This window comes from Eptatretus burgeri, chromosome 2 (assembly GCF_056783735.1).
Source record: "Eptatretus burgeri isolate ZD-2024b chromosome 2, Ebu_testis_v1, whole genome shotgun sequence".
NCBI lineage: Eukaryota > Metazoa > Chordata > Myxini > Myxiniformes > Myxinidae > Eptatretus > Eptatretus burgeri.
This window is the reverse complement of record NC_140962.1, coordinates 128,818,127-128,890,215: the sequence shown is the minus strand read 5'-3', so window position 1 is coordinate 128,890,215 and position 72,089 is coordinate 128,818,127. Positions and strand designations below refer to the sequence as shown.

Below are 72,089 nucleotides of genomic sequence, written 5' to 3'. Positions count from 1 at the left end.
ATTGTTGGAGAAAATTTTTTTTTTTTTGCATTTTTACATGTTTTAAGTGATTTCCAACCCCCAAAAATAGAGAAAAAACATGTTTTTGCATTTCTACATGCTTTAAGTGATTTCCAACCCTCCTCCCCAAAAAAATTGTTCGAGAAAAATTTTTTTTTTGCATTTCTACGTTTTAAGTGATTTCCAACCCCCAGCAAAAAATTCTTACCCCCAAAAGATTTTTTTGCATTATTACATGCTTTAAGTGATCTCCAACCCCCCCACCCACCAAAAAAAATGTTGGAGAAAAGAACTATAACTGTCAGCACTGTTGACATCATATTTAATGAATAAGATATAAGGTTCACTTGAGTGACCCAGCAGTATTGGCGGCGGAGGTTTTGCACTCTCCCGAGTGCTTCCGCTCCAGTTTGTGTGTTTGTTTTTTTTGTGAACAGTATTACGGAAAAACTCCTCCATGGATTTCGACGAAACTTGGTGGGGGGGGTTAGGTATGGTCCAAGGATCATGCCATTAAATTTTGGACTTGGTCCTCTCCTAAAAAAAAAATTGTAAGAGAAATTTTTTTTTTGCATTTATACATGTTTTAAGTGATTTTCAACCCCCCAATTTTTTTACCACCCCCCCCAAAAAATAGAGAAATTATTTTTTGCATTTCTACATGTTTTAAGTGATTTCCAACCCCCCCCAAAATTGTTACCCCCCCAAAAAAAATTGTTAGAGAAATTTTTTTTTGCATTTCTACATGTTTTAAGTGATTTCCAACCCCCAAATTTTTTTTACCCCACCCCCAAAAAAATAGAGAAATTTTATTTGCATTTCTGCATGTTTTAAGTGATTTCCAACCCCCCCCCAAAAAAAATTGTTTGAGAGAAAAAAAATATTTTTTGCATTTTTACATGTTTTAAGTGATTTCCAACCCCAAAAATAGAGAAAAAACATGTTTTTGCATTTCTACATGCTTTAAGTGATTTCCAACCCTCCTCCCCAAAAAAATTGTTCGAGAAAATTTTTTTTTTTTTTTGCATTTCTACGTTTTAAGTGATTTCCAACCCCCCCAGCAAAAAAATTCTTACCCCCCAAAAAGATTTTTTTTGCATTATTACATGTTTTAAGTGATATCCAACCCCCCCACCCCCTCCAAAAAAAATGTTGGAGAAAAGAACTATAACTGTCAGCACTGTTGACATCATATTTAATGAATAAGATATAAGGTTCACTTGAGTGACCCAGCAGTATTGGCGGCGGAGGTTTTGCACTCTCCCGAGTGCTTCCGCTCCAGTTTGTGTGTTTGTTTTTTTTGTGAACAGTATTACGGAAAAACTCCTCCATGGATTTCGACGAAACTTGGTGGGGGGGGGGTTAGGTATGGTCCAAGGATCATGCCATTAAATTTTGGACTTGGTCCCCCCCCCCTAAAAAAAAATTGTAAGAGAATTTTTTTTTTTGCATTTCTACATGTTTTAAGTAATTTCCAACCCCCCCCACCCCAAAAAAATTGTTCAAGAATTTTTTTTTTTTGCATTTCTACTTTTTAAGTGATTTCCAACCCCCCAAAAAATTGTTACCACCCCAAAAAAATTGTAAGAGATTTTTTTTTGCATTTCTACATGTTTTAAGTGATTTCCAACCCCCCCCAAAATTGTTACCCCCCCAAAAAAAATTGTTAGAGAAATTTTTTTTGCATTTCTACATGTTTTAAGTGATTTCCAACCCCCCCAAATTTTTTTTTACCCCACCCCACAAAAAATAGAGAAATTTTATTTGCATTTCTGCATGTTTTAAGTGATTTCCAACCCCCCCCCAAAAAAATTGTTTGAGAGAATAAAAATATTTTTTGCATTTTTACATGTTTTAAGTGATTTCCAACCCCCCCAAAAATAGAGAAAAAACATGTTTTTGCATTTCTACATGCTTTAAGTGATTTCCAACCCTCCTCCCCCAAAAAAATTGTTCGAGAAAATTTTTTTTTTTTGCATTTCTACGTTTTAAGTGATTTCCAACCCCCCAGCAAAAAAATTCTTACCCCCCAAAAAGATTTTTTGCATTATTACATGCTTTAAGTGATTTCCAACCCCCAAAAACAATTGTTAGAGAAATTTTTTTTTGCATTTCTACATGTGTTGTGATTTCGAACCCCCCCAAAAAATGTAAGAGAAATTTTTTTTTGCATTTATACATGTTTTAAGTGATTTTCAACCCCCCAATTTTTTTTTTTTTACCACCCCCTCAAAAAAATAGAGAAATTTTTTTTTTTGCATTTCTACATGTTTTAAGTGATTTTCAACCCCAAACAAATTTGTTACCCCCCACCAAGAAAAATTGTTAGAGAATTTTTTTTTGCATTTCTACATGTTTAAGTAATTTCCAACCCCCCCCCAAAAAAATTGTTTGAGAAAAAAATTATTTTTTTGCATTTTTACGTTTTAAGTGATTTTCAACCTCCCCAAAAAATTGTTACCCCCCCAAAGAAAAATTGTTAGAGAATTTTTTTTGCATTTCTACATATTTTAAGTGATTTCCAACCCCCAAAAATTGTTTGAGAAATATTTTTTTTTTGCATTTTTACATGTTTTAAGTGATTTCCAACCTCCCCCCAAAAAAATTGTGACCCCGCAAAAAAAAGAATTTTTTTTGCATTTCTACATGTTTTAAGTGATTTCCAACCCCCAAAAACAATTGTTACCCCCCCAAAAAAAATTGTCAGAGAATTTTTTTTTGCATTTCTACATGTGTTAAGTGATTTCCAACCTCCCCCCAAAAAATGTAGAGAAATTTTTTTCACATTTCTATATGTTTTAAGTGATTTCCAACCCCGAAATTTTTTACCCCCCCCCCCCAATAATAGAGAAAATTTTTTTTGCATTTCTACGTTTTATGACTTCCAACCACCCCAAAAAAAATTGAGAAATTTTTTTTGCATTTTTACATATTTTAAGTGATTTCCAACCCCCCAAAAATTGTTACCCCCCCCAAAGAAAAATTGTTAAAGAAATTTTTTTCATTTTTACATATTTTAAGTGATTTTCAACCCCCCCAAAAATATTGTTTGAGAAAAAATTTTTTTTTTTTGCATTTCTACATGTTTTAAGTGATTTCCACCTCCCCCAATAAAAAAAATTGTTAGAGAAAAAAATAATTATTGCAACTTTTTTTTCAACAAAATTTCCATTTTTTTTTTGCATTTTTACATGTTTTAAGTGATTTCCAACCCCTCTCCCCACCCCCCAAAAAATGTTGGAGAAAAGAACTATAACTGTCAGCACTGTTGACATCATATTTAATGAATAAGATACAAGGTTCACTTGAGTGACCCAGCAGTATTGGCGGCGGAGGTTTTGCACTCTCCCGAGTGCTTCCGCTCCAGTTTGTGTGTTTGTTTTTTTTGTGAACAGTATTACGGAAAAACTCCTCGATGGATTTCGACGAAACTTGGTGGGGGGGGGTTAGGTATGGTCCAAGGATCATGCCATTAAATTTTGGACTTGTTTCCCCCCCCCTAAAAAAAAATTGTAAGAGAATTTTTTTTTTTTGCATTTCTACAAGTTTTAAGTAATTTCCAACCCCCCCCCCCACCCCAAAAAAATTGTTCAAGAATTTTTTTTTTTTGCATTTCTACGTTTTAAGTGATTTCCAACCCCCCCAAAAAATTGTTACCACCCCAAAAAAATTGTTAGAGATTTTTTTTTTGCATTTCTACATGTTTTAAGTGATTTCCAACCCCCCCAAAAAATTTTTTTTACGCCACCCCCAAAAAAATAGAGAAATTTTTTTTGCATTTGTACATGTTTTAAGTGATTTCCAACCCCCCCCCAAAATTGTTACCCCCCCAAAAAAAATTGTGAGAGAATTTTTTTTGCATTTCTACATGTTTTAAGTGATTTCCAACCCCCAATTTTTTTTACCCCACCCCCAAAAAAATAGAGAAATTTTATTTGCATTTCTTCATGTTTTAAGTGATTTCCAACGCCCCCAAAAAAAATTGTTGGAGAAAAAATTTTTTTTTTTTGCATTTCTACATGCTTTAACTGATTTCCACCCCTCCGCCGCCAAAAAAATTGTTCGAGAAAAATTTATTTTTTTGCATTTCTACGTTTTAAGTGATTTCCAACCCCCCCAGCAAAAAAATTCTTACCCCCCCCAAAAAGATTTTTTTTGCATTATTACATGCTTTAAGTGATTTCCAACCCCCCCAAAAACAATTGTTAGAGAAATTTTTTTTTTTGCATTTCTACATGTGTTGTGATTTCGAACCCCCCCCCCAAAAAATGTAAGAGAAATTTTTTTTTTGCATTTATACATGTTTTAAGTGATTTTCAACCACCCCCAATTTTTTTTACCACCCCCCAAAAAATAGAGAAATTATTTTTTGCATTTCTACATGTTTTAAGTGATTTCCAACCCCCCAAAATTGTTACCCCCCCAAAAAAAAATTGTTAGAGAAATTTTTTTTGCATTTCTACATGTTTTAAGTGATTTCCAACCCCCCAAATTTTTTTTTTTACCCCACCCCCAAAAAATAGAGAAATTTTATTTGCATTTCTGCATGTTTTAAGTGATTTCCAACCCCCCCCCAAAAAAAATTGTTTGAGAGAAAAAAAATATTTTTTGCATTTTTACATGTTTTAAGTGATTTCCAACCCCCCCAAAAATAGAGAAAAAACATGTTTTTGCATTTCTACATGCTTTAAGTGATTTCCAACCCTCCTCCCCCAAAAAAATTGTTCGAGAAAAATTTTTTTTTTTTGCATTTCTACGTTTTAAGTGATTTCCAACCCCCCAGCAAAAAATTCTTACCCCCCCCCCAAAAAGATTTTTTTGCATTATTACATGCTTTAAGTGATTTCCAACCCCCCAAAAACAATTGTTAGAGAAATTTTTTTTTTGCATTTCTACATGTGTTGTGATTTCGACCCCCCAAAAAATGTAAGATAAATTTTTTTTTGCATTTATACATGTTTTAAGTGATTTTCAACCCCCCCAATTTTTTTTACCACCCCCCAAAAAAATAGAGAAATTATTTTTTGCATTTCTACATGTTTTAAGTGATTTCCAACCCCCCAAAATTGTTACCCCCCAAGAAAAATTGTTAGAGAATTTTTTTTTGCATTTCTACATGTTTAAGTAATTTCCAACCCCCCCCCAAAAATTGTTTGAGAAAAAAATTATTTTTTTGCTTTTTTACTTTTTAAGTGATTTCCAACCCCCCCAAAAAATTTTTACCCCCCCCCAAAGAAAAATTGTTAGAGAATTTTTTTTTGCATTTCTACATATTTTAAGTGATTTCCAACCCCCCCAAAAATTGTTTGAGAAATTTTTTTTTTTTTGCATTTTTACATGTTTTAAGTGATTTCCAACCTCCCCCCCCAAAAAAAATTGTGACCCCGCAAAAAAAATATTTTTTTTTTGCTTTTCTACATGTTTTAAGTGACTCCCAACCCCCCAAAAACAATTGTTACCCCCCCAAAAAAAATTGTCAGAGAATTTTTTTTTTTGCATTTCTACATGTGTTAAGTGATTTCCACCCTCCCCCCCCAAAAAATGTAGAGAAATTTTTTTTCACATTTCTATATGTTTTAAGTGATTTCCAACCCCCAAATTTTTACCCCCCCCAATAATAGAGAAAATTTTTTGCATTTCTACGTTTTATGATTTCCAACCACCCCCAAAAAAAATTGAGAAATTTTTTTGCATTTTTACATATTTTAAGTGATTTCCAACCCCCCCAAAAATTGTTACCCCCCCCCAAAGAAAAATTGTTAGAGAAATTTTTTTTCATTTTTACATATTTTAAGTGATTTTCAACCCCCCAGAAAAATATTGTTTGAGAAAAAAATTTTTTTTTTTGCATTTCTACATGTTTTAAGTGACTTCCACCTCCCCCAATAAAAAAATTGTTAGAGAAAAAAATAATTATTGCAACTTTTTTTTCAACAAAATTTCGATTTTTTTTTGCATTTTTACATGTTTTAAGTGATTTCCAACCCCTCTCCCCACCCCCCAAAAATGTTGGAGAAAAGAACTATAACTGTCAGCACTGTTGACATCATATTTTATGATTAAGATATAAGGTTCACTTGAGTGACCCAGCAGTATTGGCGGAGGAAGTTTTGCACTCTCCCGTGTGCTCCCCCTCCAGTTTCTGTGTTTGTTTGTGTGTTATTTTGTGAACAGTATTACGGAAAAACTCCTCGATGGATTTCGACGAAACTTGGTGGGGGGGGTTAGGTATGGTCCAAGGATCATGCCATTAAATTTTGGACTTGGTCCCCCCCCCTAAAAAAAAAACTTGTTAGAGAATTTTTTTTTTTTTTTTGCATTTCTACATGTTTTAAGTGATTTCCAACCTCCCCCACCCCAAAATTGTTACCCCCCCCCCAAAAATAGAGAAAAAAATGTTTTTGGATTTCTACATGTTTTAAGTGATTTCCAACCCCCCCTCCCCCCAAAAAATTGTTCGAGAATTTTTTTTTTTTTTTTTGCATTTCTAGGTTTTAAGAGATTTCCAACCCCCCCAAATTCTTACCCCCCTCAAAAAAAAAGAATTTTTTTTGCATTTTTACATGTTTTAAGTGATTTCCAACCCCAAAAACAATTGTTACCCCCCAAAATAAAATTTTGAGAGAATTTTTTTTTGCATTTCGACATGTTTTCAGTGATTTCCAACCCCCCCAAAATTGTTACCCCCGCCCAAAAAATAGAGAAAAAAATATGTTTTTGCATTTTTACATGTTTTAAGTGATTTCCAACCCCCCCACCCCCCCCAAAAAAAATGTTGGAGAAAAGAACTATAAGTGTCAGCACTGTTGACATCATATTTAATGAATAAGATATAAGGTTCACTTGAGTGACCCAGCAGTATTGGCGGCGGAGGTTTTGCACTCTCCCGAGTGCTTCCCCTCCAGTTTGTGTTTGTTTTTTTGTGAACAGTATTACGGAAAAACTCCTCGATGGATTTCGACGAAACTTGGTGGGGGGGGGTTAGGTATAGTCCAAGGATCATGCCATTAAATTTTGGACTTGGTCCCCCCCCCTAAAAAAAAAAAAACTTGTTAGAGAATTTTTTTTTTTTTTGCATTTCTACATGTTTTAAGTGATTTCCAACCTCCCCCCCTAAATTGTTACCCCCCCCCAAAATAGAGAAAAAAATGTTTTTGCATTTCTACATGTTTTAAGTGATTTCCAACCCCCCTCCCCCAAAAAATTGTTCGAGAATTTTTTTTTTTTGCATTTCTACGTTTTAAGTGATTTCCAAACCCCCCTCCCCAAAAAAAAATTCTTACCCCCCCTCAAAAAAAAAGATTTTTTTTTTGCATTTTTACATGTTTTAAGTGATTTCCAACCCCCCCAAAAACAATTGTTACTCCCCTTAAAATAAGATTGTGAGAGAATTTTTTTTTTTTGCATTTTGGCATGTTTTCAGTGATTTCCAACCCCCCCAAAATTGTTACCCCCCCAAAAATAGAGAAAAAAAATATGTTTTTGCATTTTTACATGTTTTAAGTGATTTCCAAACCCCCCCACCCCCCCAAAAAATGTTGGAGAAAAGAACTATAACTGTCAGCACTGTTGACATCATATTTAATGAATAAGATATAAGGTTCACTTGAGTGACCCAGCAGTATTGGCGGCGGAGGTTTTGCACTCTCCCGAGTGCTTCCGCTCCAGATTGTGTGTTTGTTTTTTTTGTGAACTTTATTACGGAAAAACTCCTCGATGGATTTCGACGAAACTTGGTGGGGGGGGTTAGGTATGGTCCAAGGATCATGCCATTAAATTTTGGACTTGGTCCCCCCCCCTAAAAAAAAATTGTAAGAGAATTTTTTTTTTTGCATTTCTACATGTTTTAAGTAATTTCCAACCCCCCCCCCCACCCCAAAAAAATTGTTCAAGAATTTTTTTTTTTTGCATTTCTACGTTTTAAGTGATTTCCAACCCCCCCCAAAAAATTGTTACCACCCCAAAAAAATTGTTAGAGATTTTTTTTTGCATTTCTACATGTTTTAAGTGATTTCCAACCCCCCCAAATTTTTTTTTACGCCACCCCCAAAAAAATAGAGAAAATTTTTTTGCATTTCTACATGTTTTAAGTGATTTCCAACCCCCCCAAATTTTTACCCCCCAAAAAAAATTGTTAGGAGAAATTTTTTTTGCATTTCTACATGTGTTAAGTGATTTCCAACCTCCCCCCAAAAAATGTAGAGAAAATCTTTTCACATTTCTATATGTTTTAAGTGATTTCCAACCCCCAAATTTTTTACCCCCCCAATAATAGAGAAAATTTTTTTTGCATTTCTACGTTTTATGATTTCCAACCACCCCAAAAAAAAATTGAGAAATTTTTTTTTTGTATTTTTACATATTTTAAGTGATTTCCAACCCCCCCCCAAAAATTGTTACCTCCCCCCAAAGAAAAATTGTTAGAGAAATTTTTTTTCATTTTTACATATTTTAAGTGATTTTCAACCCCCCCAAAAATAGTTTGAGAAAAAAATTCTTTTTTTGCATTTCTACATGTTTTAAGTGATTTCCACCTCCCCCAATAAAAAAATTGTTAGAGAAAAAAATAATTATTGCAACTTTTTTTTCAACAAAATTTCGATTTTTTTTTGCATTTTTACATGTTTTAAGTGATTTCCAACCCCTCTCCCCACCCCCCAAAAAATGTTGGAGAAAAGAACTATAACTGTCAGCACTGTTGACATCATATTTTATGATTAAGATATAAGGTTCACTTGAGTGACCCAGCAGTATTGGCGGAGGAAGTTTTGCACTCTCCCGAGTGCTCCCCCTCCAGTTTCTGTTTGTTTGTGTGTTATTTTGTGAACAGTATTACGGAAAAACTCCTCGATGGATTTCGACGAAACTTGGTGGGGGGGGTTAGGTATGGTCCAAGGATCATGCCATTAAATTTTTGACTTGGTCCCCCCCCCCCTAAAAAAAAAACTTGTTAGAGAATTTTTATTTTTTTATTTTTTGCATTTCTACATGTTTTAAGTGATTTCCAACCTCCTCCCCCCCAAAATTGTTACCCCCCCCAAAAATAGAGAAAAAAATGTTTTTGCATTTCTACATGTTTTAAGTGATTTCCAACCCCCCCTCCCCCCAAAAAATTGTTCGAGAAATTTTTTTTTTTGCATTTCTACGTTTTAAGTGATTTCCAAACCCCCCCCCCCCCCAAAATTCTTACCCCCCTCAAAAAAAACAATTTTTTTTTGCATTTCTACATGTTTTAAGTGATTTCCAACCCCCCAAAAACAATTGTTACCCCCCCAAAAAAAATTGTCAGAGAATTTTTTTTTTTGCATTTCTACATGTGTTAAGTGATTTCCAACCTCCCCCCCCAAAAAATGTAGAGAAATTTTTTTCACATTTCTATATGTTTTAAGTGATTTCCAACCCCGAAATTTTTTACCCCCCCCCCCCAATAATAGAGAAAATTTTTTTTGCATTTCTACGTTTTATGACTTCCAACCACCCCAAAAAAAAATTGAGAAATTTTTTTTTTGCATTTTTACATATTTTAAGTGTTTTCCAACCCCAAAAATTGTTACCCCCCCCAAAGAAAAATTGTTAAAGAATTTTTTTTCATTTTTACATATTTTAAGTGATTTTCAACCCCCCCAAAAATATTGTTTGAGAAATTTTTTTTTTTTTTTGCATTTCTACATGTTTTAAGTGATTTCCACCTCCCCCAATAAAAAAAATTGTTAGAGAAAAAAATAATTATTGCAACTTTTTTTTCAACAAAATTTCCATTTTTTTTTTGCATTTTTACATGTTTTAAGTGATTTCCAACCCCTCTCCCCACCCCCCAAAAAATGTTGGAGAAAAGAACTATAACTGTCAGCACTGTTGACATCATATTTAATGAATAAGATACAAGGTTCACTTGAGTGACCCAGCAGTATTGGCGGCGGAGGTTTTGCACTCTCCCGAGTGCTTCCGCTCCAGTTTGTGTGTTTGTTTTTTTGTGAACAGTATTACGGAAAAACTCCTCGATGGATTTCGACGAAACTTGGTGGGGGGGGGGGGTTAGGTATGGTCCAAGGATCATGCCATTAAATTTTGGACTTGTTTCCCCCCCCCTAAAAAAAAAATTGTAAGAGAATTTTTTTTTTTGCATTTCTACATGTTTTAAGTAATTTCCAACCCCCCCCCCACCCCAAAAAAATTGTTCAAGAATTTTTTTTTTTTGCATTTCTACGTTTTAAGTGATTTCCAACCCCGCCAAAAAATTGTTACCACCCCAAAAAAATTGTTAGAGATTTTTTTTTTGGATTTGTACATGTTTTAAGTGATTTGCAAGCCCCCCAAAAAAATTTTTTTACGCCACCCCCAAAAAAATAGAGAAATTTTTTTGCATTTGTACATGTTTTAAGTGATTTCCAACCCCCCAAAATTGTTACCCCCCAAAAAAAATTGTTAGAGAAATTTTTTTTTGCATTTCTACATGTTTTAAGTGATTTCCAACCCCCCCAAATTTTTTTTTACCCCACCCCCAAAAAAATAGAGAAATTTTATTTGCATTTCTGCATGTTTTAAGTGATTTCCAACCCCCCCAAAAAAAATTGTTGGAGAAAAAATTTTTTTTTTTTGCATTTTTACATGTTTTAAGTGATTTCCAACCCCCCCAAAAATAGAGAAAAAACATGTTTTTGCATTTCTACATGCTTTAAGTGATTTCCAACCCTCCTCCCCCAAAAAAATTGTTCGAGAAAAATTTTTTTTTTTTGCATTTCTACGTTTTAAGTGATTTCCAACCCCCCCCAGCAAAAAAATTCTTACCCCCCCAAAAAGATTTTTTTGCATTATTACATGCTTTAAGTGATTTCCAACCCCCCCAAAAACAATTGTTAGAGAATTTTTTTTTGCATTTCTACATGTGTTGTGATTTCGAACCCCCCCCCCAAAAATGTAAGAGAAATTTTTTTTTTGTATTTATACATGTTTTAAGTGATTTTCAACCCCCCCCAATTTTTTTTTACCACCCCCCCAAAAAAATAGACAAATTATTTTTTGCATTTCTACATGTTTTAAGTGATTTCCAACCCCCAAAATTGTTACCCCCCAAAAAAAATTGTTAGAGAAATTTTTTTTGCATTTCTACATGTTTTAAGTGATTTCCAACCCCCAAATTTTTTTACCCCACCCCCAAAAAAATAGAGAAATTTTATTTGCATTTCTGCATGTTTTAAGTGATTTCCAACCCCCCCCCCAAAAAAAATTGTTTGAGAGAAAAAAATATTTTTTGCATTTTTACATGTTTTAAGTGATTTCCAACCCCCCAAAAATAGAGAAAAAACATGTTTTTGCATTTCTACATGCTTTAAGTGATTTCCAACCCTCCTCCCCCAAAAAAATTGTTCGAGAAAATTTTTTTTTTTGCATTTCTCCGTTTTAAGTGATTTCCACCCCCCCCCAGCAAAAAAATTCTTACCCCCCCCAAAAATATTTTTTTTTTGCATTATTACATGCTTTAAGTGATTTCCAACCCCCAAAAACAATTGTTAGAGAAATTTTTTTTTTTGCATTTCTACATGTGTTGTGATTTCGACCCCCCAAAAAATGTAAGATAAATTTTTTTTGCATTTATACATGTTTTAAGTGATTTTCAACCCCCAATTTTTTTTACCACCCCCCAAAAAAATAGAGAAATTATTTTTGCATTTCTACATGTTTTAAGTGATTTCCAACCCCCCAAAATTGTTACCCCCCAAGAAAAATTGTTAGAGAATTTTTTTTGCATTTCTACATGTTTAAGTAATTTCCAACCCCCCCCCAAAAATTGTTTGAGAAAAAAATTATTTTTTTGCATTTTTACATGTTTTAAGTGATTTTCAACCTTCCCAAAAAATTGTTACCCCCCCCCCAAAGAAAAATTGTTAGAGAAAATTTTTATTTTGCATTTCTACATATTTTCAGTGATTTCCAACCCCCCCAAAAATGTTTGAGAAATTTTTTTTTTGCATTTTTACATGTTTTAAGTGATTTCCAACCCCCCTCGCAAAAAAATTGTTACCCCCCCCAAAAAAAGGAATTTTTTTGCATTTCTACATGTTTTAAGTGATTTCCAACCCCCAAAAACAATTGTTACCCCCCAAAAAAAATTGTCAGAGAATTTTTTTTTTGCATTTCTACATGTGTTAAGTGATTTCCAACCTCCCCCCAAAAAATGTAGAGAAAATCTTTTTCACATTTCTATATGTTTTAAGTGATTTCCAACCCCCAAATTTTTTTACCCCCCCCCAATAATAGAGAAAATTTTTTTTGCATTTCTACGTTTTATGATTTCCAACCACCCCCAAAAAAATTGAGAAATTTTTTTTTTGCATTTTTACATATTTTAAGTGATTTCCAACCCCCCCAAAAATTGTTACCCCCCCCCAAAGAAAAATTGTTAGAGAAATTTTTTTTCATTTTTACATATTTTAAGTGATTTTCAACCCCCCCAAAAATATTGTTTGAGAAAAAAAATTTTTTTTTTGCATTTCTACATGTTTTAAGTGATTTCCACCTCCCCCAATAAAAAAAATTGTTAGAGAAAAAAATAATTATTGCAACTTTTTTTTCAACAAAATTTCGATTTTTTTTTGCATTTTTACATGTTTTAAGTGATTTCCAACCCCTCTCCCCACCCCCCAAAAATGTTGGAGAAAAGAACTATAACTGTCAGCACTGTTGACATCATATTTTATGATTAAGATATAAGGTTCACTTGAGTGACCCAGCAGTATTGGCGGAGGAAGTTTTGCACTCTCCCGTGTGCTCCCCCTCCAGTTTCTGTGTTTGTTTGTGTGTTATTTTGTGAACAGTATTACGGAAAAACTCCTCGATGGATTTCGACGAAACTTGGTGGGGGGGGTTAGGTATGGTCCAAGGATCATGCCATTAAATTTTGGACTTGGTCCCCCCCCCTAAAAAAAAAACTTGTTAGAGAATTTTTTTTTTTTTTTTGCATTTCTACATGTTTTAAGTGATTTCCAACCTCCCCCACCCCAAAATTGTTACCCCCCCCCAAAAATAGAGAAAAAAATGTTTTTGGATTTCTACATGTTTTAAGTGATTTCCAACCCCCCTCCCCCAAAAAATTGTTCGAGAATTTTTTTTTTTTTTTTTTGGATTTGTAGGTTTTAAGAGATTTCCAACCCCCCCCCAAATTCTTACCCCCTCAAAAAAAAGAATTTTTTTTGCATTTTTACATGTTTTAAGTGATTTCCAACCCCCCAAAAACAATTGTTACCCCCCCAAAATAAAATTTTGAGAGAATTTTTTTTTTTGCATTTCGACATGTTTTCAGTGATTTCCAACCCCCCCAAAATTGTTACCCCCGCCCAAAAAATAGAGAAAAAAATATGTTTTTGCATTTTTACATGTTTTAAGTGATTTCCAACCCCCCCACCCCCCCCAAAAAAAATGTTGGAGAAAAGAACTATAAGTGTCAGCACTGTTGACATCATATTTAATGAATAAGATATAAGGTTCACTTGAGTGACCCAGCAGTATTGGCGGCGGAGGTTTTGCACTCTCCCGAGTGCTTCCCCTCCAGTTTGTGTTTGTTTTTTTGTGAACAGTATTACGGAAAAACTCCTCGATGGATTTCGACGAAACTTGGTGGGGGGGGGTTAGGTATAGTCCAAGGATCATGCCATTAAATTTTGGACTTGGTCCCCCCCCCTAAAAAAAAAAAAACTTGTTAGAGAATTTTTTTTTTTTTTGCATTTCTACATGTTTTAAGTGATTTCCAACATCCCCCCCTAAATTGTTACCCCCCCCCAAAATAGAGAAAAAAATGTTTTTGCATTTCTACATGTTTTAAGTGATTTCCAACCCCCCCTCCCCCCAAAAAATTGTTCGAGAATTTTTTTTTTTTTTTTGCATTTCTACGTTTTAAGTGATTTCCAAACCCCTCCCCAAAAAAATTCTTACCCCCCTCAAAAAAAAAAAGATTTTTTTTTGCATTTTTACATGTTTTAAGTGATTTCCAACCCCCAAAAACAATTGTTACCCCCTAAAATAAAATTGTGAGAGAATTTTTTTTTTTTTTTGCATTTTGACATGTTTTCAGTGATTTCCAACCCCCCAAAATTGTTACCCCCCCAAAAATAGAGAAAAAAAATATGTTTTTGCATTTTTACATGTTTTAAGTGATTTCCAAACCCCCCCACCCCCCCAAAAAATGTTGGAGAAAAGAACTATAACTGTCAGCACTGTTGACATCATATTTAATGAATAAGATATAAGGTTCACTTGAGTGACCCAGCAGTATTGGCGGCGGAGGTTTTGCACTCTCCCGAGTGCTTCCGCTCCAGTTTGTGTGTTTGTTTTTTTTGTGAACTTTATTACGGAAATACTCCTCGATGGATTTCGACGAAACTTGGTGGGGGGGGGGGTTAGGTATGGTCCAAGGATCATGCCATTAAATTTTGGACTTGGTCCCCCCCCCTAAAAAAAAATTGTAAGAGAATTTTTTTTTTTGCATTTCTACATGTTTTAAGTAATTTCCAACCCCCCCCCACCCCAAAAAAATTGTTCAAGAATTTTTTTTTTTGCATTTCTACGTTTTAAGTGATTTCCAACCCCCCCCAAAAAATTGTTACCACCCCAAAAAAATTGTTAGAGATTTTTTTTTGCATTTCTACATGTTTTAAGTGATTTCCAACCCCTCCAAATTTTTTTTTTACGCCACCCCCAAAAAATAGAGAAATTTTTTTTGCATTTCTACATGTTTTAAGTGATTTCCAACCCCCCAAATTTTTACCCCCAAAAAAAATTGTTAGAGAAATTTTTTTTTGCATTTCTACATGTGTTAAGTGATTTCCAACCTCCCCCCCAAAAAATGTAGAGAAAATCTTTTTCACATTTCTATATGTTTTAAGTGATTTCCAACCCCCAAATTTTTTTACCCCCCCCCCAATAATAGAGAAAATTTTTTTTTTTGCATTTCTACGTTTTATGATTTCCAACCACCCCAAAAAAAATTGAGAAATTTTTTTTTTTGTATTTTTACATATTTTAAGTGATTTCCAACCCCCCCCCCAAAAATTGTTACCTCCCCCCAAAGAAAAATTGTTAGAGAAATTTTTTTTCATTTTTACATATTTTAAGTGATTTTCAACCCCCCCAAAAATAGTTTGAGAAAAAAATTCTTTTTTTGCATTTCTACATGTTTTAAGTGATTTCCACCTCCCCCAATAAAAAAATTGTTAGAGAAAAAAATAATTATTGCAACTTTTTTTTCAACAAAATTTCGATTTTTTTTTGCATTTTTACATGTTTTAAGTGATTTCCAACCCCTCTCCCCACCCCCCAAAAAATGTTGGAGAAAAGAACTATAACTGTCAGCACTGTTGACATCATATTTTATGATTAAGATATAAGGTTCACTTGAGTGACCCAGCAGTATTGGCGGAGGAAGTTTTGCACTCTCCCGAGTGCTCCCCCTCCAGTTTCTGTTTGTTTGTGTGTTATTTTGTGAACAGTATTACGGAAAAACTCCTCGATGGATTTCGACGAAACTTGGTGGGGGGGGGGGGTTAGGTATGGTCCAAGGATCATGCCATTAAATTTTTGACTTGGTCCCCCCCCCCCTAAAAAAAAAACTTGTTAGAGAATTTTTATTTTTTTATTTTTTGCATTTCTACATGTTTTAAGTGATTTCCAACCTCCTCCCCCAAAATTGTTACCCCCCAAAAATAGAGAAAAAAATGTTTTTGCATTTCTACATGTTTTAAGTGATTTCCAACCCCCCTCCCCCAAAAAATTGTTCGAGAATTTTTTTTTGCATTTCTACGTTTTAAGTGATTTCCAAACCCCCCCCCCAAAATTCTTACCCCCCCTCAAAAAAAAGAATTTTTTTTTGCATTTTTACATGTTTTAAGTGATTTCCAACCCCCAAAAACAATTGTTACCCCCCAAAATAAAATTTTGAGAGAATTTTTTTTTTTTTTGCATTTCGACATGTTTTCAGTGATTTCCACCCCCCCCACAATTGTTACCCCCACCCAAAAAATAGAGAAAAAAAAAATGTTTTTGCATTTTTACATGTTTTAAGTGATTTCCAACCCCCCCCACCCCCCAAAAAAAATGTTGGAGAAAAGAACTATAACTGTCAGCACTGTTGACATCATATTTTATGATTAAGATATAAGGTTCACTTGAGTGACCCAGCAGTATTGGCGGAGGAAGTTTTGCACTCTCCCGAGTGCTCCCCCTCCAGTTTGTGTGTTTGTTTTTTTGTGAACAGTATTACGGAAAAGCTCCTCGATGGATTTCGACGAAACTTGGTGGGGGGGTTAGGTATGGTCCAAGGATCATGCCATTAAATTTTGGACTTGGTCCCCCCCCTAAAAAAAAACTTGTTAGAGAATTTTTTTTTTTTTTTTGCATTTCTACATGTTTTTTTTTCTACATTTTCCCCCCTAAAAAAATAGAGAAAATTAAGTGATTTCCAACCCCCCAAAAACAATTGTTACCCCCCCCAAAAAAATTGTCAGAGAATTTTTTTTTTTTGCATTTCTACATGTGTTAAGTGATTTCCAACCTCCCCCCGGGGGTTGGAAATCACTTAAAACATGTAGAAATGCAAAAAAATTTTCTCTATTTTTTTGGGGGTGGCGTAAAAAAAAATTTGGGGGGGTTGGAAATCACTTAAAACATGTAGAAATGCAAAAAAATTGTTAGAGATTTTTTTTTGCATTTCTACATGTTTTAAGTGATTTCCAACCCCCCCAAATTTTTTTTTTACGCCACCCCCCAAAAAATAGAGAATTTTTTTTGCATTTCTACATGTTTTAAGTGATTTCCAACCCCCCAAATTTTTACCCCCCCAAAAAAAATTGTTAGAGAATTTTTTTTTTGCATTTCTACATGTGTTAAGTGATTTCCAACCTCCCCCCCCAAAACATGTATTTCCAACCAGTTTGTGTGTTTGTTTTTTTTGTGAACAGTATTACGGAAAAACTCCTCGATGGATTTCGACGAAACTTGGTGGGGGGGGGGTTAGGTATGGTCCAAGGATCATGCCATTAAATTTTGGACTTGGCATTTCGACATGTCCCCCTAATTCCCCCCCCCTAAAAAAAAATTGTAAGAGAATTTTTTTTTTTGCATTTCTACATGTTTTAAGTAATTTCCAACCCCCCCCACCCCAAAAAAATTGTTCAAGAATTTTTTTTTTTGCATTTCTACGTTTTAAGTGATTTCCAACCCCCCCAAAATTGTTACCACCCCAAAAAAATTGTTAGAGATTTTTTTTTGCATTTCTACATGTTTTAAGTGATTTCCAACCCCCCCAAATTTTTTTTTACGCCACCCCAAAAAAAATAGAGAAACTCTTTTACCATTTCTACATGTTTTAAGTGATTTCCAACCCCCCAAAAACAATTGTTACCCCCCCCAAAAAAATTGTTAGAGAAATTTTTTTTTGCATTTCTACATGTGTTAAGTGATTTCCAACCTCCCCCAAAAAATGTAGAGAAAATTTTTTTCACATTTCTATATGTTTTAAGTGATTTCCAACCCCCAAATTTTTTTACCCCCCCAATAATAGAGAAATTTTTTTTTGCATTTCTACGTTTTATGATTTCCAACCACCCCAAAAGAAAATTGAGAAATTTTTTTTTGCATTTTTACATATTTTAAGTGATTTCCAACCCCCCAAAAAATTGTTACCCCCCAAAGAAAAATTGTTAGAGAATTTTTTTTTTCATTTTTACATATTTTGAGTGATTTTCAACCCCCCCCAAAAATATTGTTTGAGAAAAAATTTTTTTTTTTTGCATTTCTACATGTTTTAAGTGACTTCCACCTCCCCCAATAAAAAAATTGTTAGAGAAAAAAATAATTATTGCAACTTTTTTTTCAACAAAATTTCGATTTTTTTTTGCATTTTTACATGTTTTAAGTGATTTCCAACCCCTCTCCCCACCCCCCAAAAATGTTGGAGAAAAGAACTATAACTGTCAGCACTGTTGACATCATATTTTATGATTAAGATATAAGGTTCACTTGAGTGACCCAGCAGTATTGGCGGAGGAAGTTTTGCACTCTCCCGAGTGCTCCCCCTCCAGTTTCTGTGTTTATTTGTGTGTTATTTTGTGAACAGTATTACGGAAAAACTCCTCGATGGATTTCGACGAAACTTGGTGGGGGGGGGTTAGGTATGGTCCAAGGATCATGCCATTAAATTTTGGACTTGGTCCCCCCCCCCTAAAGAAAAAACTTGTTAGAGAATTTTTTTTTTTTTTTGCATTTCTACATGTTTTAAGTGATTTCCAACCTCCCCCCCCCCAAATTGTTACCCCCCCAAAATAGAGAAAAAAATGTTTTTGCATTTCTACATGTTTTAAGTGATTTCCAACCCCCCCTCCCCCCAAAAAATTGTTCGAGAATTTTTTTTTTTTTGCATTTCTACGTTTTAAGTGATTTCCAAACCCCCTCCCCAAAAAAAATTCTTACCCCCCCTCAAAAAAAAGATTTTTTTTTGCATTTTTACATGTATTAAGTGATTTTCAACCCCCCCCAAAAACAATTGTTACCCCCCCCAAAATAAAATTGTGAGAATTTTTTTTTTTGCATTTTGACATGTTTTCAGTGATTTCCAACCCCCCCCAAAATTGTTACCCCCTCCAAAAAATAGAGAAAAAAATATGTTTTTGCATTTTTACATGTTTTAAGTGATTTCCAACCCCCCCCCACCCCCCCAAAAAAAATGTTGGAGAAAAGAACTATAACTGTCAGCACTGTTGACATCATATTTAATGAATAAGATATAAGGTTCACTTGAGTGACCCAGCAGTATTGGCGGCGGAGGTTTTGCACTCTCCCGAGTGCTTCCGCTCCAGTTTGTTTGTTTTTTTTGTGAACAGTATTACGGAAAAACTCCTCGATGGATTTCGACGAAACTTGGTGGGGTGGGGGTTAGGTATGGTCCAAGGATCATGCCATTAAATTTTGGACTTGGTCCCCCCCCCTAAAAAAAAATTGTAAGAGAATTTTTTTTTTTTTGCATTTCTACATGTTTTAAGTAATTTCCAACCCCCCCACCCCAAAAAAATTGTTCAAGAATTTTTTTTTTTGCATTTCTACGTTTTAAGTGATTTCCAACCCCCCCAAAAAATTGTTACCACCCCAAAAAAATTGTTAGAGATTTTTTTTTTGCATTTCTACATGTTTTAAGTGATTTCCAACCCCCCCCAAAATTGTTACCCCCCCAAAAAAAATTGTTAGAGAAATTTTTTTTTGCATTTCTACATGTTTTAAGTGATTTCCAACCCCCCCAAATTTTTTTTACCCCACCCCCAAAAAATAGAGAAATTTTATTTGCATTTCTGCATGTTTTAAGTGATTTCCAACCCCCCGAAAAAAATTGTTTGAGAAAAAAAAATTTTTTTTTTGCATTTTTACATGTTTTAAGTGATTTCCAACCCCCCCAAAAATAGAGAAAAAACATGTTTTTGCATTTCTACATGCTTTAAGTGATTTCCAACCCTCCTCCGCCAAAAAAATTGTTGGAGAAAATTTTTTTTTTTGCATTTCTACGTTTTAAGTGATTTCCAACCCCCCCCAGCAAAAAAATTCTTACCCCCCCCAAAAAGATTTTTTTTTTGCATTATTACATGCTTTAAGTGATTTCCAACCCCCAAAAACAATTGTTAGAGAATTTTTTTTGCATTTCTACATGTGTTGTGATTTCGAACCCCCCCAAAAATGTAAGAGAAATTTTTTTTTGCATTTATACATGTTTTAAGTGATTTTCAACCCCCCCAATTTTTTTTACCACCCCCAAAAAAATAGAGAAATTATTTTTTGCATTTCTACATGTTTTAAGTGATTTCCAACCCCCAAAATTGTTACCCCCCTAAAAAAAATTGTTAGAGAATTTTTTTTTGCATTTCTACATGTTTAAGTAATTTCCACCCAAAAAAAATTGTTTGAGAAAAAAATTATTTTTTTGCATTTTTACATGTTTTAAGTGATTTTCAACCTCCCCAAAAATTGTTACCCCCCCACCAAGAAAAATTGTTAGAGAATTTTTTTTTGCATTTCTACATATTTTAAGTGATTTCCAACCCCCCCCCCAAAATTGCTTGAGCAATATTTTTTTTTTTTTGCATTTTTACATGTTTTAAGTGATTTCCAACCTCCCCCCAAAAGAAATTGTGACCCGCAAAAAAAAGAATTTTTTTTTGCATTTCTACATGTTTTAAGTGATTTCCAACCCCCCAAAAACAATTGTTGCCCCCCCCCCCCAAAAAATTGTCAGAGAATTTTTTTTTTTGCATTTCTACATGTGTTAAGTGATTTCCAACCTCCCCCCCCAAAAAATGTAGAGAAATTTTTTTTCACATTTCTATATGTTTTAAGTGATTTCCAACCCCCAAATTTTTTTACCCCCCCCCCAATAATAGAGAAATTTTTTTTTGTATTTTTACGTTTTATGATTTCCAACCACCCCAAAAAAAAAATTGAGAAATTTTTTTTTTGCATTTTTACATATTTTAAGTGATTTCCAACCCCACCCAAAAATTGTTACCCCCCCCAAAGAAAAATTGTTAGAGAAATTTTTTTTTCATTTTTACATATTTTAAGTGATTTTCAACCCCCCCAAAAATATTGTTTGAGAAAAATTTTTTTTTTTTTGCATTTCTACATGTTTTAAGTGATTTCCACCTCCCCCAATAAAAAAATTGTTAGAGAAAAAATAATTATTGCAACTTTTTTTTCAACAAAATTTCGATTTTTTTTGGCATTTTTACATGTTTTAAGTGATTTCCAACCCTTCTCCCCACCCCCCAAAAATGTTGGAGAAAAGAACTATAACTGTCAGCACTGTTGACATCATATTTAATGAATAAGATATAAGGTTCACTTGAGTGACCCAGCAGTATTGGCGGCGGAGGTTTTGCACTCTCCCGAGTGCTTCCGCTCCAGTTTGTTTGTTTTTTTTGTGAACAGTATTACGGAAAAACTCCTCGATGGATTTCGACGAAACTTGGTGGGGTGGGGGTTAGGTATGGTCCAAGGATCATGCCATTAAATTTTGGACTTGGTCCCCCCCCCTAAAAAAAAATTGTAAGAGAATTTTTTTTTTTTTGCATTTCTACATGTTTTAAGTAATTTCAACCCCCCCCCACCCCAAAAAAATTGTTCAAGAATTTTTTTTTTTTGCATTTCTATGTTTTAAGTGATTTCCAACCCCCCCAAAAAATTGTTACCACCCCAAAAAAATTGTTAGAGATTTTTTTTTGCATTTCTACATGTTTTAAGTGATTTCCAACCCCCCCCAAAATTGTTACTCCCCCGAAAAAAAATGTTAGAGAATTTTTTTTTTGCATTTCTACATGTTTTAATTGATTTCCACCCCCCCCCCCAAATTTTTTTTTACCCCCCACCCCCAAAAAATTAGAGAAATTTTATTTGCATTTCTGCATGTTTTAAGTGATTTCCAACCCCCCCCGAAAAAAATTGTTTGAGAAAAAAAAATTTTTTTTTGCATTTTTACATGTTTTAAGTGATTTCCAACCCCCCCAAAAATAGAGAAAAAACATGTTTTTGCATTTCTACATGCTTTAAGTGATTTCCAACCCTCCTCCGCCAAAAAAATTGTTCGAGAAAATTTTTTTTTTTGCATTTCTACGTTTTAAGTGATTTCCAACCCCCCCCAGCAAAAAAATTCTTACCCCCCCCAAAAAGATTTTTTTTTTGCATTATTACATGCTTTAAGTGATTTCCAACCCCCCCAAAAACAATTGTTAGAGAATTTTTTTTTGCATTTCTACATGTGTTGTGATTTCGAACCCCCCCCCCAAAAATGTAAGAGAAATTTTTTTTTGCATTTATACATGTTTTAAGTTATTTTCAACCCCCCCCCAATTTTTTTTTTTACCACCCCCCCAAAAAATAGAGAAATTATTTTTTGCATTTCTACATGTTTTAAGTGATTTCCAACCCCCCAAAATTGTTACCCCCCCCTAAAAAAAAAAAAATTGTTAGAGAATTTTTTTTTTGCATTTCTACATGTTTAAGTAATTTCCACCCCCCCCCAAAAAAAATTGTTTGAGAAAAAAATTATTTTTTTGCATTTTTACATGTTTTAAGTGATTTTCAACCTCCCCAAAAAATTGTTACCCCCCCACCAAGAAAAATTGTTAGAGAATTTTTTTTTGCATTTCTACATATTTTAAGTGATTTCCAACCCCCCCCAAAAATTGTTTGAGAAATTTTTTTTTTTTTTGCATTTTTACATGTTTTAAGTGATTTCCAACCTCCCCCCCCCAAAAGAAATTGTGACCCGCAAAAAAAAGAATTTTTTTTGCATTTCTACATGTTTTAAGTGATTTCCAACCCCCAAAAACAATTGTTGCCCCCCAAAAAATTGTCAGAGAATTTTTTTTTGCATTTCTACATGTGTTAAGTGATTTCCAACCTCCCCCCCAAAAAAATGTAGAGAAAATTTTTTTCACATTTCTATATGTTTTAAGTGATTTCCAACCCCAAATTTTTTTACCCCCCAATAATAGAGAAAATTTTTTTTGCATTTCTACGTTTTATGATTTCCAACCACCCCAAAAAAAAAATTGAGAAATTTTTTTTTTGCATTTTTACATATTTTAAGTGATTTCCAACCCCACCCAAAAATTGTTACCCCCCCAAAGAAAAATTGTTAGAGAAATTTTTTTTTCATTTTTACATATTTTAAGTGATTTTCAACCCCCCCAAAAATATTGTTTGAGAAAAAATTTTTTTTTTTTGCATTTCTACATGTTTTAAGTGATTTCCACCTCCCCCAATAAAAAAATTGTTAGAGAAAAAATAATTATTGCAACTTTTTTTTCAACAAAATTTCGATTTTTTTTGGCATTTTTACATGTTTTAAGTGATTTCCAACCCTTCTCCCCACCCCCCAAAAATGTTGGAGAAAAGAACTATAACTGTCAGCACTGTTGACATCATATTTTATGATTAAGATATAAGGTTCACTTGAGTGACCCAGCAGTATTGGCGGAGGAAGTTTTGCACTCTCCCGAGTGCTCCCCCTCCAGTTTCTGTGTTTGTTTGTGTGTTATTTTGTGAACAGTATTACGGAAAAACTCCTCGATGGATTTCAACGAAACTTGGTGGGGGGGTTAGGTATGGTCCAAGGATCATGCAATTAAATTTTGGACTTGTTCCCCCCCCCCAAAAAAATTTGTTAGAGAATTTTTTTTTTTTTTTTTTGCATTTCTACATGTTTTAAGTGATTTCCAACCCCCCCCACCCCAAAATTGTTACCCCCCAAAAATAGAGAAAAAAATGTTTTTGCATTTCTACATGTTTTAAGTGATTTCCAACCCCCCTCCCCCAAAAAATTGTTCGAGAAATTTTTTTTTTTGCATTTCTAGGTTTTAAGTGATTTAGAACCCCCCACCCCCAAAAAAAATTCTTACCGCCCTCAAAAAAAAGAATTTTTTTTTGCATTTTTACATGTTTTAAGTGATTTCCAACCCCCCCAAAAACAATTGTTACCCCCCCAAAATAAAATTTTGAGAGAATTTTTTTTTTTTTGCATTTCGACATGTTTTCAGTGATTTCCAACCCCCCCCAAAATTGTTACCCCCGCCCAAAAAATAGAGAAAAAAAATATGTTTTTGCATTTTTACATGTTTTAAGTGATTTCCAACCCCCCCACCCCCCCCAAAAAATGTTGGAGAAAAGAACTATAACTGTCAGCACTGTTGACATCATATTTAATGAATAAGATATAAGGTTCACTTGAGTGACCCAGCAGTATTGGCGGCAGAGGTTTTGCACTCTCCCGAGTGCTTCCCCTCCAGTTTGTGTGTTTGTTTTTTTGTGAACAGTATTACGGAAAAACTCCTCGATGGATTTCGACGAAACTTGGTGGGGGGGGGGGTTAGGTATGGTCCAAGGATCATGCCATTAAATTTTGGACTTGGTCCCCCCCCTAAAAAAAAAATTGTAAGAGAATTTTTTTTTTTTTTTGCATTTCTGCATGTTTTAAGTAATTTCCAACCCCCCCACCCCAAAAAAATTGTTCAAGAAATTTTTTTTTTGCATTTCTACGTTTTAAGTGATTTCCAACCCCCCCAAAAAAATTCATACCCCCCCCCCCCAAAAAAGAATTTTTTTTGCATTATTACATGTTTTAAGTGATTTCCAACCCCCCAAAAACAATTGTTACCACCCCAAAAAAAATTGTTAGAGAAATTTTTTTTTGCATTTCTACATGTGTTAAGTGATTTCCAACCTCCCCCCCAAAAAAAATTGAGAATTTTTTTCTTTTGCATTTCTACATGTTTTAAGTGATTTCCAACCCTTCTCCCCACCCCCCAAAAATGTTGGAGAAAAGAACTATAACTGTCAGCACTGTTGACATCATATTTTATGATTAAGATATAAGGTTCACTTGAGTGACCCAGCAGTATTGGCGGAGGAAGTTTTGCACTCTCCCGAGTGCTCCCCCTCCAGTTTCTGTGTTTGTTTGTGTGTTATTTTGTGAACAGTATTACGGAAAAACTCCTCGATGGATTTCGACGAAACTTGGTGGGGGGGTTAGGTATGGTCCAAGGATCATGCCATTAAATTTTGGACTTGGTCCCCCCCCCTCAAAAAAAAACTTGTTAGAGAATTTTTTTTTTTTTTTTTTGCATTTCTACATGTTTTAAGTGATTTCCAACCTCCCCCCCAAAATTGTTACCCCCCCCAAAAATAGAGAAAAAAATGTTTTTGCATTTCTACATGTTTTAAGTGATTTCCAACCCCCCCTCCCCCCAAAAAATTGTTCGAGAAATTTTTTTTTTGCATTTCTACGTTTTAAGTGATTTCCAACCCCCCCCCCCAAAAAAAAATTCTTACCCCCCTCAAAAAAAAGAAGTTTTTTTTGCATTTTTACATGTTTTAAGTGATTTCCAACCCCCCAAAAACAATTGTTACCCCCCAAAATAAAATTTTGAGAGAATTTTTTTTTTTTTGCATTTCGACATGTTTTCAGTGATTTCCAACCCCCCAAAATTGTTACCCCGCCCAAAAAATAGAGAAAAAAATATGTTTTTGCATTTTTACATGTTTTAAGTGATTTCCAACCCCCACCCCCCCCAAAAAATGTTGGAGAAAAGAACTATAACTGTCAGCACTGTTGACATCATATTTAATGAATAAGATATAAGGTTCACTTGAGTGACCCAGCAGTATTGGCGGCAGAGGTTTTGCACTCTCCCGAGTGCTTCCCCTCCAGTTTGTTTGTTTGTTTGTTTGTTAACAGTATTACGGAAAAACTCCTCGACGAAACTTGGTGGGGGGGTTCGGTATGGTCCAAGGATCATGCCATTAAATTTTGGACTTGGTCCCCTCTAAAAAAAAAATTGTAAGAGAATTTTTTTTTTGCATTTCTGCATGTTTTAAGTAATTTCCAACCCCCCACCCCAAAAAAATTGTTCAAGAAATTTTTTTTGCATTTCTACGTTTTAAGTGATTTCCAACCCCCAAAAAAATTCATACCCCCCCAAAAAAGAATTTTTTTGCATTATTACATGTTTTAAGTGATTTCCAACCCCCCAAAAACAATTGTTACCACCCCAAAAAAAATTGTTAGAGAAATTTTTTTTTTGCATTTCTACATGTGTTAAGTGATTTCCAACCTCCCCCCCAAAAAAAATTGAGAATTTTTTTTTTTTGCATTTCTACATGTTTTAAGTGATTTTCAACCCCCAAATTTTTTACCCCCCCCCCCAAAAAAAGAGAAATTTTTTTTTGCAATTCTACGTTTTAAGTGATTTCCAACCCCCCCAAAAATTGTTTCAGAAAAATTTTTTTTTTGCATTTTTACACGTTTTAAGTGATTTCCAACCCCCCAAAAATTGTTACCCCCCCAAAGAAAAATTGTTGGAGAATTTTTTTTTTGCATTTCTACATATTTTACGTGATTTCCAACCCCCCCAAAAAAAATTGTAAGGGAAAAAAAATTTTTGCAACTTTTTTTTCAACAAAATTTCGATTTTTTTTTTTTTTTGCATTTTTACATGTTTTAAGTGATTTCCAACACCCCCCTCCCCACCCCCCAAAAAATGTTGGAGAAAAGAACTATAACTGTCAGCACTGTCGACATTATATTTAATGAAAACGATATAAGGTTCACTTGAGTGACCCAGCAGTATTGGCGGCGGAGGTTTTGCACTCTCCCGAGTGCTCCCCCTCTTTAACCTCTGCCATCTTCGAAGATGGATGGAGGTTACTGTTTACACCCCTTTCTGTTTGTTACTTATGAAATCTAAAGATTTTGTAAGTATATTGATGACTTCCATTTCTGTTTGTTTGTTTGTTTATTTATTTGTATGTTTGTCTGTTTGTTTGTTTGTTTGTAGGCACGATAACTCGAGAACGGAAGAAGCTACCAATGTCAAATTACACCACGTAAGCCAAATCTATCTGCTACTGTAAGTGGTGTACAGTACGTTCCGATTCGCAATCATCACGGCGTGCCCCATCCCTTGAAGATGTATCTACTATATGTGGATGAGGTGTGTAGTGTGTGTGTGTGTGTGTGTGTGTGTGTGTGTGTGTGTGTGTGTGTGTGTGTGTGTGTGTGTGTGTGTGTGTGTGTGTGTGTGTGTGTGTGTGTGTGTGTGTGTGTGTGTGTGTGTGTGTGATTGATTGATATCTACATTATGCGGGTTTCAAAAAGTGAAATGGATCCCTCTTAGGTCTCAAAGTGTGTGTGTGTGTGTGTGTGTGTGTGTTTGTGTGTGTGTGTGTGTGTGTGTGTGTGTGTGTGTGTGTGTGTGTGTGTGTGTGTGTGTGTGTGTGTGTGTGTGTGTGTGTGTTGTTGATTCATATGTGAGTCTTCATATGTGAGCTTCAGAATTTGGAATGGAGTCCTCATAAGGTTGGCTTAAAGTATCCAGCATTATTTCCATAAGGGGTCACGATTCATGGACCAAGCTGTGAAGTTTTCTCTTCTCAAAGTTTTGTGCTAAGGACTCTCTTCAGGATCGTTGGTGAGCCCCGGACAGCTTCCAACTGGAGATCGTTTGTTATAATATTCCCAGGGATGTTTTTTTTAATTAATATCGCTGTGAGGTTCTTTGTCATCATTTCCATAGCTCCAACTATCACTGGTACAACTTTGGCATTCTTCAGCTCCCAGGATCTTTTCACTTCATTCTTGAGGTTTTGGTGTTTGGTCATTTTCTTGATTTCTGCATTGTTTAGTCCAAAACCATTGGTATTACCACCTCACTATGCAGTGCCTTCTTCTCTCTCTTTTGTACCGAAGTATGATATCTGGGCTCAATGCTTTGTTTACCATGTTCACGCTCGATGGGATCATTAGGTCGTACGTGAGCAATATTTCCATGTTTCCAGTTAATGCTTTTGGTTTATGTTCCCACAAATTTTCTGCAACTGGGATTTCAAAGTTTTTTGCAGATGTGCCAGTGGTTAACATGAAAAATTTTATTGTGTCGTTGTGTTCAGCTATTCTGACATGAGATTTTAATATATATTTTTTGTGTTTGGTCATGACGCGTCATATAATGCCACCTCCACCCCTCACACGTCTATTTTTCCTCCCCCCCCACTCTCTCTCTGTCTGTCTCCTGCTTGGTCCCCCCTCCAAAGAAAATGCAGCACTCTCCTCCCACACCTCTGTCACTCTCTCTCTGTGTCTGTCTCTCGGTCTGTCTGTCTCTCTATCTCTCTCGTACCCCTCCCTCCCGCAGTGTATTGCAATGTTCCGTGAAGTGTTGCTCTCCCCACCTCCACGCCCCTTCCTCGCTCTTCTCCCCTTCCTAACTTCCCCATTCCTTACACACTCCTTGCTTCACTCCCTTCTCTCCCCACCCTTTCCTTCCCTCTGGCCTCTCTGCCTCCCCTCTCTCCCTCCCCTCCCCTCCCCCTCTCTTTCTCCACCCTCCTCCCCTTCACATCCCCGTCAGCGAAGCGACGGGTTTTATTTGCTAATGTAAAATAAGGGCTAAAACACAGCCCTGAGGTGCTCCAGTGTTCAGGGTGATCGTCTGAGAAATTTTCGAACCTATTTTGTCCATCTGTGGTCTGTCGAAAAGAATATCCAAAATCCAGTTACAAATCGAACCAGCAAGCACAACTGCATCAAATTTAAAATAATGTTTCAGAGATTAAATCAAATTGAAAGCAGAAATAAAATATCAGAAAAGTATCCCAGCGTAGGTCGGCATTCGTTTATCCAGATTGTTTAACACGTGATGGAGAGTGAATGAAACAGCATCAACTGAACGTTTTCAACAATTGGCAAACTGATGAGAGTAAAGGGAAGCAGGAAGAGCAGATTTCAGGAACAGTAGAACTCGACGTTCGAAATATTTCATAATGATGGATGTGAGCATGACTGCTCGAGAATCATTTCGGCAACTAACTGGGGAACGCTTTGGCACAGGGATAAAGAGAAGGGCAATTGGTAGAGCGCATACCTCCGCCATGTAATGCCTGATACACGAGAACATATCGGGCCCAATAACTTTTTTGAAATGTCATGCTATAAAATCGTTTTTGAGCCCTGTCTCTCAATGGTGAAGAATCACTTGAAAAATCAAATAATTCTCGTATCCAGATACGGATTCGGATTTTGACCAAAATCGAATCAATTCGGCGTGGTCACACACCCAACCTTACCACCAAGTTTCATCCGAATCCGATATTGTGCTGTATATGAATTGAGCCCCTATCTCTCAATGGTGAAGAATCACTTAAATAATTCTCGGATCCGGATCTGGATTCGCATCTTCATCAAAATTGAACCATTTCTTCCTTATTGCACATCCCACGAGTCCACCAAGTTTCCTCCGAATCCGTCGACAACTTTTTGAGATATGCTGCACACAGGCAGACAAACAGACAAATAAAAATAGCCCATAGGGCCAGGACTTGACGAAATCCATCCAGTCAAAGATACTCCCCTCCTACGTCCGTGTTTCAAATTTGAAAGGAATCCGTTAAGATTTGGTGGAGACATGAATTTTTGAAAATCGGCCCATGCTAAAAGATACGGATTTTCGCAATTTTCAGGAATTTTTCCTGACCTTGACCTTTGACCTTGACATGCTAAAAGTTATATGGTTCTATTCTGGTGGCCAATAAGTCCATTGGTGAAGTTCCATGACATTCCGACTCGAAATGCGACCTGTAGAGCGAGACGTACACACAAACAAACAAACAAACGAGTTATAACGTTTTTTGGATGTTTGACCTCACTGTGACCTTGACCTTTGACCGATTTTGACCAAAATCTAATCAACACTAGCCAATACCCTCCTGAATCACATGATGTAATTTGACATTGGGAGCTTCTTCCGTTCTCGAGTTATAACTTTTTTTTGGATGTTTGACCTCACCGTGACCTTGACCTTTGACCTTGACATGCCAAAAGTTATAGGGTTCTATTCTGGTGGCCAATAAGTCCATTGGTGAAGTTCCATGACATTCCGACTCGAAATGCGACCTGTAGAGCGAGACGTACACATACAAACAAACAAACTGAACCGACCAACATACTTGACAAAATCGTAGATTTCGTCAAGTAACAAACAGAGGGGTGAAAACATAACCTCGTTCACCTTCGGTGGCGGAGGAAATTATGGATTTTGCCAAAACACAGGGAATTTTCCAAAGCTTAAATGACCTGTTGAATAGTAAAGTTAGAATGGGCAACAGTTCATCAGCACAAGACCACAGATGATACCATCAATGCCAGTCACTTTCCTGACCTTCAAATTCATCAGAACGTTCCGAGTGTCATTGTTGGAGATCACAACAGCATGAAGAGACGCTTCATCTGTGGTTGTTGCTCACCAGATGATCGAATCTGCTGTAAAATGATTCAGTTTGTCAGGCAATGTGTCTTCATCATTTGTTGGAAATTTCAAATTCGGCTGGTAACCAATGATCGTGTGAAGACCCTGCTGGAGTTCTTTAGCATTCGCATTCATGATGTTCTCCCCCAGTTTTTCCTCGTAGCCACCATTGGCATCTTTGATGGCCTTGCATAGCTCGTACATGGCTTTCTTGTGCAGTATATCCAGTCTCGGGACTGTTATTCTGCGGTGGATGCGATAAGCATTGAATGTCTCCTCAAAGATGTCGGGATTCCACCAGATTTCTCATAGTTTAGTGTTAAACGGCAGAAGTGACTGTTTAAAAAGGTGATCGTACATGTTTATTCTTTATAATATTTTTTGCTTCTGGTAGGCCTCTTCTTCTACTTCATCTTCTCTATGGGGTTAGCCTCATGAAACGCCATGATAAACTATTTATACATGTTAACATGGCGTTTGTTCAAGGAGTAAAAACCCATTTGGAAGAGGGGATTTATTAGTGTTAATATTGTTTTGTAATTTACCTCGATAAAACACAGTATATATTTGTGTATTTGTATGTTTGTGTGTCTGTGTGTCCCCCTTCATAAGAATTATTGAAGAAGGGTTTTAAAGGCCAATCTTTGAACGCGACTGTGCGTTCACTACGGTCTATTTTTCAGGATAAAAAAAAACTCAAAAAACATTTTTCATAAAAGAATAATTACGTCTCTTCCACGGAAATGTAGACGGTCACTTGCAACTGGGCCTCAATGGCGGTGTACAAAAGCGTTTTAAAAATAACAATAAATAGAAGGCACAGGGAGGTGGAATTCGCTACACATGATGTGCAACGTGAGCAGAGTAAAACGCGTGTTCATTTTCGTCTGTAGAAGAAGATATAAACACACCTGATGCAAGGCCGGGGCTGCTGACTTTGGCATGCTCACGAGGCTGTACCGTCGAAACAAAACGTCCCAGAAGATAAAAAAAAAATTGGGTCACATTTGTACATGTAGAGTTTGAAGTGACGCTTCTTGTCTCTCCCTGAGGTTCGGGGACAACCAGCATGTGGAGACCTGCCATGCTGGTCTGGTCAATGGATGTTAGTCACTTGTGACGACCTTGTTCGAGTATTGCCAACCACACAACATCCCGGAGCATCTGAGGAAAGCTCTGGTGTGAAATGGAAATTATTGGTAAAGATTGGAAAAGGTCCATAGAGGCCCATATAGCTTTCAAGAGATAGTCCACCATGATTTAATGGACTCAGTTTGGGAGGAGAGCACTGGGTTTTAATTGGCATGTTGAAAATGAGAAGAATGGCTGCAGAAGCGCTGGTGGTGTTGAACGAGCTCTCCAGTAATGAATTGGATGAGACAAAATTTACCTTTCCCCATTGGCACAACTCACCATGCTTTGCTTTGGGGGTATGCAGGTGAATTGGAGAATTGCTCTGGGTGACGGTCAAGAGTGGCATTGAGCGCCAGCATGTGGACCAAATGAAAGGGTAAAGTGTTATTATGTGCTTGTATGAAACTAAAACGATTTCCTTTATTGATTGTTCTTTATTGCGATTATGTTTACCATAAGGTATTGCTGGGGTGTGTGTTGGCCATGGCGGGAAGGAACACGTCCTTCTCCGTGTCCTGCAGGTGGAGGTAGAACGAATGGCATTTGGGAAGGGATCATTACGTGTAAGGTTTGTGGGTGGGGATGTTGTGCGTGTCCACAGGTGGATCGAGCACTGATGGAGAGCGGGAAGTCTCGCCAGCAGGAGCCCAGCAAGTGACTGGGAGTGGAATACCCGCTGGAAGCATGGCCAGATCGGTCGGCCACGGGGAAAAATGTTACCTTGCGACCACGAAAGGCCTCAGACTGCCGTATTAGTGGACCCCCTGTGACGGGATTTACAGCGAAGGAAGCTGTTGTGGTGTGGGGGAGGAGATGGTTGGGGAGGCCAGCATTTTGATCAAGGTGATACTTTGTTTATGCTACAGGCATGCACACACTGCTCCACCCTTACTGCCATATTATAGGACCTCCTCACTGCTGAGTTGAGGCCACACCTGCAGGTAATTGTGATGCCCATGGCCTTCCTGGAATGAATTGTGATAAATGAAAATGTTATTATTGTGCTGTTTATCCTGTATATACTACAGAAGGAAGGTAGTCCACAAGATTGACTTGCATATATTGTGACAGTTGTGAACTCGGGGAGGACTTCATGCACCCTCCCTTCACCCCCCCCCCCCAAGAGAAAAAAAAGCACACACATATAGAGACAGAGCAGATATGTTACAATGAATGCTCTCCATCTCATTTGCCACCTCAGCCAGAACAGAATGAACCAGAAGACCAAAAAGGAACCCAAAGAACTAAAGAGCAAAGATGGAGTCATCAGGAGGAACCTGGGAAGGATTCAGGTATCAACCGCGACTCCACAACCTTGAATCCCATCCTGATGCAACCAAGTGAGCCTCACAGAAAACCTTTTGCAAGAATTCACTTCTCCTTAGAGAGGTAGATAACGAAAGAGAGAAAGAGAGAGTAAAACAGATGAAAGAGAAGAAAAAGAATGAATAAAGAAAAGTGTGAAAAAAATTTTTTTGAAAGAAATGTGAAAGAAACAAAAAACAAAGATGTCAGGAAGAACCCTGACAGATCGATTTCAGAAGTTACTCGCCAGGCTCAAACGCAGAAACATGTACAAGTTACCAGAAGTTTGACAGCCTGTTCTCCAGCGAGTTTTCCCACCCTGAACTTTGGTTAGCCATAACAAAGTGTCACATCTTACTCGCCCCACTCTCTCCCCAGACCTCATGCCCTTCTCATTTCCGCACACATTTACATGCATGTGCTCATTTCTTCTTTCCTCAGTCCACAACGCTTATTCCTCTTCACTTTTCTCAGTTGGCTTTCTTCACGGCTGCCTCAACACCACACGGTCCCATCATGCTGTGTTCAGCACCAAGGCTGCGGTTGCACTGCCTCCCGAATGCAAAACCCCTCATATTGAAGCCATGCAAGTCTTCCTGGAGCCAAGCAAAACATCGCGTAAGTCGGACAGGGCTGTGGCAGTGATACCAGACCATCGGGGTTCTGCCACCGGAGGGGAGCAAGGGAACGCAGGGAGCGGGTTCGGGCACCGGGCCGTGGTCACAGTCGCTTCAGCCGAGGTGGGCAAAGGTTTGCTGGGGGCGTGCATCTCGACCCCAATCTTTCTCTTTTGACCCTCCTATTTCTTCACCCCCCTTCCTCAAACCTCCTATATCTTTCTTCAGGTGTATTGCAACCAGTAATGTATTTGTGTTAAGTGATTGTTATATGTTTGATCTGGGGCGATTAGTTCAAGTTCACATTTATAGTGGTCGTCTATATAATTCGACACGTGGTGTTGGTTCACTTGGGCAATTAATTATCCACTGGCACAGTTCCCATTCTGCTTCATTCATCCCGCCGGTATAGTAAATCGTCTTTGGGCAAGAACATCCGACCAGACGCGTTTGCTGCAGATGACGTCCGTGGTCTCTTTAAGACACACCATCCTCTTGAAGTTATCCAGAGGCAACGTCTGTTACAATGTTTTAAATTGGGCATTTGGTCTCAACTGACAGCTGGAGCAAGTGACATCCACTTGGGGATGTGGTCAATAGATGGGCTTTATTTGGAATTGGTGAAGTGCAATTGTCAGTTAAGGTTTCCGCTTTTGGTTTAGCCATCTTCACTCCTTTCCCAAAGGACATCATCTCAAACAAATGGCAGTGGAAGAACTTGAATGATGAAGAAATTAAGTATGCAGTAATTTTGTACATTTTGTGGATTTTTTGAAACAAATGGGGACAGGGTGTTAAGGACAGTGTGTAAGATAGCTAAAGCAACTTGTTTGACCACACCAGGGCTTCTGTGAAACAATGTCAGACCTTTCTCTCTCTCCCTCTGCAATGGTGGGTTCAATGGCATTACAAACATAATTAAACTGCGTTGTTGAAGTGAAAAGCGGGGTTAAGCGATGTGCCGAACATACGTGTGCTGTACGTATGTACATATGTGTTTGCGTATGTGTCTGCATTTTTAAAATTCATTTTCTCAGCAACCACTGGTTTGATTGACACAAAGTTTACCAAGTGGATGCAGCTCTGCCTGGAGAATTTTATAGTCCTGATTGTGACGTTATAGGAAACGTGGTACAGGCGCCATCTTGGAAAAACCGAAAAGCTTTGCCCATCTATATCTCCGAAACTACTCCATGGAAAAAATTTACACATGGCTCAATGTAAAGTACTCCCCATGTGGAATAAGATCTATTAATGATGATGTCATGGCTGTCTTCAGTATGAAATGATAATTCAACAAGTGCATGGCTTGATTTGATAGGTAATGAAATTTTTTTCTTTGCAACTGTTGGTCCAATTGACATGAAATTTGGACCATAGGTGTGCCTCCTGTAGAATCTTTATTCATAATTATGACGTCATCGATCACGTGGTACAGGCGCCATCTTTGAAAAAACCGAAAAAAATTGCACCTTTATATCTCTGAAACTGCTCCATTGAAAAAATGTACACATGGCTCATTGTCAAGCAATCCCCATGGTGAATAAGATATGTTAATGATGATGTCAATGGTGCCTTCATGTTGACGTCATAATTCGATTATTGCAATGCTTGATCTGGTCAGTTTGCAATTTTTTTATCTGCAATTGTTGGTCCGATTGACACGAAATTTTGATTATAGGTACACCTCCTCCTGTAGGATTTTATAATGATAATTATGACGTCATAGGTCACATGGTGCAGGCGCCATCTTGGAGATACCAAAGAATTTTGCACCTCCATATCTCTAAACCACTCTATGGAAAAAAATTGAAACATGGTTCATTGTCAAGTACTCCCAATGGAGAATATGATATGTTAATGATGACGTCATCGGTGCCTTCATTATGACGTCATGATTGAACAAGAGCAGCACTTGATCCGGTCAGTATGAAAAATAATTTCTCTGCAATTGTTGAAACCGCTAACTGATCAATGCAAAACTTTAACTAATTGATCAACTACCCATGGGAAATATAGTTTGATCACAGTAACATAATCGGTCACTGATCTGGCACCATTTTGGATCAAATAAAAAAACCCATAAAAAACAAAACAGTTGGCTTGCACCAAGTCCTTCTCAAGAATGCACAGGGTGAGTATTTCATGAATACCATCTAGTTCATTCAAGCAAAATCCCTTCTGACCACAAAATCAAAATAGCGCTGTAAACAATGATTCCAACAATCACTGCCAACATGAGAAGCATGCAATCACCAACTTCTCTGGTTTCTCTCAACATTTTCCATAGCTTTAAGAAATACAGAATTATGTGTTCATTTACAAAAGCCTTTCTCAAAATCTACTTATGTGACTTCTTTTCTTGTCTTGAAATCAATATATTCTTTTCACAGGTTTTCTTTGATTAAACTTAAAAATCCTATGAATTTTCGTTATTCTTAGTCCAGCTGAGAGATATTGTCTCAGACTTGTTTGATGTAAAACATCGTTGTTGTTGTTTTGTGTTTTAAGTCGTTTTAATGCTGGTCAGTGTTTTGTTATAAGAACTCTTTGGTATTAATCACCAAGACATTCTTTCCTTGTTATGGCCATTTATTTATCAACCAATGACAGGACACGGTGCTATGACATCACTATTGACGTCACAATTCTTCTTCTTTTATTTATTTATTATTATTATTATTTTTTTTTACACGATTGACGTCACAATTCTTCTTTTTCTTCGTTTGATATATATATATATATATATATATATATATATATATATATATATATATATATATATATATATATATATATATATATATATATCACAATTGACGCTGGGGACCTGAGTATGTGCCTTTTCAAGGTTTGATATCGTTCTTCTTCATCCGTTTCAGTTGTTTCCCAAGTGTTTCCCAAGTTATGGCCATTTATTTACCAAACCAATGACAGGACACGGTGCTATGACGTCACAATTGACGTGACAATTATCAATTAATTTTTTCTTTCTTTTGCACGTACGGCCCCGCACGTACGAGCATGCACCTACGGGCACGCACGTATGGGCCTGCACTAGTAATAATAATAATAATAATAATAATAATAATGATAATAATAATAATAATAAGAAGAAGAATTGTCGTATCAGATGGCAATAATAATAGTGAACATTTCATTCACGTGATGGCCCAAGCAAATATTGGCTTGGTGAAAGGCAAGCTAATACTCAAGCAGTACAGCAGGTGGGTATGCAACAAGGCTGTGAAGACCAATGAAAAATTGGTCCAATGGACCAACGGGCCCATTCGTGAACTGAAATGTCTGTGCTGTTTGGTTTGTTAAATAATATATTTCATTTGATGGTAATTTTTTCATCAAATTGTTTGAGAGCATCCATATAGTCATAAGGCTAAATTCATTTTCATAATGAGAGTTCAATTTCATTTGGTTGTGAATAAATGGTTTGGAGAATTGGAAGTGATGTAAGACTTGATGCTAAGTCGAATAAAGGACTTGCCATCAATTTTTATGCAACATAAAGCTAATATTAGTTTTTGTTTTGTGAGATGGAATTGATTTTGTGAGGGAGAAGTATTTCTGGTCTATTTTCGGAATAGTTTGGCTGGAATTATTGCAAAGTGCTGGCAAAGTAACTTAGATGTATGTGCATCTACCTTTGATCTATCTGGCCTGGGTTTTAATTTTGTCCCAGCTATAAATTGTCACCATCATATTTCACAGAAGGGACAAAACATCAAAAGGTTCACAATCCATCCTCAAGATGTTCAGTTGGAAACACCAAATGCAAGTACAATTTTGTGGATGTTAAATACCTCAAGATATATTTATTCTATCATTTATCATCCTCATATATTTGACTCAAAGTCGGTGATTTATCCCTGTTCTGCTGGTCAAATATTAATTTACTGTCACCCTTCGTCTCCGTAACATCAGGCCTGGTGAGCCGGTTCATTGTGGGAATAAATATTCCCACAAGAGAGTGGGAATAATTGAGGCTTTTAAAGTGAAGTATTCCTCAAATACAAGAAGCAGCTCGCCCACAAATATATAAATTAAAAAACTGAATATCCCGTTTTCAAAGGATTTCTTCCACCATGGCTTCAGGAAATTTCACATTTATAAACGGATTGACGACGCATGGTTCCTTGACTATCGTTGTGATTCTTTCCATTTTAGTATTTATGACCACTTTCGGTAATATACTGGTACTTGGAGCTGCAGCAACTTCTGAGCGTCTGAAGCAGCAGAAGAGCACGGCCTTCATTGTCTCTCTGGCATGTGCTGATCTGATGATGGGAGCCGTGATCATGCCTTTGTACATCTCCATTACCTACATTGGTTATTGGCTTTTTGGACGTTTTCTCTGTCAGTTATACCTTGTGTGTACTATACTATCCATGAATGCGAGCATCAACACATTGTGTGTGATTGCTATAGATCGCTACGTGGCCATCACAGCCCCACTGCGCTACGAATCCTTAATGACCCATCAACGGATTCGCGGTCTCATTGTATTTGTGTGGTTGGTTTCTCTTGGCATTTCATGGCCGAACATCGTCATGAGCAAGTGGAGCTCAAACAACGAACCAGTGGCAGTGGCTTGCTTTGAGGACCCGTCATGCTGCGTATTCATGATGAGCAAAGTATACACCATAGTTATGTCACTCGTGGTGTTTTTCCTTCCACTGACGATTATGCTCTTCGTATACAGGAACGTACTTATTGTGGCTCATAAACAGGTGAGAATTTGTCGATTTTATGAAAGAAATGAATGTTAATGTATGATCGAAGATCAGTAAATCTGGGGTCTTGCATACTATACTTAATTGAAATTCGTGTGATATTTACATCGTCTGTTGAAACATTTTAAACATGTTTTATATCCCGCATAATTACCCTCGTCGGAGGAGAGGGTATTGCCTTTGGGTCCGTTTGTCTGCTTTTTACTTGCCGAAAATTTGTTTTTGCCAACTATGTTGGTCTGTCGCGTTTGTCGGTCTGTTTGTCTGTCTGTTTCTTGGTCTGTTTGTCACACGATTTTTGCCAAAAGTTTCCAAGAAATCGTTCTGAATATTTTTTTTGTGTGTGTAGGTGACGGGCCAAGGACAGCAATGCTTAATCTTGGTGAAGATCTGAATTCGGATCCGGATCTGAGAATTTTAAAAGTGATTCTTCACCATTGAGAGATGCAGCTGAAAAAGATATTGCATGATATCTCAAAACGTTATGGACGGATTCAGATGAAACTTGGTGGACAGGTTTGGTGTGTGACAAGGACTAATTGATTCGATGTTGGTGAAGATCTGAATCCAGATCCAGATTCGAGAATTTCTCAAGTGATTCTTCACCATTATTAAAATGGGACAAAAACTATGGATAGCATGATATCCATAAAAGTTGTGGACGACTTTTTACAAAACGAGGAGGAAGAGTTGGTCAGGTGACAACAACAAGCTGATTCGATTTTGGTTAAGGTCAGGATTCAGGTCCGACTGATCAGTGGGCTACAAAATTTACACTGTTCAGCCTGGGGGCGGTATGCACTCTCTCGAGTGCCGTTCCGTTTTGCCAAGTGTCACTCTATGAGTGATTTTTCATTACTTGGCAAAAAAATTTTTTTGCCAACTATATTGGTCTGTAGCATTTGTCTGTCTGTTTGGTTGTTTGTCTGTTTGTCACACAAATTTGGGCAACAGTTTTCAAGCAATCGTTTTTCATTTTTTTGTTGGTTGTATATGAGACAAGCCCAAGGACAGCAATGCTAAATTTTGGTGAAGATCCGAATCCGGATCCGGATCTGAGAATTTTTAAAGTGATTCTTCACCATTGAGTGATTGGGCCAAAAATGATACATACCACGATATCTCAAATAGTTGTGGACGGATTCGGATGAAACTTGATGAACAGGTTGGGTTTGACACGAGGAAGAATTGATTCAGTTTTGGTGAAGACCGAATCCAGATCTGGATACGAGAATTATTTTAGTGATTCTTCACCATTGAGAGATGGGGCTAAAAACGACATTGAATGATATCTCAAAAAGTTGAGGAAAGATTCGGATGAAACTTAGGTGGACATGTTGGGTGTGTGACAAGGACTAATTCCTTCGATTTTGGTGAAGATCCGATTCCGGATCTGGATACGAGAATTTTTTCAATGATTCTTCACCATTGAGTGAGAGGGCCAAAAATGATACATACCACGATATCTCAAAAAGTTATAGACGAATTCAGATGAAACTTGGTGAACAGGATTGGTTTGACACTCAAAATAATTGATTCAATTTTGGCAAAGACCGAATCCAGATCTGGATACGAGAATTATTTAATTTTTAACTGATTCTTCACCATTGATAGATTGGGCTAAAAACGATATTGAATGATATCTGAAAAAGTTGGGGACATATTCGGATGAAACTTGGTGGGCAGGTTGGGTATTTGACAATGACTAATTGATTAGATTTTCGTGACGATCCGAATCCAGATCCCCGTTCGAGAATTATTTAATTTTTAAATGACTTCACTATTGAGAAATACGGCCAAACACGATATACAGCACAATATCTCAAAAGGTTATGGATGGATTCCATAGAACCTTTGTGGCAGTTTGGGTGTGTGAAAATAACGAATTGATTCAATTTTGATGAAGGTTCGATCCAGATCTGGAAACGAGAATTATTTAATTTTTAACTGATTCTTCACTATTGAGAGATTGGGCTAAAAACGATATTGAATGATATTTGAAAAAGTTGAGGACATATTTGGATGAAACTTGGTGGACATGTTGGGTGTGTGACAAGGATGAATTGTTTCGATTTTCGTGAAGATCTAAATCTGCATCAGGCTCCGATAATTTTTCAAGTGATTCTTCACCATTAAGAGATGGTACAAAAAACGATATTGCATGATATCTCAAAAGGTTGTCGAAGGATTCGGGAGAAGTTGTGTTTTGCATGGATTCAGACGAAACTTGGTTGGTGAGCAGGTTGTGTGTGTGATACGGATGGATCGTCGGATTGGCTGAGACCCCTTAGTCATGTAAAAGGGGAGGGTTTGATGCAGTAATTTCTCAAAGTTGCAATATTCACTCGCTTACGCTCACTCATATTTCTCCTGTCCCAAACTGAAATGCATTACTTCATCAAACACCTCCCTTTTGATGTTACTACCCTGTGGGGGTGGGTTTCGCCTTCCTTTCATGTGGTCATTTCTTTAACCAAACTGAATAGTCAAATTGAGATCCGTGAAATATTTGTTTATGTTTTATTTTCAGGAATAAGTTTTCTTACAACACTCATTACCATCGAGTGTACCTGAACTTGGCTCTTGGTTGAAGTATCTTTGTTGAGCAGGGATGAAATGACAAACCATTTTAATGCTCTCATCTGAGCACCTCCTGATTCACATATCATCCCAACATTATTGAAGATTATTTTTCCATTGAGTTCTTATCAACCATTAAAGTTTGCTGTCCATTCAAGGATGTTTATTTTCTTTACATCCTCTATCTTACTTGTATATAAATTTATCCGCTTATTTGTTTTATCTACTTTTACTCCTGTTATTTCTTCAATAAGACATTTGATATTTCTCACATTCATTATGTTTTTCATTTAAATACCAATGCTTTGATTTTTTCAACTCTTTAGTTTGGTTATTGCTTGGTTTTATCATTTTATATAACAGAAAAAACAACCCAGCAATAGCCCATTAAAACCCCTAACCCCATTTTTATTCATATTTATATTTATATGCCTTTAAAGTTAAACCCAGAAGGTAATATATTTATTCCATCACTCATTATATATCCTTCATCATCAAATGCTTTTAGAGCTTTCTTTCTAGCAGTCTCTGAGAATATTTCACCTATCGATAATTCCAGCAATGTGTGTGTGTGTGTCTTTGACCACTGTTTCTCAACAACCACTGGTCCGATCTAATTGAAACTTGCCAGGTACATTGCTGGGGACCTGAGTATGTGCCTTCTCAAGGTTTGATATTAATCGGACAAGAGCTTCCCAAGTTATGGCCATTTATTTACCAACCAATTACAGGACACGTTGCTGCGTAGGTGTGGCCGACCGGGGAAGAGAACCTCAGCTGCGTTCCCATTACGGGTTACAACGTACAGACTTCCGGAGAGTGATGACTTTGTTTATTCAAATAATTTCTCGATTTCTTTTGCACATTTATAGATAAACAAAATGCCCCAATCCAATCTTCGTTTACGAGAGCGAAGGAACGGCCTGTGTGGATGTTTGAAATTTATTTTGCGTGTTTTTTTGCATGGACGTTTTTTTTCTTTTTCTTTTTGCTCTTCTCTTCTCCTTGTGTTTTTCCTTGCGATGTCATTGCGAAAAGGCAAAATATGTTGGCGCTAATTGAATAATTGGCCATTAAAACTATATTGCGAATAATCGTAACTGCGATATGTGAACTTCCGGACAGTGAGGACCTAACTTCCGGACTTCCGGATCGTGACGACTTACTGTATTCTTTCTCGATTTTTTCTTGATTTATCGACTTACTGTATTCTTTCTTTCTCGATTTCTGTACTTTCTCGATTTCTGTACTTTCTCGATTTCTTTCTCGATTCTCTTAAACACAATGCCCCAATCCAGTCATTGTGCACGACAGCGAAGGAAGGGCCTGTGTGGTTGTTTGAAAGTTTTTTTGGATTTGCACATACGGTCATGCACGTACGGCCAGGCACGTATGGGCACGCTAGGGCAAAGGAACGGCCTATGTGGTTGTTTCTGGCAAGTGGTTTTAAAGTTTATTATTATTATTATTTTTTTTTGCACGTATGGCCACGCGCGTACGGGCACCTACTCGTGTTTATAATTTCTAATATGATTCATCAACTTGCAAAAGTCCTTCTCAAAATCATTATTAGCCTTTGTTCTTTTCTTTGTATTATGATGATCAACATATTTACCGAAGCAATGACTTTGACTAAACATTCATACCCTGTGCACCTTTTAAACTTTTAGTCCTGCTTCTTTTAGTTGATTTAGATTTCTTTGTAGTAAAACATACTTCTCTTTATCAAACAATGTTGTTCGTAATTTAGCTGTTGTAATATATTTCAACACATTTGAAGAACCAAAGAAATGTTTATAACCACTGAATAGCTCTTGATTGAGGATATCTTTTTCAGCTCCATAAGGAAGGTCTTTATGTTTGTTATGAAGTATTCTTGGATACATTAAATTGACTTCAAAATAATATCCATAATTCCATTTATCTAAATCTTCTTGACTTGTGGAGATTATATCATCAAAGAAAGATTTGTATTCATATTCTATCACCCACTTAAAATTACCATCGAGTTGAGATACAGACATTGCCCAGCCATACAAGTGATTATCATCGAAGTACAATCAGTCAGATGTGGCCTTGTGAGATGAGAAATCTGGAAGATATTTATTATTTGCCTTGCATATCTATTTGAACAAACTTGTGAAATTCCTCCTCTTTTAGCCTTCTCAATCATCAACAGCATATCTACATCACTTAGAAGATCAAGGGGTTGTTTAGTAATTTTTAACACAGCACTCCAGGCTAGCCCAGGAGATGTATAATAATGGACAGGATCAAGTCCATATGAATCATTATCATAACAAACATCTCTAAAAGTCTCAAACACATCAGCTACTAATAAAACATTATTTATTAAATAAAGGTCATAATATTCACCCATATTCTCTATTTCAAACTCTTTCCAAACTTGTTTTGCTCTTTTATATTCTTCATCTGTTATTTGACATTTTCCTAGCTTGATATCAAAACCATTTTTAGGAGGAAGTCATGTTTCTTTAAATCTTTCAAAGGTATCCATGTAATAATATGGGTAAATGCCCTTTTTAGGAAGAAGAGAAATGTCTTCATGCAAGCCAGCTTCAGTCCTAAATTGACAAGAAAGGAAAGGAAAATAGGAGATGTTTGAAAGCAAAGAACTTAGAGGTCTTGCCATATATTTACAATTCAAGAAATCTAAAATTTGTATTTACACCCATTTCACAAGTATAAATCTGTTTTCTAAATGAGATGTAATTTTGATCTGAATTTGGAATTGCTGTTATCTTTCCAGGAGTCTTACTTAGTTCTTTGATAAAGAGATGCATGTCATTATGACAATTATTATGAAGAAATACAGGTATGAGTGTCGGGATTCGTTATTTAGGGTACCCAATCAAGACTGGGTAACCTATTGTTTTTCTTCTGTTTATTTCTTATTTCTTATTTCTTATTTATTCTTTTTCCGCCGGCAATTTGCGGGTTCTTTCGCTTTAAAAATCATTTTCTCAGGAAAGGTAAGTCCGATCGACACGAAATTTTCACCATAATATGTATCTTTTTTGATAGCAAACTCAATTGATAATTGTGATGTCATATGTCACGTGGTACGGGGGCCATCTTGAAAAAAAACGAAAAACTTTGGACCTCTGTATCTCTGAAACCGTGCAATCGAAATTTTTTCGCTTCATACATTTTAATGAACTTCCCATCGGGAACACGGGTAATTTTTCATGACGTCATCAGTGAAGTGGTATCCCCATGGAAATTCGTCAAGTAGAATGCTGCATTGGAAAAATCTGAAATTTCTTGAGCCTCATCTTCACACCAATTCACCATAAAAAATTTTTTTATGACGTCATAGGTGACTTGGTTCGGCAGCCATCTTGTTTTGAATTTATTTTTGAAAAAAAATCTTCTCCAGAACGGCTCGACAGATTGAGGCTAAACTTTACACACACATTCCCCATGACGTCCTTTTTCAAGTTTGTTAAATTCTTATTGATAGGTCACATGGTTTGGTGGCCATCTTGAGTTTACCCTAAAACCTTCAAACATCTTCTCCAGAATGGCTGGTCAGATCAAGAGGAAACTTCACACACGTATTGCTCACTAGTAGTGAATATAAGTTTGTTAATTTCTAATTAATAGGTCACATGGTTTGGCAGCCATGTTGGATTCAAGAAAAATATTAAATAATGTTTTCTCTGGAATCACATAACCTATCGAAGGGAAAATTTGCACCTATCATCCAACATCATGTCTGCATACATAGTAAAAATTATGATATCACAAGTCACATGGTTTGGTGGCCATCTTGGTTCAAAAAACGCTCCTTATTCGATCAACACGAAACTTCACAAACCAATTTCACGACAGGATTGGAGGCAGAACGTAAATTTATGATGTCATAGGTCACATGGTTTGTCAGCCATCTTGGATTAAAAATTAATAAATTTTAAAAATCTTCTTCTCCAGAACGGGTTGACAGATTGAGGCAAAACTTCACTCACACTTTCCCCAAGAATTCCTTTCACAAGTTTCCTAATTTCTAATTGATAGGTCACATGGTTTGGTGGCCATATTGAATTTACCCTAAAATCTTCAAACATCTTTTTCTCCAGAACAGCTGGTCAGATCAAGGGGAAACTTCACGTACGTGTTGCACACGAGTCGTGAATAAAATTGTGTTAATTTCTAATTGATAGGTTACATGGTTTAGCAGCCATGTTGGATTCAAGAATTATATTAAATAATATTTTCTTTGGAACCACATAACCTATCGAAGTGAAACTTGCCAACTGTAATCTGACCCCATTCCTGCATATAGCGTAAAAATTATGATGTCGTAAGTCACATGGTTTGGCGGCCATCTTGGACAGAAAAACGCACTTTATCCGATTAACACAAAACTTCACAAACGTGTTCCAGTATAAGATTGGAAGCAGAAGTTAAATCTATGATGTCAAACGTCACATGGTTCATCAGCCATTTTGGATTGAAAATTAATATATTTTAAAAAAATCTTCTTCTCCAGAACGGCTGGACAGATTGAGGCAAAAAATTCACACACACACTTTCCGCAAGACATCCTTTCACAAGTTTGTTAATTTCTAATTGATAGGTCACATGGTTTGGCAGCCATATTGAATTCACCCTAAAACCTTCAAACATCTTCTTCTCCAGAACGGCTTGTCAGATCAAGGGGAAACTTTACAAAGGTATTGCACACGAGCAGGGAATGTAAGTTTGTTAATTTCTAATTGATAGGTCACATGGTTTGGCAGCCATGTTGGATTCAATAATTATATTAAATAATGTTATCTCTGGAACCACATAACCTATCGAAGCGAAACTTGGCAAATATAATCTTCCCCCATGCCTGCAAGATGGTAAAAATTATGTTGTCACAAGTCACAAGGTTTGGAGGCCATCTTGGATTGAAAAACGCATCTTGTCAGATCAACACGAAACTTAACAAGCATAATCCACTTCCCCATTCGATGGAGTATTTAAATTTATGTTTTAATCGGGCACATGGTACGGCAGCCATGTTGGATTGAAAATTAATAACTTTAAAAGTCTTCTTCTCTGAAACGGCTGAAGAGATCGAGGAGAAATTCCACAAGTATGACCGCCTCTCCATTACGAACAAAAAGTCCCCCCCCCTTGATGTATGTCACATCGTTTGGCAGCCATATTGGATTGAAGGGAAAATATTAATTAATGTTTACTCTGGAATTGCTACATCAATAAATGTGAAACTTCAGAGAGATAATGCAGCAGACATGCGGAATGAAGGGTTTAAATTTCAACTCGATCGGCCCCATGTTTTGGCAGTCATGTTGTATTGAAAGATAACTATTAATTAATGTTCACTCTGGAACCGCTGCTTAAATATATGTGAAACTTCAGAATTATAATCGAGCCCACATGTGAAACGTAGGTTTAAAATTTCAACCCAATTGGCCACACGGTTTGGCAGCCAGAAATATTTAATTATTTGAATCTGAGAACTTTTAGATTTTTGTTGTTTTTTTCCAGAAGGCTCACTTGGCTGCACCTTAAAGCGTTTGAGGGTACAGGAATAGCAATTCAATTGATACAGCCAATGTCCCCAGGAAAAAGGGCTGACTCCATACATAATAATTAGATTGAACACTTTGTGCTACCCGGTTCGTAGCCCCACACTGTATCGAAGCAGGGCTGTATTTGTATCACTCTTAAATAATGTTTTCTCTGGAACCACTTATCCTATAGAAGGGAAACTTTGCGACTATCATTTAAGTCTCACGTTTTATCAAAGGTGGATGTCTGGGTACCCGGTAATCACTGCCAGCAGTTATAAAGTGGCAGTTTTGTTTAAGATTATAATTATTATGAGCTGCTCCTCTATATATTCCTTTAACATGACAATGATCTCTAACCCTTTTATCAGGTTTTACCAAAGCCTCTGAGCATATATGACAAATTCTTGCTTCTTCAAATTCTCTCTCTTCACTTGGAGATGAGTCAAGAGGCATATTTGTTCTTGACATTTTAGTTAGCTGAATACAATCATCCTCAATCCTTTTCACAAATTCATCAGCAACATCAGGTCCTCTATGCAACTCCTACTTATCCTATTTACTTCCTACAGATGATTTAAGGGAACACCAAAACCCACAAAGAATATGCTTTTGATACTTTTTAATATCATCAATCGTTTCCAAGATGGTCTCAAAATCAGCATGTATTACAAATGATTGTTTCATACATTTATCCGTTTCATTAAATACAACTTTCTCTCCTGGTTCTGGCATTTCAATAACTGCTGCTTTATAATGAGATAGTTCACGTTTTATCAAAGGTGGATGTCTGGGTACCTGGTAATCACTGCCAGCAGTTATAAAGTGGCAGTTTTGTGATATGAGATATGAATGAGATAGCTTTATAATGAGAACAATACTATAAATGTTTATCAAGTCTTTGTTGAGATCAAAATATATTTTGACATCTCTTACAAGGGTTTATGTCTGGTGTTGGCTTCATGGTTAAGGTGGTGGACTTTGGATCCGAGGTTGCTGAGTTCAAATCCCGCTCATCTGTTGAATTAATACCAGGTAGGGTTAACTCGGCCTGTCATCCTTCTGAGGTTGGCAAAATGAGTTACAGCATGCTGGTATACTGTGTCAGAGTGGCAACCTGTCCAGGATTGTGCCAAATAGCCAAAGAGACTGCTTAAGCAGCACCAACGCTCTGGACAGAGTGTGGTCCCAATCTCCTCCTCCTTACAAGGATATGATTTATGAACTCGACTACTTTCCGCTAAAGAAAAGTTTTTGATACAAGCATCATGAGCATTTTCTTTATTCTTGAATAAAGGAGATCTATATGCTGGTCATTTGATCAATAATTATCATTGGATATAGTATTACTAACTCTTAGAATTTGGACTTTGTTTATATCAGTGAAGCCATAAACATTTATTGATCGGTTATTCATATTCTCAAACTTTGTTATGTATTTTAAGCTTATGGTTTCTTCTCAAGAGATGCCTAGATCCCCACTTTCAAATTTATTCTTATACTTCTTATACTTTGAAACTCCTTCACAGTCCCTTTCCTGTGGATAAAGATGTGCGAAGATACTCCAAAGAAAGCATTTATTATCAGTATTTTAAATATTAATTATTGCTCTTTGATTCATTATATCCTTCTTGCTCTTCAAGTTTCTTTCAATGTTGTTTTTGTGTTTTTGTGATTGAAAGTGTGTTTAGTAACTCTCTTTTAAGAGAGTTTTAAGATATCCTTTTAAGATATCCTTCGAACAGACATCACAATGCTTTGTTTGTCATTCAAATGGAAATATTTGTTTGAAAAGATTGAATGTGTGTTTGTTGGATTCAAGGTATTTTTTATAAAATATTTACTGTGGATTCATGATTACAAACATCGCTGTTTGTTGTATTCACCAAATCTTTAAAGAAAAACTTTGCTTAAAATAATATTTTCTTGAAAATCTCATGGTAATTTCGAGATACTTTTAGTTTAAAGTAAAATTTTCTTGATGAAAATTTCATTTAATTTACAGGTGAATCTGTGCTTAAAACCATTTTACCCACCAACTTTTTAACTTAATAACTACAATGTATCCTGACACAAAAGACAAGTTTCACTCAATCTCTGCATTTGTAAAATATACTGAGAAATATATCGAGGATGTAAAATTGAATCATGATGAACATAACAACTATTGGATGAAGACAATTATGGCTGAAAATGTGAATTCTTCAATTTCCTTCAGTGGAAGGGCTTTTAGTATATCTGGAAGAACATCAATTAAAGTAGCTCCAACAAAAGTTTCTCCTCTTCTAGCAATGTTTTCAAAACTAGAAAAAGCATTGAAACAAGTAAAAGTATCAAAAAACAAAACCTTTGTGGATGAAGCATGAGAAAGATAAGCTACAACTCTTAAGAATAATCAAGGAGAAATTTGTATTTAAAAAACATAAAAACCCTAAATATATAAATCTTGATGAAATAAAGGATGCTAAAATATGAGGTGAAATGACACTTCGTTCATTTGCAGATAAGGACCATTTTAAAATTACCTTTAATATAAAAAATGTTTTAGATCAATGTGGGAATGAAAAAAATGTATATGGATATAGATGACAATGTTTTTTTTCTACGAATTAAATACAAGCCATTATTCAAGTGAAGATTTTGGGGATTATGATAGTGATGATAGCATCTCTGTTGGAACAGAAGACAGTTATGATTCTGAGAGTTTGTGTTCAAATTATAGTTATCAAAGTAGTTTTATAGATGATGATGATAATGAAAGCACGGATTATTGTGAAGATTAATTTTATATAAAGTGAAAACGCATGATACAAATATGAATACCACACCAGATATTGAACCTCTTGAATTCCCTGATACTCCAAATGATAAATTTCAGAATTGTCCTGTATGTGATAGAGTGGAATTTAACACAGTCAAAAGCCTATAAACAATGTATATTCTGTGATTATCTTCGAATTAATGATAAAAAATATATAAAGGAATATAATTCAGAATTACACCAAAAATTAATTACTTTACAAGATTAATAAAATTAATTAATGTCAAGTATGAGGGTGACAATGCACATTATCTTACAACGGAAGAGATTGACCAAATTATTGTAATGTTGAATGGATTGGTGTTATTTATTATTCCCGATTCTCATTTTCAGGGAAATGTCAACACAAGATATTGTCGAAATAAAATAATGGATTATCTTGAAATTAATCCTGAACTCAGGATGAAACATCGAGTTTCTAAAAAAGCCAAGAAAAATTTAAATAAGATATTTTCCAAATTTCAAAATGAATGATTTTTTTTACCTGTTTGGGTAAATAAGATAAAATTTAACAACCATAAAAAAATCTTCCAAATTCACGAAGATGTCTAATATTTGGTTAAAGTGGATGTGGAAAAACCTGCTTGATTTTGAAGATGCTCCTTACTCCCAGCTTTTTTAGATTATGATAAATTAATAATTTTCACAAAGTCAAGTTTTCAACCCACCTATCAATTACTATCACAAGGTTTTAATGCGGGCCTTCAAAAATAAGACATCATTTGTTTATTTAAACTTCAAAATGAACTAAATTATGGCAACTTTGAAGATATAATACAACTATTTTGTGATACACAGAAATGCAAAAAGAAATCAAAACCAATAACTTGTATTCTTTGTGATAGTATGGATCTTGAAACAACCTTCACCCCAAGATTTGGACAAATCAAAAAGGAATCTCGTCATCTTTGATGATTGTGTAAATTAGAGAAACCAAACAGTTATGGATAGCTACTGCACAAGATGGAGACATTCTTCTTGTAATTGTCTTTGTCGAAGTCAACAGACTTTCAACTCCCTCGTTGCTCGATAATAAATAATGCGAATACATTTATTTTATCCAAGTCAAATTCAAGATATATAAATAATCTTTGGAGAGACAATTGTCCTGCATTGCGTGGTGAAAAGGAATTTGTGGAGTATATGAAACACACAACTGGAAGATATAAATATATTGTTATGAAACAAGATGAGATACGAAAGGATGTTTTTCAATAAATAAATGGATGCGAAAGAATGAGCAAGAAAGATTGTGGAGCATCAATATTTGGTTTCAAAAGTTGTAAAACAACAGGAAGAGAAAAGGAAGAAATGTAGACAGAAACTAATGGGTGAGGTAGTGTTTGAAAGAAAAAAAGATAAAGTTTTTTAAACCATTTTTAAAAACTTCCCAACAAAAATATCATGGATGTTTCTATCAAAAAATGATAGAAAGTTCCTGTGATAGAATACACTCCGAAAAAACTTCATATGATAAAATATTTTATTCAAATGACGTAGCAGGAACTGGAAGATACAGGAGATTTAGAATATAATGATGAAGGATTATTTCAACAACTGGAAGATAAAAATCAACCCCCCTGATTATGTTTTGAATGCTCTCCAAAACAATGAAAATTCAACAGATTCAAAAACCATAGTAGGCCTCATTCCAACAGAACAACCAGCAATATTATATCTTGTTAAAGTAAGGGAATTGATATATAATGATGAATTGAGGTTCTTAGGTTCTGTCTGACCACCTGTTAAATTAACTCTGAGATTACTGTTTCTTCCAACCAAAGATGGATACCATTGAATAGGGGAAATAAAGATGATACAGTATAAATTGATTTATTAAACCCACTTGATTATGGGGTTTATGTTGCTGGGAGAAAAATGAGGAATGAGGAGGAACATATTATTAAGGTTTTAAGTAGGCTTGGTTCAGGTGTTAGTTATCTTCCAAATTATCCATCACAATTACATAATAGATTGTTATTTTTGTTAGTTAGTAAAAGGCTGGAAACAAAAATTGATTTAATGAAGCATCATCCATTTTCGATCAGCTAATGAAGATGAAAAAAACAAATAAATGTCAATACAAAGATATTTTATCCCATATGAAATAAGATGAGAAGCACAATCCTTAGTTTTTAATTTCACAAGTGATCACATGGCTTTACTCCCTTTCCAACTACAACTCCATCCAACAAAAGAATATGAGGCTTCTTTATTGTCTATGATAGCTTATGATACCATTTTTAATATCACAGAGAAATATGACATGCTTATTTATAATCCTGGAAGTGGATACAAAACGATAACAGTTTAATCTGGAGCATTCGAGATTTCTCAAACATCTTCGAAAATTGTTCGACTTATGAAGGAACAAGATGATGAGCCCAAAAATATTGTTATAGATATTCAAAATCATACTTCAAAATCAAGTATTAAACTTTAAAATAATTACAAAGTTGATTTCACAATTAATAATTGTGAGTTATTGGGACAAAAAAGATTGAAACAAATTGACTTTTTACAGTGATATCGTCATTCAAATATCTTCAGGTATAAATTCAGTATTAATTCAATGTGATTTGATTGATGGTGCTTATAAAGTTGGTATATGAACAAATACAATATTTTCATTCAGTGTACAATCAACCCCAATTAATTATAAATTCAATATGGAACCACAAAAAATTGGTTTATCTACCTGTGACAGGAAAAACCATACACAGAGTAAATTTTATGACAATAGCATGATTTCCTTTAATGGAGAAATTATATCCATCAAAATTCATCCACATAAAGTTTTTCAAGAACTAAATAAATATGATGGTTATTGTGAGGAAACACGAGTTGGGGAAAATATAAAATAATGACAGGGGATTTGACGTTCCTTTCACCACATGATAAGGGTAAAGGTATGCATCTTGTGAGAAGTACTGGAAACCAAAATGACAATGGGGTGTAGTACATCAATTTTGAAACAACGGAGATGGGATTATTGACACTATTATGGGTATCGGTTCAACTATTCTAAAACATATAGACCTAATTGGTTCAACCGCTTCTGCCATTGGAAATGTTGTGGGTGCTAGAAAGAGTATAAAAGATGCTCAACAGGAATCCCATAAATTACAAGCAATAAGAGAAATCATGAATGGCAAAACTCAATTGTCTCCCCAAGACCGACAAAAAATAATTCAAATACTTGGATCAAAGTTTCAAAAGTTTTAATTTTCTTTGACGAAATAAATACAAGAATGGAAGCAATTGATAGTATCTATGATTTGGATGATACCATTATCATCTCAAAACACACTAAAAAAGAAGACTATTTCAAGGTAAATGCTATAACAGGAACAGTCTGGAATACAAATGGAACAAAAAGCTTTGAAATTGTCATCAATTGTCATCATGCCAGTTGGCTAGGTGTGGGTACCTCTCTCACCTGTCATGGCAATTCAGCAACAGCTTTCTGCGACTCATTGGGACTGACTCAATCGGTCAACTTCCAGACCCGGATCTCAACCAATGGTACTCCATCTCTTCTAGATATGATTTTGACAAATTTCCCTGACAATATCTGCTGCTCTTCCACCGCTCCAATCGGTTCTTCTGACCACATCCTTGTCAAAGTCGACATCTCTCTGGCTATTATCAGAGAACCACCTCACCGCCGTCGAGTCTGGCATTTCACTCAAGCCGACTGACAGGGTCTCCGAGCAGCTATCAAACTTATAGACTGGTCTCATATCGCTACTTTCTCCAACATCAACTCATCCTGGGAATTCTTTCGAAGAAACTTGCTCTCCCTCATGCACAGATTTATCCCCTCTCGTCTTCAGTTGTCCTACCCTTCCTCCCGCCCTTGGTTCACTGAAGCTTGTGGTGAGGCAGTTGTCCTGAAACAACTTACCTTTGCCTCATGGAAAGCAAACCCAACTAAGGTAATCTCAGTTCCTTCCATAAAGCTCGGGACAATGTGTATCTACCGTCAAGAGAGCCAGAAAACAACATCTTTCTAAGCTAAAGTCTGAACTTTCAAACCTCTCTCCCTCCTCAAAATCCTGGTGGAGTCTAATCAAATCTGCTTCTGGTGTTTCTCCCCCTCCATCCCCTCCCTTAACTCAAATGGCCGCACTGCTGATCCCGCACATAAAAAGGCTGAATGCCTAAACTCGGTGTTTGCAGCTAAATCTTTTGTCCAAAACCCATCACTTTCTCTACCCACCTTACCCAGTCGCACCCAAATGTCCCTGGACTCTGTGTCCTTTTCTCTTGACAAGGTGGAGAGCTTGCTGCCAAACCTCCACTCAGATTCTGCAACTGGTCCAGACGGCATCAGCGCACGTGTCCTAAAAACCTGCTCTTCTGCTTTTGCTCTCCCTCTCTCTGTTATATTCACCCTCTCATTTGCTCAATGTCATCTGCCATCTGCTTGGAAATCAGCAAACATTACTGCCCTGCATTAAAAAGGTACAAAAACAGATCGCTGCAACTACAGACCAATCAGCCTTGTGCCAATCAGCAAGGTTATTAAATCCATCATCGCTTCAGACATGAAATCCTTCCTCTTCTCCAATGGCTTGATTTCCGATCTTCAATTTGGTTTCAGACCAGGTCACTCCACCCTGAATATGATGCTTCTGCTATCCCAACAATGGATGGAGGTCCTCAATGCCTGATATGAAATCAGAGCTATATGGTATCCAAGGCCATCTCACTCATGGCTCGCAGACTTCCTCTCCTGTTGCAGTCAACCTGTGGCCCTAAATGGAGTTCTTTCATCCCCTCTTCCTGTCCAGGCTGGAGTTCCTCAAGGTAGCATTCTGGGCCCTGTTCTTTTTCTGGTTTTCATCAATGATCTATCTGACTCTCTGGAAAATCCTCTTTATCTCTTTGACTCCACCCTCTGCCATACCATGTCATCCCTCAGACCGGCATGTAGCAGCTTCTTCACTCACTGCAGATCTGGGTAAAATCACAAACTGGTCCAACACGTGGAACATGTCTTTCAATCCAGACAAATCCCACACTCTCACTATGTCTCTCCGAAAGGACCGTTTGGAACCCCCCTCCCCCCCGTCCACTTTCTCAACGATCCTCTGGAAGAATTCCTTTCTGTCAAGCTTCTGTGTCTCACTATCTGCCATGACCTTTCCTTGGAAAGCCACATTTCAAACCTCGCCTCCAAAGCCAGTCGCCTACTGGGAATCCTCCATCATGCAAAGTCCTTCCTTGGCCCACCTGAGCTCCTGACCACTTACAAAGCTTTTGTCCACAACTTGATGGAGTACTACTCTCCCCTCTGGGTTGGTGCTCCTGCCTCTCACCTTTTTCGGCTTCACGCTGTGGAAACCAAGGCATTTCGGCTCATTGACATCTTCCGCGATGAGGCTGAGTCTTTGGGCCTCTCACTCTCTCACCACAGGCTGGTCGGTGGTCTTTCTGTCTTCTACCATCTCCTCTCCAGCCTCGCCCCCCTGCTCTTTCTGCGATTTGTGCCCACCACATTTCTGCAGGGCGCTCAAGATCCGCCAAAAACCCCCTTCTGGTAAAACTACCAAAATCACGAATCACTGCTCACCTTCACTCTTTCATTCCTCTTTTTTTCCCGCCTTTGGAATAAACTCCCTCACTCTATTCAATCCCATTCTTCCCTCCAGGCCTTCAAAATAGCTGTTCACCACCACCTCTTATCTTCCCCCATCGAAATCCTCGATCTTTTCTACCCCCGATAATAATCCACCCAAGCCCACCTCCTTCAATTCTCTGCTTTCCTTCCTGAAAGTCCCTGTAATGTCCATCTTGTAATGTCCCCATGTTCCCTGCCCCCATCCCTCTCCCTTCCACAGAACTCCTAATGTCTCTGTTCCCCACTGTTTTCTCCTTCCCACTCCCGCCCCTCTTGCCTCATGCCCCCCTTGCTGGGCATTGTGTATTCGCTCTCATACGAGCCTTGACAAGGCATACAGATAAATAATCCACAAACTTATTTGAATCTTGCCGATAGTTTCATGTTGTGTAAATTTACATTCCCAAAGTCTCGGAATAACACAAACACTACGCTCATAAATGATTTCTTCTGGAAAATATTTGATAGTATTTGTTCATATGTTAGAACACAAGAAGTTGTAGTGGTTGATTATGTCTCCACTACATCTGAAATGATGAAATTTACACTATATTCATTTCGTAACAGAATGGGTAAGTGCGATGTCGAAGGTTTTATTCCTGATATGGCAATGGGAACAAACGCAGACCCCGGTTAAAGTTAAATGAAGGCAATGTATAACTATTGTACAAATGCAGGTAATAGTTTCACTGTGGCACTTCCTCTTAAAGGCATATTTGGATTTTGTGATGACAATATAGTTCTTTATTGACTTAAAATTAGATTTCAACTACAAATAATGAAAATGAAATAGATTGCTTATTGGCGTTGCTCATGCTTTTGCTGCTCAGAATAAATTTGTTATTGATGAAATGAGTTGGTATATATTAATGAATATACTTCTAATCTTAAAACAGAAAAGATGTTGAATAGAAGACTTAACTCAAAGAAACCATTAAATGTTTCATACCTCAAAAGAAGATCTCAACATGTTACACTAAACCAAACCACTTACACGTGGAATTTGGTTGTGCTGGAAGGAAAACCATGATACCTATGGCTCATTTTTAAGAAACCAGATGGAGATACTGCGACTGATAAGAGTCATGTGTCGAGTGATAATGCGAAGGTGAAATAAATTCGGGCTTCTCGAGATGGAACATTTTATCAATGAGAGAGATAGAAAATTGATTGGGGAAAGAAATGATAATAACGAAACATACAAGTTTTACCAAAAGGTGTGTGAAAGCAATGGTAATAAACAACCCATTTTGGATATGGTAGCATTTTTTAAAACTTCACACAATCTACTTGGTTGACATAAGCACTGAAAAGGAAACAATAAAGTCAAACAGAGTGATACTCCTCAAAACATTGAAAGAGGAGAGATTGAAGAAGAAGTTGATACATATTGTTTGCTTTTGGAAGAATCAGAATTGCAGATTAAGACAGATAATGTTGTTATGATTAGTCTCACATAATTTTTTGAGCCTGTCATCCTTCTGAGGTCGGCGAAATGAGTACCAGTTCCAGTGTGTGTACTGGTGGAGGGGCACTGCATCAGTTACACAGTCGCACCTCAAAAAATGATAGCTACCCCGGCAACTAAGCTGCCATACGACCACCACCAGTGGAAGTGGTGCAATTGTAGATTTTGCTGAAAAACTTGAAAGCTTACCTGACAAAGCAAGATTGTTAGTTGGAGATATGTTTTCTTCTGTCACACAGGCTGGTGTAAAATTAACTAAAAGCGGTAATGGATTATATATTTCTCATAAATAAATGAGCATTGATGAGTGGTTTAAAGAATTTGGAAAGAATACAACATCATATATAGAACTTGCCAAATATTGTAAAAAATTAATAATTCATGATGTTGTTAATTGTTGGAGAGAGGAGAGATGAATTAACAAACTTGTCTCAATAACAAAGAATATTATTATGAATTTAGAAGATAATAATGGAAATGGTACTCATTGGGTTTGTATTTATAATATAATCAGGCCAAATATTATTTTGATAGTTATGGTCTTCCACCACCTGTTGAAGTCATGAAATTCTTACATAATGGTGCATATCAAACATTTCAAGTCCAATAATTAAATTCCAAGTATTGTGGTTAATTATGTCTATATGTGATATTTCAACTCAACAACAATCAAAAAATGTATGAAGTTATTTTTAATCTAATATAAATGACATGTTGGAAAAGATGGTTCTACCTTTGGTCTAACCCAAGAGTTGGATATTGATTTGTCTAACCCAAGAGTTAGCAATATAGGATGAAAATTGAGGATTTTAGAAATACCACCTTAGTTGGTGACCTTGGGCCTATTTTGATATTTTGGCCCATGTTGACTTCAAAAATAATTGGCTGGTTGAATTCAGTGACCTGAAATATAAATCCTCTTCCAATTTCAAGTCAATCGGATGAAAATTGAGGATTGTATAATTACAACCTTAGTTGTTTAACTTGGGTCGATGTTGAAATTTTAGTCGATGGTGACCTCAAAAACATTTGGCTGGTTGAATTCATTGACCTGAAATCAAAATTCTCTTCAAATTTCAAGTCAATTGAATGAAAATTGAGGATTTTAGAAATACAAACTAAGCTGTTGACCGTTGGCTGATGTTGACCTTAATGTCGATGTTGACCTCAAAAACAATTTGCTGGTTTAATTCAGTGACGAAATATGCAACTCGTCTTCAAATTTCAAGTGAATCGGATGAAAATTGACAATTTTAGAAACTTGGCCAATGTTGACCTCAATAATAATTGGTGGTTGAATTCAGTAACGTGAAAAGAAAATCCTCTTCAAATTTCAAGTCAATCAGATTAAAATTGTGGATTTTATAAATACAACCTTGGTTGTTGACCGTTGGGTTATGTTGACCTTTCAGTCGATGTTGACCTCAAAAATAATTGGCTGATTGAATACAATGACCTGAAATATAAATACTCTTCAAATTACAACTCAATCGGATGAAAATTTAGGATTTTATATACCACCTAAGTTGTTGACCTTTGGCCGATGTTGATCTAAATGTCGATGTTGACCTCAAAAACAATTGGCTGGTTGAATTCAGTGAGTAAATATGCAACTCCTCTTCAAATTTCAAGTGAATCGGATGAAAATTGACAATTTTAGAAATTCGGCTTATGTTGACATTTTGGCAGATGTGGACCTCCAAAATAATTGGTGGTTGAATTCAGTGACCTGAAATATAAATCCTCTTCAAATTGCAACGCAATTGGATGAAAATTGAGGATTTTAGAAATGCCACCTTAGTTGTTGACCTTGGGCCTATGTTGACCTTTTGGTCAATGTTGACCTTAAAAATAATTGGCTGGTTGAATTCATTGATCTGAAGTAGAATTCCTCTTCAAATTTCAAGTTATTCAAATTAAAATTGAGGAATTTAGAGAATTCACCGAAGTTGTTTACCTTTGGCCTATCCTGACCTTAAAGTCGATGTTGACCTCAAAAATAATTTGCTATTTGAATTGAGTAACCTGAAATATAAATTATCTTCAAATTTCAAGTCAATCGGATGAAAACTGACAATTTTTGAATTTTGGCCGATGTTGTCCTTTTGGCCAATGTTGACCTCGAAAATAATTAGTGGTTGAATTCAGTGACCTGAAATGCAAATCCTCTTCAAATTTCAAGTCAATGAGATGAAAATTGAGGATTTCAGAAATACCTTCTCAGTTGTTGACCTTGGGCCTATGTTGACCTTCAGGTTGATGTTGACCTCAAAAATAATTGGCTGGTTGAATTCAATGACCTGGCATATATGCCCTCTTGAAATTTCAAGTGAATCGGATGAAAATTGACAATTTAAGAAACTCGGCCTATGTTGATCTCTTGGCCAATGCGGACCTCCAAAATAATTGGCTGGTTGCATTCATTGACCTGAAGTAGAATTCCTCTTCAAATTTCAAGTCATTCAGATGAAAATTGAGGAATTTAGAAATCTGACCGAAGTTGTTGAGCTTTGGCCTATGTTGACCTTTTGGTCGACGATGACCTCAAAAGCCATTGCCTGGTTGAATTCAGTGACATGAAATATAAATCCTCTTCAATTATCAAGTCAATCGGATGAAAATTGAAGAATTTAGAAATCCCACCTAAGTTGTTGACCTTTGGCCGATGCTGACCTTTGAAGATTTTTAAATTGAGGATTTTAGAAATACCAACTTAGTTGTTGACCTTGGGCCTATGTTGTTGACCTTTTGGTCAATGTTGACCTTAAAAATAATTGGCTGGTTGAATTCATTGACCTGAAGTAGAAATCCTCTTCAAATTTCAAGTCATTCAAATGAAAATTCAGGAATTTAGAAAATTCACCGAAGTTGTAAACCTTTGGCCTATGTTGACCTTAAGGTCGATTTTGACCTCAAAAATAATTGGCTATATGAATTGAGTGACCTAAAATATAAATTCTGTTCAAATATCAAGTTAATCGGATGTAAATTGGCAATTTTTGAATTTTGGCCGATGTTGTCCTTTCGGCTGATGTTGTCCTTTTGGCCGATGTTGACATCGAAAATAATTAGTGGTTGAATTCAGTGACCTGAAATGCAAATCCTCTTTAAATTTCAAGTCAATGAGATGAAAATTGAGACTTTCAGAAATACCTCCTCAGTTGTTGACCTTTGGCCTATTTTGACCTTCAGGTTGATGTTGACCTCAAAAATAATTGGCTGGTTGAATTTATTGACCTGAAGTAGAAATCCTCTTCAAATTTCACGTCATTCAGATGAAAATTGAGGAATTTAGAAATCTCACCGAAGTTGTTGACTTTTGGCCTATGTTGACCTTTTGGTCGACGCTGACCTCAAAAACAATTGCCTGGTTGAATTTAGTGACATGAAATATAAATCCTCTTCAATTTTCAAGTCAATCGAATGAAAATTGAGGAATTTAGGAATCCCACCTAAGTTGTTGACTTTTGGCCTTTGTTGACCTTTTGGTCCATGTTGACCTCAATAATAATTGGCTGCTTGAATTCAGTGGCATGAAATATAAATTCTCTTCAATATCCAAGTCAATCGGATGAAAATTGAGGATTTTAGAAATCTCACCTCCGTGATTGACCTTTGGCTTATGTTGACCTTTTGACCTCAAAAACAATATGCTTCTTCCGTCTGACAAACTCTACCATGTGGTTAAGTTTCGTGAAAATCGGTTTAAAATTGTGACCTGTAGACGACAGACAGACAGAATAACAAAATCGAAAGACCAATTTACTTGAAAAAATCTTCGATTTTGCAAGTAACAGACATTAAGGGGTGAAAACATAATCTCCTTCACCTTTGGTGGCAGAGATAACTATTGGGTATTGGCTTATTTGCCTGTATTTTGGTTAAGCCATCAAATAACTTTTTGAATTGCCTTTGCTAATCAGTTTGGACATGGTCATGCAGAGGTTGCACGGAATGCTTTTCAACATTTGCCTCATGATTCCTTTTTTGACGAATATTTGTTACTCCCTGCACCAAGAGCAACAACCAGTCATTGCAACGCAGAGGCAGATGTGAAGCCAATGCTGGAGCACAGATGGGACAGCAATACTCCATTGATATCTGGACAAAGGCTGTATAAATTGTGTGTAGCTCTGATTTTTCACATAATGATGGATGTTGTTCAGTCTGCAGTTGCCTTTTGAGAGCAATTTGGCAATACAGTATTCTCAGCCCAAGAAAGCTCATGCCTGATGGTGAGGCCGGAAGATCAAAACTACTTGAACTCATCTCCAACAGCTGTCTTTGGAAATACATACATGAGTTCATCTGCTAATCCTTCTGGAATACAAGACATGTTCCATTTCTCAGAATGGCATCTATGCAATTCCACGAGATCAGCAATGTGTAGCTGCTGTCTTCATGTTGTTAGAATGGAGACGAAATCAGATACTGAGGTTCACATAAGCTTCAGGATGACCATTCGAATGTGGTCACCATCAAGAAAAGAAAATAGCCGAGAAGAGATTAAATTGGTTTCATCATCTGATAAGGAAAGTATAGTAGGGGAATTTTGTTCGTTATGGGACTTTTCCATTTGCTCCATTGATTTTAATGTTAATTCAGAGAAAAACTATTTGACCTTGTCAATAAAAATGTGTTACTTGTTTCTCACAAACAGACCTCCTCTGGCAACAACCTTTCCTTCTCCTCCCCCACCTCTTCCAGTCATCCTGCACCAGCTTCTCTGCATTAAATTATTTCTGGGAGCAAGCTCTTCCATGAGTGTTGACTATACATCAAAATTTTTTTTTTACCCCTCCACTTTATTGCCCCCCCCACCCCTCACCATTGCCCACCCACCCTCCATCCTCTTTCTCTTGCCTTTTTATAACCCCATTTGAACAGAGGATTCCTTCTCTTTACATCCCTCCCTATGAATAATACTCCCTTGTGCTATAAAATTTTATATTTAAAATGATGTATGTCAGATATCTCATCCATTAATAAATTTTGGTAGGATAGAGACCAAATCAGAAACTGAGGTTCACATGAGCTTCAGAATGACCGTTTGAATGCAGTCACCATCAAGAAAAACGATTTGAGAGTGACACAAAGGTTTATGGAGACTGGCAACATCCTGCAGAGGATGGGAGCAGGCCAGCCAAGCACAAGTGGTGAGGATGTTGAGCACATTTGTGAGTCATTTTAGTGCCATCCCCAAAAGTCCAATCGGATTTGGACAATGACCTTGACAATAAAACTTTTGGAAATGTACTTTCACATGCAGTAAGCTGCACTGTCATGTCCCATTTCATTATTTTTGTGGTTTGAATTTGGAATGGTAATTTGCAGACATCCTGCTCAGAGAAACAAGACTGGGTTTCCATCAAGACACTGCCTTAGAGCACTCCAGCCTCAATTGCACAGAAGTGGATTCGATTGATACCAATCTATATTGCATGCCTGATATGTATCCAGAGAGACTATTGTGCGTTTTTGTTGGCGATGCATGGCATCCAACCATTGATGAGAAAGAAGCAGCAAGATGTCTGCAGTTGACCAACTCTGGCGAAATACCAACTGATGTGCTTTGATCAAACTATTTGAAAGGAATAAAGACAGTCAGCAGTGGTGACGGATTGTACGACTTTGCTTTAAATGAAAGTAAGCTGACTGGACAAGACTTGAGCATGCCTTTCATACCCTTCATAGCAATATATTGATAGCAAACAGGAGGTGGTTCAAGTTGAGCTTAAGAATTGGAATGTGCATATCTTGTGAAATGTTTCATTACAAGGCAAATCACATTAATCCCGGTGCATATTATTCAGGGTTAAAAATGCAACTGTCCTGAAACAATTGCCAAAACCTTGCTGGACGCAGTAACGGCTTTTTATATTTTGTTGTGAACTCTCCCAAATACTAGTTGTTTATATTAGTAAAGTAACTGGTTCATGTTTGCAGGTTCGAAAGATCTCCCAAAACAGCTCTTCCACAACAGTTACAACTCAAAGCAAATCAAATGGAAAGGCACATCCAAAACAATTGTCAACACAAGAACATCGGGCAATCAAGGCATTGGGTCTCATAATGGGAACATTCACCCTTTGTTGGCTTCCTTGTTTCTCTCTCGTTTCAGTTCAGGTGTTTTGCAATTACTGTATTTCAGATGATGTATATTTTACAACAGTGTGGTTTGCATATGGCAATTCCACACTCAATCCAATCCTCTACTCTCGGAGTCCTGATTTTCTTGCCGCATACAAGCAGGTGCTGTGCTTGCAACGACGCGTGCAGAAGGGAAAATCCAAAATCTGAATAGAATTTTTTTTTCATTGAATAAAAAACATTTCAGTTTTGTTGGTTTGCTTCTTAACAGTCATAAATACTCGTGTTTTTATATTCTTGAAAGGTGTTTTTTTTTTTAATAAAAATGTATTTGATGACATGCAATCATTTTCGTCTTATTGAAACTTCGACCGAATACCATTTTACTCACTTTTGATTGAGTAATTATGAAATTTAGAATTGCTGGTCAAAATAAGTCGGATAATTTAGAATTGCTTGACGACTTTTGTTTTTTAAGGTTTTTTTTTCTTTGATCCATTATGGCTGTTAGACCATGTGACACATGATGGTCATTTTAATGAAGATTCTGTTTATATTTCAAGTCAATCGCATGAAAAAAAGACATACATATGCATGCTAGCAATCGCTTAACCCTGCATTTTGTTTTGAGTGTGCACTGTAATTATTTTTTGCAATGTCGTATTCATAATGTTGAATATATTTCTCTTGCAGCATGTGAGGTTGTAGATTACTTGAACAATGCATACAAACATGTGCTGCTCAATCGCAGTTTGATTATATCTTTGTATTGTCTGAAATTTGAAAACACAAAGATAATTACCATAGTTTCCGGTGCATAAACCACGACCATATATTAACCGCACCTATGTTGTTCACCCTCAAAATAAATGAATATATTGATCATTTTATTTTCTCTCGATCAAGATGTAAATATGTTTGCACATTCATTTTGTATGGAACAAAGTGACAGAGGTATCAACATGCTTACTCCCATGCCCGCTTAATTTCGTCGAACGGTCTTGTGCTCATTTTCAAGAATTTGAAGAGAGAGGATGTGGTCGAAATTTACACAAATGAAAAAAACCCTTTTTAATTTCACAGATCATTATTAGTTATTTGGAAGATATGTTAGTTATATGGAGTTAACAAGACCAGAGATTTAAACAGAGATTCTACTCACTCGTGGCCTGTCACAGTGAGTTCTGAGCAAATAAAGAAACTCATTACCATGAGTAGCCCATATTTGTAAATGCAATGAGATTCTGACTTTGTCATTGTGAGAGAGCTGATAAACATGTTTTATGCTGCAGACAATTTAAATATTTATCTTGGCTCTGTCTCAGTGCTTTTGCAGATGATATTTCCTAGCGAATCACTAGTTATATGGTGACAGTCACTTGAGCCAATGCTTTACAACAGATTCCATATTTCCATATTGTTTAAAAGCATTTGAAAGCAAATAAAGAGAAATGAGTACATAATTTGTGGACAAAGAACACTTATCTCAAGGTGAAAAATATTTGTTTTAGTTTGATCAATACAGAAACACCAGTGCTTCGCGATAGTCATGTGATCACTTGAGCTTTCTATCACCATATATGTCCATGCTCACATTTCACAAGATGGAATTCATTATTTTACTTCCAAAAGGAGAGTTCATCAAGAAGTTTATATTTTTCTTTCTTATTTTGTTATATTATAAAGAGGATTTTTTTGTTACTAGAAAACAGAAGAAAAGGGATTCATACGGTATCGTACACATTTCTTGTGGATTTGTGGCCCTGAAAAGGGCTGTTTGGGTTTGATGAAGCTTTTCAGCTAAACCCAAGGAAATCCTTGACAATACTTTCCTCATCGAAGACGGCACATAACTCCTTGTCTGAATCAGGGTAGAGGAAGTCCCTGTCGCTGTCACTGTCATTTGCAGCCTCCTCCCAAATGATGTAATCCTCTGAGCCATCCATGTTGTTGGAGATGCAGCATTTCAGAAATGTTCGCTTGATGATGTGCAACGGTATCTCCTCCCACACCTTGACGATTCAGTCACAGATCATCGGATGGTTGACCTTTCTCATACACCTGATGAATGCCGGCATTCTCCCAGTTAACATAATCCTCAGCCAATGTCATGATGGGGGTAATGGTGAAAGTTCAACCAAGACGCATGTGGCCTCCTCGGAATCCGGGTCAAAAATCCCAGTGGGAAACACATCATGAAATGTTGATTTTCAACTGATGAAAATATCAAGTAAAAGAAAATGAAAATACCAGGAAATACGAAAGTTTACCTGTGGTGGTTCCACCAAGATGCAGCAAATGTCCCTCAAAACCTGGGTCGAATAGAAAGACTTGCAAAGTAAGAAAGTTTGTCTGGTCGACGCGAGTAAGCAAGTTAGGAACCACTGATAGAAACGAGGGAAAAACAAAGAGAACCAGGAAGAACGAAGAGAACCGAAGGAACCCAAAGGAACAGAGCAGCACTAGTACTTGAAGCAGTTGTACCATCCCATGTGGCTCCTTGCTCTTGTGAGATTCCTCTTGTTCCTCCTTTTGAATCCATTTCCTGCCCTCGTATGTAAAAGTACATGGGGTTGATTGGTTGTTCCTATTTTTAAACCACACCCCGCTATCCAACATATCCCAGCAAGGCATCAGCATGGAAGGAATAAGCTTGGCGGTAAAAATTCTGCCTGCACAGGATGTTCACGCAGAAAATGATGCGTGTAAAAAGAGTCACCACTACAAGTCCCGAGTCTAATCTCCGAGTGTCTCCGTTATTTTATTCATTTAATTTATGCACACGGTTAATAAAACGCGATGCAAACTCTTTACCTGAACCAATTTTCAAAATTTAAATGGCAGAATTGACCTTGACAGCAGCTCCAACTGTTGCCTTTGTTCATTTGGAATATCATTGAAATTCAGCATTGATTGTTTTTAATACCGATTTTTATCTTTCCCCATATATTAACTGCACCCCTAACTTTTACCTTTTTTGCCGATAAAATGTGCGGCTAATGCACCGGAAAATACGGTAGAGCTTAAAAATATTCATCCATGAAGTTAAGGTGATGATTCTCATGCATCCTAAATCTCCCTGAAATTATTCTTGCCTCCCGTGTCGAGGCTCGTGGAAGAGCAAGAATACAGATTGGATGAGAAGGTAACAAAACAAAAAGGACAGTCGAAAGGGTGCGGTGGCAGGAGGCACATCAACAGCAGAGTTGAGTGACAAATAAGGGGGAAACTTGGAGAAATAAGGAATGTGGGGAAGAATGAGGGCTCGGGAAGAACATGGGGTGAACAACATGGATGCAGCCACAAACTCTCAAACACAGAAGTGGAAGGAAAAACTGGAAATTCAGAAGGTTGTGGAGATTGGAGTGTGGGGAGGTGGTGGTGGTGGGGGGGGGTGGTTGTTGTGGATAGTACTGACTGACAGAGCAATCACGAATCACTGCTCACCTTCACTCTTCCTTTCCTCATTTTTCCCGCCTTTGGAATAAACTCCCTCACTCTATTCATTCCCATTCTTCCCTCCAGGCCTTCAAAACAGCTGTTGACCACCACCTCTTATCATCCCCCATCCAAATCCTCGATCTTTTCTACCCCCGATAATCCACCCAAGCCCACCTCCTTCAAATTCCCTGCTTTCCTTCCTGAAAGTCCCTGTAATGTCCATCTTCTATTCCCTATGTTCCCCGTCCCATCCCTCTTCCTTCCAAAGATCTCCTAATGTCTCTGTTCCCCACTGTTTTGTCCTTCCCACTCCCTCCCCTCTTGTCTCATACCCCCCTTGATGTGCGTTGTGTGTTGTGTGTTAGCTCTCACACGCGCCTCGACAAGGTATACAAAAAAAAAACACCACACAAAATAACCACACAAAATACTGCAAGTCCGGGCGAGGATCTGCAAACTCTGCTCTTTTTCTTGTTTTTTTTTTTTCTGGTGTTGATAAATTGGTATGGTGTTAGTGTGGTATAGGCATGATGGGCCGAATGGCCTAAACCTGCATCTAATTTATTTGTGTCTTAGTTTCAGAGTTTGATATTGCTTGACCATTGTAATTTATGGAGGAGAGAAGACATCTTCAGCCCATTCTAAATTGCATGACAATATACTCAAATTTCTGACAATAAAATAATGTCAATGGCACCAAGGTTTTCATCCATCCACTACTCAATGTCAAGGCCCTGTCACACCTTGAAGTTTTAACCAGCGTATGTCGATGTATAAAAAATTTGTATAAAACGCTGTCACACGTCGAATATGTTATGGGTAAGTTTAGTATACGTTAAGAGCACGCTGAAGCACGCTGGTGTACGTCGTCGTACGCTAGTATACGTCGTAGTATGCTGGCATACGTCGTAGTATGCCAAGCTCCTCGACAAATTTTAACATGTTGAAAATTTTTCGTCGTATGCCAGCGTATGACTCACACGTTCCACATACGCTGGCATACGTTGCCCATAAGTTGTAGGCACGTTACGTGATCGTCGACACTCGTCGACACACGTTACTTGTAAGTTACTCATAACTCGAAACACGTCGAGCTAATGTTTTGCGTACCCGAAACTTATTTCTAACCTACGAGTAATGTGTTGTAGGCACGTTACGCGATCGTTGATGCACGTTACACGATCGTTGACACACATGGACACACGTTACTCGTCAGTTACGCATAAGTCGAAATACGTCGACATAATGTCAAGGTTCTCGCGTACCCGAAACTTACTTCTAACCTAAGAGTAACGTGCTTTGAACCTATGTGTAACGTAATTACAACACACATTGACGTATGTAAACGTATTTGACGTGTTCCGGACGACCACAGAACTTACTGAACGTGTTTCTAACGTACAGCTACCGTATCATGGTGTATTGGCAGCGTTTAGGGGAATTGCTATACAATTATTGGGTTCACAGGAGGAAGCAGTCAGTGTTCCAGACTCCATGGCATGGTGAGTACATGTCCAATGTGCATTGTCCATTGTCCGTGTCATTCGAGAGATGGAAGATCCGGCAAGGCTGAGACGAGGATACCTACTACCTGTCCTCCAACATCAACATGACCTCATCTATTTGACACTGTACCGGTTGCGTGCCATTAGAGCCAGGAGAAGAAGAGGTGAGCAGAAGAGAAGGAATTGGGTAAGACCATGGATTGGGAGGCGACAGCATTTTGAAATGTATGACCAGCTCATGGTGGAACTCCGTAACGAGGACCGAGCGTCCTTCACCAACTTCTTGCGTATGCCCCCAGCGATGTTCGACGAGCTGCGAGCCAGAGTGGGTCCAAGGATAACCAAGCAGTTAAGTACACCTTCTCCAGGGATCCGCTTGAGCCTGGCATGAGGCTGGCACTGACTTTGCGTCACCTGGCCTCTGGAAACCAGTATGCATCGATGAAGTTCGGATGGAGGCTCCCTTATAACATCGAGTCCCTAGTCGCCAGAGAAGTCTGTCGAGCCATAATCGACGAATACGTGGACGACGTGCTGGTTTGCCCAAGTAATCCTGATGGTTGGCGCGCTGTAGCTGACAAGTTCTTCCAACGATGGAACTTTCCCCATACATGTGGGGCACTTGACGGAAAGCACGTGGCCTGCCGCTGTCCTCCAAAGACTGGGTCCCAATACTACAATTGCAAAGAATTCTACTCCATTGTTCTGATGGCGCTTGTGGATGCTGACTACAAAGTTATTTGGGCAGATGTCGGCGGTACTGGATTGGCATCAGATGCGCAGATATATAATGATTGTGAGCTGAAGGAATGCGTTGAAGATGGTAACTTGGTTTCCCTGACCCTGAGCCTCTTGCAAACGACAACCAGGACCAGCACCAAGACCAGCAGCAGGACCAGGACCAGCACATACCTTACTTCTTCATCGGTGACGATGCCTTTGCCTTACGATCAACCACGATGAAGCCATACAGCCTCCAGGGTCTGACGAACGACCAACGTATCTTCAACTACAGGCTTAGCCGAGCAAGGAGGGTAGTAGAAAATGCATTCAGTATCCTGGCCAACAGATTCCAGGTTCTGCTAAGTACAATGCAGCATCACCCCTCCACTGTCAAGCTCATTGTCAAAGCATGCTTGATCCTGCACAACCTCATGAGGACCAGGTAATTCATGTTTACATAATTCATACCATATATTATACAGTATACATTATACAATATACAGTATGCAGTATACAGTATACAGTGTACAATATACATTATACATTATACAGTGTACAATGCAATTTAACTTTTAGCCTATGCTTATAGAAATTATATGATTTACCTTAAATGTTAGATGTATCATATTCATTATACTACTTTTTATTGTACAGCACATTAGAATATATGTTTTTATTATAAGTGCGCTTTATAAGTAAATAAAATAAAATTGAAATTCCAGGTACCCAGGACTACAGAACCAGCAGCTTGACTGGGAAGAGAATGAGATACGCGACCTTGTTCCAGGAGCGTGGCGACAGGGACATAACTTGGAGGATACACAGACACCTACTGGCCATGGCCACAACACTGCGTCCAAGGACGGAAAGAAACAGAGGAATGTCCTCGAGCACTGGGTTAACTCCCCAGCTGGCGCAGTTCCGTGGCAAGATAGGATGATTTAGATATTTGTGTTACTGCATTGTTCAAGCAATAAAAATATACGATCTCAGAGGCAATAACATTCCTCTTGAAATGAACATCGTTTCATTGATTTATTTACAAAGGATAAAGACAGAAGTGAGAAGGCCATAATTTATTGGCTGCTCTCTGGGGCACCCTTATTCTCAACATTTCCACCTGTCTGTCTGTGTCCGTGAAATTTCAGTCAAGCCTAGGGACTAAAACACTCAACCGATTCCAATGAAATTTGGAAGGTAGGACCAATATTTCTGGTTCAGTTCGGAACCAGTTCAAACAGTTTGCCCTCCAGTGGACGATTTCAGTTACTACACCGGTTTAACGTGACTGCTTATGAAAGTGTTGGCTCTTGTTTCGACTGAAAATGTGCCCTCCGGTGAACAACAATTGAAAAGAGGTCAGACATTGATACAGTTCAAACATTGAAACATTTCAAACATTAATACAGTTGAGACATTGATACAGTTCTGACATTGAAACAGTTCAAATATTGACACAGTTGAGACGTTGATACAGCTCAGACATTAAAACACTTCAAACATTGAAACACTTCAAACACAGAAAAAGTTGAGACATTGGTACAGCTCAGACATTGATACAGTTCAAACATTTGACGCAGTTTGCACATTGGTACAGTTCTGGCATTGACACAACAATGTCATCTCACACACACACACACACACACACACACACACACACACACACACACACACACACACACACACACACACACACACACACACACACACACACACACACACACACACACACACACACACACACACACACACACACACACACACACACACACACACACACAACGTACCCTCTGTGTCAACATTATCCACTCCATGTACCCTGTGTGTCAATCTTATCCACTCCATGCACCCTCTGTGTCAATCTTATCCACTCCACATACCCTGTGTGTCAATCTTATCCACTCCATGCACCCTCTGTGTCAATCTTATCCACTCCATGCACCCTCTGTGTCAATCTTATCCACTCCACGTACCCTCTGTGTCAATCTTATCCACTCCATGTACCCTCTGCGTCAACCTTATCCACTCCAGGTACCCTGTGTGTCAATCTTATCCACTCCAAGCACCCTCTGTGTCAAACTTATCCACTCCATTTACACTCTGTGTCAACCTTATCCACTCCATGTACCCCATGTGTCAATCTTATCCACTACATGCACCCTTTGTGTCAACCTTATCCACTCCATGTACCCTCTGTGTCAATCTTATCCACTCCATGTACCCTCTGTGTCAATTTTATCCAATCCATGTACCCTGTGTGTCAACCTTATCCACGACATGCACCCTCTGTGTAAATCTTATCCACTCCATGTACCCTCTGTGTCAACCTTATTCACTCCATGTACCCTCTGTGTCAATGTTATCCTCTCCACGGACCCTCTGTGTCAATCTTATCCACTCCATGTACCCTCTGCGTCGACCTTATCCACTCTATGTACCCTGTGTGTCAATCTTATCCACTACATGCACCCTCTGTGTCAATCTTATCCTCTCCACGGACCCTCTGTGTCAATCTTATCCACTCCATGTACCCTCTGCGTCAACCTTATCCACTCCAGGCACCCTCTGTGCCAAACTTATCCATACCATGTACCCTCTGCGTCAACTTTATCTACTCCATGTACCCTGTGTGTCAATCTTATCCATTCCATGGACCATCTGTGTCAATTTTATCCTCTCCATGTATCCTCTGTGTCAATCTTATCCACTCCACATACCCTCTGTTTCAACCTTATTCACTCCATGTATCCTCTGTGTCAATCTTATCCATTCCACGTACCCTCTGTTTCAACCTTATTCACTCCATGTACCCTGTGTGTCAATCTTATCCACTCCATGCACCCTCTGTGTCAATCTTATCCACTCCATGTACCCTCTGTGTCAATTTTATCCAAATCCATGTATCCTCTGTGTCAAACTTATCCACTCCATGTACCCTCTGTGTTAACCTTATCCACTCTATGCACCCTCTGTGTCAATCTTATCCTCTCCACGTACCCTCTGTGTCAATCTTATCCACTCCATGCATCCGCTGTGTCAACCTTATCCACTCCATGTAACCTCTGTGTCAACCTTAAATAATTTGATAAATCAATATCCAGTTCTTGGGATAAACCAAAGATAGAACCATCTTTACAAACATAAGTCATTTATATTAGATTAAAAATGATGTCATAAATTTTTTTTATTTTTGTTGAGTTGAAATAACACATATTGACATAATTGACCACAACACTTGGAATTTAATTCTTGGACTTGAAATGTTTGATAAACACCATTCAGTAAGAATTTTATGACTTCAACAGGTGGTGGAAGACCAAAACTATCAAAATAATATTTGTCTTGACGATTAAAAATACAAACCCAATGAGAACCGTTCCCATTATTATATTCTAAGTTCATAATAATATTCTTTGTATGTTCAGGCACATTTCTTAATTCATCTCTCATACAAATAACCACATTATGAATTTTTAATTTCTTACAGTATTTGACAAGTTGTAAATTTGATGTTGTATTCTTTCCAAATTCTTTAAACCACTCATCAATGTTCATTTATTTATTAGAAAGATATAATCCATTACCTCTTTTAGTTAATTTTACACCTGCTTGTGCGATAGAAGAAAGCATATCTCCAACGAACAATCTCGCTTTATCAGGCAGACCTCCAAGTTTTTCAGCAAAATCTATAATTACACCACTTCCACTAATTTGTTTCTCCAACTCTTCGTTATGTCTTTCCAATTCTTTTTGAGCCTGGAGTTGAGCCTTACTTTCATTGGCAGTTTTCACTGCTGTTGAAATACCACCCGTCAATGCTCCAACCGCACTTAAACCAGCGAATAAAAGAATTAGAAATGGGAGAAATCCTCCACTCGTCTCTCTTATTGAATATTTTTTTCAACATTGGTTTTGTCATTTTAATTTTAAGTGAGCCAGTATCATTCAAGATTTTAACCTGTTCTCTTGTACGCAAAACATCAATTCTTACTGCTCCTTTTCTCTGAATTGTAACAACGTTAATCGTACAAGGCTTTTGATTTTGAACACAAGATGATAGTTTATGAAGATTGATTTGATTAACATATACCCCAGTTGGTACTTTGCCACTCATTTATTGAATAAAAAATTATGTGAGACTAATCATAACACCATTATGTGTATTAATCTGCAATTATGTTTCTTCCAAAAGCAAACAATATGTATCAACTTCTTCACTCTCTCCTCTTTCAATGTATCGGGAAGTATCCACTCGATTAGACTTTATAGTTTCCTTTTGAGCGCTCAGGTCAAAAGCATAGATTGTATAAAAACTTTTAAATGCTGTCATATCCAAAATAGGTTCGTTATTTCCATTACTTTCACACACCTTTTGGTAAGACTTGCATGCTTCAGCAAAATCATTTTTTTCCCAATTAATTTCCAATCTATCTCGTGGATAAAATGTACCATCAAGAGAAAAGCGAAGTTGTTTCACCTTAGCATGATCACTCAATGCATTATTTTTATCAGTCGCAGTATCACCATCTGGCTTTTTAAAAATGATCCACAGATATGGTGGCTTTCCTTCCAGAACACCCAAATTCCACGTGAAACTGGTTTGGTTGAGTTTAACGTGTTGACATCTTCTTTTGAGGTATGATACACTGAGTGGTTTCTT

At 37.0% G+C, this 72,089-nt stretch overlaps 2 protein-coding genes across 2 annotated transcripts; both read left to right on the top strand.

The window, feature by feature from the left end:
• Positions 1-31,568: 31,568 nt before the first annotated feature.
• Positions 31,569-33,445, top strand: LOC147033091 (uncharacterized). Its single transcript, XM_085859106.1, has 3 exons — positions 31,569-31,805; positions 32,164-32,302; positions 32,742-33,445. Exons 1-3 carry the CDS (start codon positions 31,776-31,778, stop codon positions 33,059-33,061), a joined length of 489 nt encoding a protein of 162 aa, XP_085715232.1. The 5' UTR covers positions 31,569-31,775; the 3' UTR covers positions 33,062-33,445.
• A 3,415-nt stretch (positions 33,446-36,860) lies between these two features.
• On the top strand, positions 36,861-63,203 carry LOC147033090 (beta-1 adrenergic receptor-like). Its single transcript, XM_085859095.1, has 2 exons — positions 36,861-37,629; positions 61,617-63,203. The coding sequence occupies exons 1-2, from the start codon at positions 36,985-36,987 to the stop codon at positions 61,968-61,970; spliced, it is 999 nt and encodes a 332-aa protein (XP_085715221.1). The 5' UTR covers positions 36,861-36,984; the 3' UTR covers positions 61,971-63,203.
• Positions 63,204-72,089: the final 8,886 nt, after the last annotated feature.

What these genes read in the sequence shown, in the direction of transcription:
- LOC147033091 (XM_085859106.1), top strand. Translation starts at nt 31,776, where the DNA reads ATGGTTGGGGAGGCCAGCATTTTGATCAAG. An exon ending in AGGCCAGCATTTTGATCAAG is followed by an intron (nt 31,806 to 32,163) that starts GTGATACTTTGT and finishes TTGCCACCTCAG; the next exon opens with CCAGAACAGAATGAACCAGA. An exon ending in TCCCATCCTGATGCAACCAA is followed by an intron (nt 32,303 to 32,741) that starts GTGAGCCTCACA and finishes CACTTTTCTCAG; the next exon opens with TTGGCTTTCTTCACGGCTGC.
- LOC147033090 (XM_085859095.1), top strand. Translation starts at nt 36,985, where the DNA reads ATGGCTTCAGGAAATTTCACATTTATAAACGGATTGACGACGCATGGT. An exon ending in TTATTGTGGCTCATAAACAG is followed by an intron (nt 37,630 to 61,616) that starts GTGAGAATTTGT and finishes TCATGTTTGCAG; the next exon opens with GTTCGAAAGATCTCCCAAAA.